Here is a 70,062-nt window from a genome sequence, read left to right on the forward strand (position 1 = left end):
GGCGAGTTTTGCAAGGGACAGAGAAAAGCCACTTAAAGGACAGGCCCTCCTCCTACCAGCATTCTGCGTCTTCTGTTGAGAACCCCAGCTGGGCTCCTGGGGCTGAAGGATAGGGCTACGGGCGAGTAGAGGGTCCAGATCCGGAAGGGAGATGAGTGGAGATTAGGGATGCCCTTCCAGATGGTAGTTCTCCATTGCTTCTTCAGCTAGCTACAGATCTCACCCCGACCTCAAAGAATGCCCCACATAAAGAGGCCCAGAGGCTAGAAAGATGAGAAAGCAGAAGAAAAAATACCACGAGACAGAAGAAAGATAGGTTGGAAAGAGATAGGTAGGGGAAATGAGGGAGGGACAGAAATGGAGTGGGGGTGGGGGTCGGTGGCTATGACAGAGACCCAGAGAGCAGTTGTCTCATGTAAGTGCCTTTCCCAAACATAGCACCAGACCTTGCTACAGATGCTCTTCCCCATTCGTCTGACCTGGAACATGGGGCCTTGGCTTAGAAAGCAGCGCTAGGCAGGAGGTCCTACTGAATTGGGGCACTTGGCAGCCTGGGTACCAAAACCTGAGCAAGAGGGAGTGCCCAAGCTGCTCAAGCACCTCAAGATGGCGCCAGAGAGCCAGAGCTGAGCGCTAGGAACCAAGTATTGGGAGTGTGAGACACTGCGTGTGACACGGTGTGTGACTCGCCGAGTGTGTGACAGGGAGCCTGTGGCACTGTGAGGGCGTGTGTCACAAGTCGTGACACTGGGCTTCTTCACGGGGTAGCGATCCCTTTGACTCTATGAGGTGTGTTAAATCACCGCCTCAAGTGCATCTCTATCTACACCGCCCAAGAGAGCAGGTGCTGAGGGGACCCTCCAACAGCTTCAAATCAGGAGCGTCATTTCATCCTCACACTTGAACACCTACCTTCCTCACCCTCACTCTAGAGCTCCAAGATCCCCTGCCCTAAGCTTTCTACGGTCCCCTTTCCAGTCTCACCCCCACTGCAGTTCCGTCCGGAGGGGGAGGGGCGGACTTCCCCTGAGAGCAAAGAGAAGGGAGGGCCACTCGGGGTGACCCGGGGGTCTGACTGGGAAGAGGGTGGACCTGGTTGGTCAGCTGCCCAGGGAAGATGCTGGGGGGAAGAGCTAGAGGAGACACTTCCCCTGCCTTGACTTTCCAGGAGGCAGAGTGGAGGGGGACAGGTGTTTGAGGCAGGAGAGAGCATTTCCGACGGGGTCCTAGATGGACGCCTGGGTGGGATGAGTGTAAGGTGAAGAAGAGCCGAAAACGAAGCCAGTGCACCCGGCCTTAGGCAGGAGTGTGTGGTGGTGGTGTGTGTGTGGGGGGAAGCGTAAGAGGAGGGGGCACTTGTTTGGGGGAGCGGTGCTCAGGGTCCCCTCCCAGCGGGACCAGAGCGGTCCCGGCTCCACCTCCCGGCCTAAGGGGGGGGGAGGGCGGGCAGGCCGGGAGGGAGGGGGAGGGAGGGGGCGGGCCGGCTGTGCGCTCCGCTCGCTGCTGGCTCCGCCGCCGCCGCCGCCGCCGCCGCCGCCGCTACCGCCTCACACACTAGCGGAGCGGGAGCGCGGCGCGGACGCGAAGCCGCCTGGCTGCTGCGCCCCACACAGCCTGCCGGAGCCGGAGCCTGAACCGCAGCGCCAGCCCCTGCCGTGTCGAGCCGCAGCCCGCGCCGGGGCCGGCGGCGGCTCACGGACAGTGGGGCGGGCGGCGGGTGCTGCCCCGAGGCGGGTAAGAATCTAGCGGCGGCGGCGGCTCGGGGCCCAGAGCGGCCATGGCCGGCGGGAGCTGAGGGAGGGGCGCTCGGTGGAGCAAGGCGACCTGGGCCCAGCCGGTGTCCAGCGCGCCGGGGCTGAGGTGGGGGTCGTGGGGACACTGAGTGAGGAGGCTAAGGCTGGGGTTCCCTAGTCTCCGAGGTCCACTGCAAGAAGCCAAGGGAAGGGAGGGGGTGCTGAGTTGGACCCCAGCCCCGGCGTCCGCACCCGAGCGCGCTCCAAGCCGCGGAGATGAGAGAGAGACTCCAGGAGCGCGCGGAATGGAGAGGGTTTGGGGGAAGCGCAAGGCCCTCAGTGGAGCCGGGGGCTGCCGGAGGAGCAGGCAAGCTAGGAACATTATCCAGCACACACACACTTGTTGGGCGATCTGCTCAGCTCACTCAGGCGCTTCCAGCTCGTTGCGGACACCTGGAAGAGTCACAGCACAGACCCAGACACACATACATTCATCCGTACATATATGTGAACACAGACATACCTCCCGCACACCAGCGCCCACTGGGCACAGTCACCAAGCTCAGAATCTGCTTCGGCGCCTGCACGATCAGCAGCGGGGACACACAACCCGTGGCCATAGATAACTACAACACAATCGGGTGTGATACTAGGCAGTGCCAGACACACAAACACAACCTCGTGCCTTCCTGTAGGGAGAAGACTGCCTCGGTTCGCCAGATGAACGCTCCAAGCCTAGCTCCTTGTACACACCGCTGAAGGAACACACCCTGACATAAACGATTGCCCACTCCTTGGCCAGGATATAGGTACACGGCACAGGTCTTCCTTGCCCCCTCTACTGTACCCACACACACACAACCCAGCGTCTCATCACACGCCTTGGTAGCACACACCCTAGCACAGAGGTACCTACAGCAGAGACTCATAAACAGAATCCACTGCTCAGAGCATCTTAGCACTGGTTGTCACACACACACCTTACACCAACAGTGTCACATTACACTCCGCAGCGCGCGCGCGCACACACACACACACACACACACACACTCCACTTTTGCTGGTCAGATCCCCTCAGGAGAAGCCTCCAGGTTCTCCTAGAAAGCACCCTGTCACCTCGATCGGGACTTTGTTGTTGTAAATATCCACACAACTGGAGCCCCGGGGCCGGCCAGACCGGCTTCCTTCAGGCGGCACCTCCCCCCACTTTGCACTCCAGGGCCCGACCGGCTGGGTATTCCGAGAACAAGCTGGACAGGGCAGGCCGCGCCATGCCGCCACCCTGGGGTTGTGTGACCCTAGGTCCTAAGGCAAAAGGTACATTACTGAAGGAGGTGTTGGGTGTTTGAGAGTCCGGGCCGTTTAGCTGAGTTCTCCGGGCCACCTGGGTCCCCAGCACACCTGGGTCCCGCACACCTGGGTGCCCCGCTACGGGGCCCGGTCGCAGGCCTGTCCTGTGTGCTGACAGGGCCCGGGGGCCGGAACGGGGACCGCAGCATGCGCAGAAGAGCTGGTAGGCGAATAGGACTTTCGTCCCTTCCCTCGGCCACTCTCTGGTAGTTCAGGCTCTGGCCTCAGTTTCCCCAGCAGTAGAGGGCGAATATTCTTTCAACAGGAAAAACGGGTGACGCTGAGGCCACCGCGGACTGAGCGTAGGGCAAGTACCCCGTTTCTGCCGCCGCGAGAGGATAGGTTTTATGAGAATGTCCCCGCCCGGCCAGGCTCGCGGCTTTGTGATTCCGGCGCCGGCTTCCTCCCTGCCCCCTCCCGGCGCCCGCTGTGCTTCTCCCGCCGGCGCCGGCTTGTGGGGGACCTAGGCGAGGCCGGAGATGCGGGAGAGGAGGGATTCCCCGCGGCGGTTCTGGAAGCAAGGGACGCGAGTGGCCGCCTGGCCTAAGAGAGTTCTCCCTGTGCTGCGCCTCACCTAGCCTCACCTTGGGCTCCAGAAGACCAGGCGTCACCCTGGTGGGGGGCGGGGGTGGGGTGACTAGAGCTTTAGGAGTGGCCGCCGTCCCCCCACCACACACACACACACACATTTGGCGTCCTCTGGGAGAAGGCGCTCGGGCGTGCTGGGTGTGTGCTGTGAGCGCTCACTGACTGAGCTGGTGAGGACGAGGGTTGCTTATGCTGGCTGAGGCCAGGACTTAGGACCGACCGGAAGGTGCAGGGCTCTTTCCAGCACCTGCTCTCAGTCAGATGCCTGGACAGGGACAACCCAGAAGGTGGTTGTGGCACCCTTAGAAGAGGTCTGGATGTGTGTGAGAGCGCCTGGATGGTACTTTCTTGAGTGTGTGTGTTGGGGGGAGGGTGTCCGCGGTAGGGTTGAGACCTATACTAACAACTAGGCTAGGGCATCGGATGGGTTTCAGGAGAGAATCTACCAAACCTCCGAAAAGAGCGAGAAACAGAGTAGGGGGAACAGGCCTGGGTTCTGGTGCAACCTCATCTTGTTGTCTCGCTTCCTTCAGCCATCCCTAGTTCCTTCCATATTAGAGGGGAACAACTGTAACGGGTATTCTTGCAGCTCTGGCTACTTCAGCAGAGAGTGCTGGGCAAGAGGTGGTGATACCGCCTGGAATGGGGCCTGCATGGGTGGGGAGGAGCTAAGAGGGAGCCCAGGTTCTGATTTGGGGTGAGAGGTATCCCTGCCTGGAACAAAGCTAGTTGGTGTTGCAGAGAGCGGTTTCGTTAAACAATGTTTTGAGCAGATGCCGTTCGTCAGTTGCCCACTATGGGTGCAGCAGTAGAGCACACACTGGCTCTTCTTTCATAGGCTAGCAGATTCGTTTGTTCCTTCTTTGAGCCGGAGAGCACCTACTATGTGACTGGTGGTGGGATAAAACGCACCGCCGCAGGACTGGGAGGCTTACATATCTCATCTTTCTTGCAATGTAATAGAGCTTAGGTGCATTAGATCTCATTTAGTTCTCCCAAATAACTTCAAGAGGCAGGATTTCTTTTAAACTTATTAACTTTATTTTTTAGTTTAATCTGTGCGTGCACACACATTTGGAGGTCAGAGAATGACTTTCAGTCGTTAGTTTTCTCCTTCCACTATGTAGATCTCAGAAATCAAACTGCAAGTCCCCTTATCCACTGAGCCATCTTGCTCACCGGAGAGACAGGAACCCCCCCCCCCCACACCATTTAATAATGTGGAAATGGGTTCAGAAAAGTGAATCACTTGGATAAGGTCACACAGCTAGGAAGTGTTAGGGTGAGGGTTTGAACTCAGCAATCTGGTTCAAGAATGCAGGTGCCTGGAAGCCTGCAGAGGCTAATAGAGGGTTCTGGAAGATAGGAAAGGAACCGAGTACTGCTCGCAGTGGGAAGCCTCTGAACAGCTCCACCCCATGCAGCTTCACTTACTTACCCTCCGCCCAGGCTCTCAGATGGTCCCTTTGTCCTTTGGTGTTTCGAGCTTGCTGCACCAGGGGCTGTTGTGTAATGGTGCTGGGGCAGGTGTGTGTGTGTGTGTTAGAGGGGGGGGGGGTGTCAGAAACTTCAGAGCTGACCTGGTCACTGCCACAGTAAAAGCTCCTCTCACAGCATCCAGCAGGAAGTGGACCTTAGTCCCAAAGTGGTGTGCAAATGAAGGTTCCTAGTGAACCCTCACCCGCGCTCATAACTTCTCAGATGTTGACACAGATGAAGTTTCCTTCTACCTTTGAGGACTCTTGTCCCCTCGTCCCTCACGCCTAAAGCTTTGATGGGCTTTTGTTGATGCTGTTTTGTGGTCTGTTTGTTGTTGTTTTCTTTCATTCTTCTTGGCTCCTCAGTCCTCCTGGAGGTGGGTCGCTATGCCTTTCTCTCCTTAGGCTCTGTCTTGTCAGGATCCTGGGCACCCATGTCACTGGGTGGAGCGGCACCCTTGCCTAGGATAGCCTCTGCAGATAAGGCAGCTTCAAAGGCTGCCGCCTGAGACTAATGACTCCCAACACCAACCGCCTGGGACAAAGTTCAGCAATGTTGGGGGTAGGGACATGGAAAGGCCACTTTACTGCTTCTCCCAGCTCCTTCCTGGCAGGCCACATGACTCTCTCCACAGCTGTAAATGGCTGGGAGGCTTGGGTTCCCTCCTGGCTAGGCCAGATTGGCAATCTAGGGTTGGATGAGAAGTAATAAATGTGATAAATACCATATTTCAGCCTCACGCTTCTGTTGATTCTTTTCCCAAATCCGGTCTTTAAGAGGAGATCCTGCCTGTTCATAACTGCTTCTGTGACCCAGACTGTTTTACATATTTTTGAGTCTTAGAACATCACTTATGGGGGGCAGATGGTGGTGCACACCTTTAATCCCTGCACTTTGGAGAAAGGCAGAGGCTGGTGGATCTTTGAGGTCAGCCTGGTCTACAGAGTGAGTTCCAGGATAACCACCGAGAAATTCCTGCCTCAAAACCCAAAAAAGATTTGGGGAGGGTGCTATAATAAATTAGTAATATCCATTTCAAATGATTAAATGTTTAGCAATACACTAGTAGAACCTTAGTTTTTTTGGGATGGTGGTAGCAAAGGTGGTGATGTTATAGTTTGCAGGGCTTAAGCTCCTTTTCAACTCCCTGAAACTACTTTCTCCCAAGGTTGTTTTCCAAGACCTTTGCATCACAGTTGCCTAGGGGGTTTCTTCAGGTCCCACCTCCAAATCAAAATTCCTAAGGGTAGGGCCAGATAATCCTTATTTTGGTAGAACTCTTCAAGTACCTAACCCCTCTTTAACACCCTTTTGGGGCCACCCTCCCTCCAGACCCATCTCCATCCCCATAACTTTCTTGGGTTGTGCCTTATCCTGTGGTAAGCCCTTCGTTACTGCTGCTGACTGGAAGGGAAGCAACCTCTTACAGGGAGGCGGGGCTGGGAGGCCCAAGGGGTTTATGTTTCAGGTTGTGATTCCCCAAATAGGATAAAAGTCCCAAGTGAAGGGCTTAATATTTAGCTATCAAAGTGGCCATGAATCAAAATCACCCTGACTTTGTCAGACTACAGACCCTTCGATTTGTTGCCAAATTTTGTGGGCAGACATTTTCCTAGAAAAATCATGCTAGATAACGTTGTACAGTTCTCAAAAGGGATGTGATCCCCAAACATAAAGTCTTCTTGATCTGGTGGTGGGGAGCAAAAGTGGGGAAGCTCTCTGGGCAGTTTTGGGTTGGAGCTTGAAGTATGATTGGGTGGGCTCAAATGGGGCACCGTAAAATCCTTCCTTTATAGAGAATAAACATGTGTGCTTACCTCACGGGCTGAGGAGTGGCCCGGAGGGGCCTGCCTTTGGGGGAGGCTCCTCAAGGGAGGTGAAGTGCTTGAGTTGTGCAAGGAATCTGTACATTTGGTGAACATTTGCCGAGCGTTCCAGCAGAGTAAACTCTAAGTGGAAACTTACACTTTATCCCAGTAGATTCCTAGGGAACTGGCAAATAGGCAAGTGAAAAAAAACCATTTACCATACAGCCAAGGCCACCAGGAGTTAAACCCCGGGAATCACACAAGAGCCGTTTACTTCAGGCCTGCTGTGTGTCTGGTCCAGTGCTGGATGGCTTCTAGGCACAGCAAACAATTAGAGGGTTGTAACTGTGACTTCAGCTCTCAAGAAGCTTGAGTTTAAGGTCATCTTGGACAGCATCTTGAATTCTAGGACAGCCTGGATTACAGTGTATGAGACCCTGCCTCAAGAAATGCTCCCCACTTACAGTCCTGTAGGAAAGATGACCATTTGCCAATTTTCCAAACAGGCCTGAAGCTACCATCATGCTAAGTGCTTTGAAAGGAAAAGACCATTTGTTGAGTGTCTGCATTGCCATAAACATTCAACCTACGTTAACTTCAACCCAATAGGAAAGAGATAGTATCGTTTCCATTTGACAGGTGAAGAAACTGAGGCTTTCAATTGTTTACTTCAGGAAATATCCAGCAGGGGCTTGTCTCAAATTACCTGAAGTCACAACCCAGGATTATCTCCACCCTGCTGCTGCCTTTTATGTGCCAAATGGGTACACAGAAGTAACCCGGCAACCTGCCAGTCACTGAGCTAGAACCCTTGCAACATCAGCTGGGCCCTGTCTTTACTGTTGTGTTCTAGTGCCCAGGACATAACCTAGTACATTCTGGTTGACTAAAACTTTTGCTGAGTACGTGAATGAGCACTTGCTTTATACCCAGTTTGACCTAGCTACATCAGTGGGGGGGGGGGCAGGAGGGGGATTGTGTGAGTGAGTATATGAACTCTTGCCTCTTTGGAATGTCTGGCGTCTTCCTGGGGAGTCAGAGAACTCAAGAATAGGTGCTCAATACTATAGTTGAACAACAGGGCCGGGCGGTGTCCGGGGCAGCCCGGTGATTCATTGCCTTGGGATTGGAGTAGACAATAAGTGGCTGTGAGTTGAAGGAAGGAGAGGTCACTGTGGGCTGAAGAGGCCTAGGAAGGCTTTGTAGGGCTGCGGGCGGTGTCAAAACCCGTCTTCAGTGGGATGGGCATAGTCAGGGTCAGACCTGGGATAGAGATTCTAGAAGAAGGGAAAATGAATGGAACCTGAAACCCTCTTCTCTCCCCACAGAAAATGGTGGGCCAGAAACTTGGGATTTGAATAGAGGAAGGACTTGCTATCATTGTTTAGAGATGTTGGACCAGTGACGGGGACAGTACTGGCAGGTCTGGTAACATAGGCAGGCGGACAGCCTCAGATTGGGGTGATGAAAGAGGCAGGCTATTGTGGTGATGGTGGTGCAACTTGTAGTCTAGGGTGTGCACAGCATAGCCCTTCCTGGAAGGATCTGGGACTGGCAGAGAGAGGAGGGTATGGCATACACTGGACCAGTTAGAGATGGGGGAAGGGATGAATATGCAGCAGGTTCTGGATGTAGGTGGATAAGGGTCAAACAAGAGCCAAAGCCAGGTGTGGTAGCGTACATCTGTAATCCCAGCGTTCTGGGTTTATTGTTTTGTTTTGAGACAGTGTTTCAGGTTCCGATTCCAGCATTCCAGAAGCTGAGACAGGAGGAGTTCAAGGCTAGTCTGGGAAATGTAGCGCAGTAGTAGACTATTTATCTGACATGTGCAATGCCCTGTGCTCAATTCTCAGCTTAGGGCCGGGGTGGGGGTGGGGCATATAAAGAAGCAAGCAAGCAAGGAAGCAAGCAAACCAGGAGGCAGCAGACACAGTGAACCAGTGAAGGCTGATAGTGTCATTGCAGCTCTGTCCAGTTAGACCTGCTGAGTTCTCTGTTGCTAAGGACAGGCCAGGGCAGCTCCCAATGTCAACTTGAGGGTCAGTCAGTCCTAATCCCAACTGTGACCTCTACTCCTTTCTTCTACACACCTGCCTATGGCAACAGGCAGCAAGGAGTATGAGAACTGTCTGTGTGTGTGTCATACAGTGCTTTGAGATATATTTGTGGGGAAGTGAGGGAGGGCTAACACCTACTCAACTTTAACGTTTTTTTAATTTTTTTGTTTTGTTTTGTTTTTAGAGACAGGGTTTCTCTGTGGTTTTGGAGCCTGTCCTGGAACTAGCTCTTGTAGACCAGGCTGGTCTCGAACTCACAGAGATCCACCTGCCTCTGCCTCCCGAGTGCTGGGATTAAAGACGAGCGCCACCACCTATTTATTTGTGTGTCTGTGTGGGGAAATGCTTGTCACAGAATGTGGGTAGAGGCAGAGGATAGCTTACAAGGGTCAGTTCTCTCCTTCTGATGTAGGTAGGTCCCAGGGATTGAACACAGGTCATCAGGCTTGGCAGCAGGCACCTTTACCCACTGAGCCATCTCATTGGCCCTGCTGCTAACCATTTTCAGTGGTGGGAGTGGGGAGCATTGGACACTGTGGATGCTGTTTGTCAAAAAAAGGAGGATTTGGGATGTAATAATAACTCATACACATAGCTTATTTGGCACCTCAGAAGAAAGGGGAAAAAACACTCTTCCCCTCTTCCTCTAGCTAACACGAGTGGAAAGTGTAGGTCTGGGGGACCTGCGGGGTGGGCACGTGTTGCTTTTGTGCAGCAGATGTGGGGAGGAGCGCTGCAGCAGGAGGTGTCCCAGGCCTAACCCTTCCACTTGGTTTTGCTCCCTATCTCAGTATCAGGGTAATTACCATGGGTGACTAAGGCAGGATGCTGGTGAGAAGGAGGTGTTGTGCAAAGCAGAGAGCTGAAAGCCGGGTGGGGGGGCGGTACCCAGGGAACGTCAGCTGGGTAAGGGCGTGCCATGGGCAGGAGCTGCTGTAGACCTGCCTGTCGTCTTACCAACTTCTCCAGCTGGGTCAGATGCAGCTGCTACACCCCACTGTGGGTGAGGCTCTGGGTTCTGGAATCACATATCTGGGCTGGGGTTGACTCTCTCTGTGGGAGGATGGTGAATCAGTGGGAGAGGGAGAGAGGGGTTGGCTCTGTCAGCCTTTTGGGTCAACTTCCTCTTCCTACCTGACGGAGCCTCTACTTTGTGTCTTCTTGTAGTTCTCCTGATCCTGGAGCCTGCTGGGATGGGGCCTCTGAGGCCCAGCTCTGGGCCCCGGGGGCAGCGGTTGCTGCTGCCCCCCTTATTGCTGGCACTGCTACTCCTATTGGCTCCATCTGCAGGCCATACCACCCAGGTAGTATACAAGGTGCCAGAAGAACAGCCGCCCAACACTCTCATCGGGAGCCTTGCCGCTGACTACGGTTTTCCAGACGTGGGTCATCTGTACAAACTAGAGGTAGGTGCTCCATACCTTCGAGTGGACGGCAAGACTGGCGACATTTTCACCACAGAGACCTCCATTGACCGAGAGGGACTCCGTGAATGCCAGAACCAGATCCCTGGGAACCCCTGTATCCTGGAGTTTGAGGTGTCTATCACGGACCTCGTGCAGAATGGCAGCCCCCGGCTGCTAGAGGGACAGATAGAGGTGCAGGACATCAATGACAACACACCCAACTTTGCCTCGCCAGTCATCACCCTGGCCATCCCTGAGAACACCAACATCGGCTCGCTCTTCCCCATCCCACTGGCCACAGACCGTGATGCTGGCCCCAATGGCGTAGCATCCTACGAGCTGCAGGCTGGGCCTGAGGCCCAGGAGCTATTTGGACTGCAGGTGGCTGAGGACCAGGAAGAGAAGCAGCCACAGCTCATTGTCATGGGCAACCTAGACCGTGAACGCTGGGACTCCTATGACCTCACCATCAAGGTACAGGATGGAGGGAATCCTCCACGAGCCAGCAGTGCCCTGCTGCGTGTCACTGTGCTTGATACAAATGACAACGCTCCCAAGTTCGAGCGGCCATCCTACGAAGCCGAGCTGTCTGAGAACAGCCCCATTGGCCACTCCGTCATCCAGGTGAGAAGCTTCCTCCACCTTTAGGAATGGGACCTACCGAAACCGGGTGGGAGGTTTCTTCACTTGGGGGGGGGAGAGAAAAGCCAGAATGTTTTGGGAAGCTCCCTTCTCCCCAGCCCCAGCCAAAGGAGAATTGATCATCACCTTCCTCTCCTCCATCTGAGCAAGTGACAGTGACATAATAACATCATACCTCCCCATTAGACTCAGGGATTACCTTCTCTTAGCCTGGGCTGCAACAGTAACTCACCTCTTACCCCGTAGACCCTCTCCTGCCGTTAGAGTAACTTCCCACCCAGGGGCAGGTCCCTTTAGTCAGGTGAGAGTTTGCTTTGGTTGGGCCTCATCGTGCCCCTTCTCAATAAAATCACGAGATTGTGTCAGCCAGGAGGGTCCTCGGTTTGAATCACACTGGATTGTTTGTGTACATTTGCCTTCTTCCCCAGACACGGGGTACCAGGGTTTGTGGCGTCTAAGACAGCTGTGGAGGGGTCAGCAACTATGAAATTTCTCACCACCCTTCTCCATGGGAACTGCCCCAGGGGCTGGGCAGCAGCTTGGTGGGGCTGGGGCCTGGGAAGGAGTGGAGAAGCGTCCCTGCAGACAGGTGGGTGTATCTCCCGCTGTCATCTCAGCCCTGGCCTCCTGCCAGCCTCATCCTCTTTCTCCTTCGCCATGGGCTGAAGCTATCTCTGTCCATGTTGTGCGCTAGCTAAAGAGAGCTCAGCCGGCCTGGACACCGTTACCCAACCTGAGAGACCCTTCGTTCTGGGTCCTGGAGCTGGGGTGAGTGGGTGGCAGGTTTTATCTCTTCTGGAGACTGGCGGACTAGAATAAAGAAATGAGGCTGAGAAAGAATAGAAAGACAGCCGTTCAGGATGGTGAATAATAATAGCCCAGGTACCAGGCACTGCTCTAAGTGCACTATGTGTGTTATATAATTTAATCCTTATAGTACAAGGTAAGTAAGCATTATCCCCATTTTACAGACGGGAAGCTGAGCCCACGGAGATTTTTTCTTAATTTGCCTGAGGTCAGAGCCCACCTTAGCTCATGCCCTACAGTCTTGTTACACATACTCTCAGTGAGATGACACAGGACACACAGAGTCCTTAGAGGTCGGCAGTACTGAAAAGTGGCAGAGGGAGAGCCGAGCAAGAAGTCACAGACAGAAACAAAGATGGGAGGTGGGGGGAAGGGGATAGCTAAGAAGTAATATGGCCAATCTAGAGACAGGGAGGGCATAGGAACATAGCCATAGAGCTGGTGGCAGACAGACTGGGGTACCTGGGAGCCCTTGTCCGGGAGTCTCCTCTGCAAAAAGCCTTGACAGCTATGGACAGAGCTTCCCTTCCTAAGGGGACAGAAGTCCAGCTGTTGCATGAGGGCCTCTAGGTATAGTGCTCAGTACTGCATAATTGGATTTCTTAGAAACAGATGCATGGGAAAATGAATGAATGAATGATTGACAGGCAGATCAAAAGATAAGGGGAATTATTTAAGAATCACTTGCTGTGTTCTAGGCAACATTAGGTATTTCTTTATATTATCCCATTTAACCTTCACCATAACCTTATGAAGCAAGTTCTATTATTCATCCCCATTTTATACATTTGTAGAGCGAGGCTTGGGAAGACTAAATAATTGGCCCAAGGTCACATAATTAATTGGAAAGCAGTAGAGCTGGTATTTGAACCCAAGACTTTGGTTTTGTTCCCTAGAGACTGCCAAGGTATGCCTACCATTCCTTTCTACCCTCTGCCCCTCAGACAGACAGACAGACAGACAGACACACACACACACACACACTCTCTATTACATTCTGTTTGGCTGTAAATACTTTCAACCCCTCATAGCCATCCCCACCTGGCTTCTGTTGCCCCATTACCACCCATGTTTGTATAGACTTGGTCCCAGTGTAGGGCGGCATTGGCGTGGGAGGGCGTGCCCACTGCAAAGGGACAGGCAGTTCATTGTTTGGTGCTGGAAGCCCAGCCCGCTGCCAGCAGGCTCTGTGGCCTGCACAAACCCCTCCCTTCTGGCCCCAGGCTCAGGCCGGATTCCTCACACTGGTGCCTTGCCAGCAACAGACAACAGTCAAGGAGCTGCAGAAACAGGTTCCCCCAGTTTGACAGCAGTGGCTGGGTTGGGCCTGCTGGGCTCTTTCTGACCCGTATCTCTATCTGGCTGCTTTCAACAGAAATCCCCTCACCTGGGGCCTCTAGTTGGGCATGGGGGTCTCCACTGATGCATGCACACACATGAACAAACACACCTTCTCGCACTCAAATATCACGGCTTACAGTCACATACTTCTGTGCATGTGACATGCCTGCATACAAGGTATGCGCATAAGTGCATGCATGCCCACTATCTCTACAGCTCAAACACTTTCTCATCTCTTTAGAAGGTGGTGGGGGTTGGGGATGGGAGAGCAGTTCATTCGGCTGTAAGGGTTTGCTCAATGATGGTCGGCTAGCTCTGTGTTTAGGTGGAATGGTGCAAACCAAGAGTGGAATATAATTCTGCCTGGTCCTAGGGATTCAGTGTCACTAAGAAGGATTTGCAAGCTACAATCTGGGTTCTTTAGGAAAATAGGTTAGCAGTGTCTACCAGGGTGTCGGGCCTAGGGGAAAGACTGTAGAGTGCTGCTTTTGGAAAGGGTGCTGAGTTCGCTTCGTTGAGTCTGGTGTGCTTGTGGGAAAGGACATTAGCAACACATGCACCTTAACTTACTAACCTGTCCCTGTTCCCTGTAGGTGAAAGCCAATGACTCGGACCAAGGTGCCAATGCAGAGATTGACTATACCTTCCACCAGGCGCCTGAAGTTGTCAAGCGTCTTTTGCGACTAGACAGAAACACTGGACTTATCACCGTTCAGGGTCCTGTGGACCGTGAGGATCTAAGCACTCTGCGCTTCTCAGTGCTCGCCAGGGACCGAGGTGCCACCCCGAAGAGCGCCCGTGCCCAGGTAGTCGTGACTGTGAAAGACATGAACGACAATGCCCCCACCATTGAGATCCGAGGCATAGGGCTGGTGACTCACCAAGATGGGATGGCTAACATCTCAGAGGATGTGGCGGAGGAGACTGCAGTGGCCTTGGTGCAGGTATCTGATCGAGATGAAGGAGAGAATGCAGCGGTCACCTGTGTCGTAGCAGGGGATGTCCCCTTCCAGCTGCGCCAGGCCAGTGAGACAGGCAGTGACAGCAAGAAAAAGTACTTTCTGCAGACCACCACCCCTCTTGACTATGAGAAAGTCAAAGACTATACCATTGAGATCGTGGCGGTGGACTCCGGCAACCCCCCACTCTCTAGCACCAACTCCCTCAAGGTCCAGGTGGTTGACGTCAACGACAATGCCCCTGTCTTCACCCAGAGCATTACTGAAGTCGCCTTCCCAGAAAACAACAAGCCTGGGGAAGTGGTGGCCGAGGTCACTGCCAGTGACGCTGACTCCGGCTCTAACGCAGAGCTGGTGTATTCTCTGGAACCCGAGCCAGCTGCCCAGGGCCTCTTCACTATCTCACCTGAGAACGGAGAGATCCGGGTGAAGACGTCGCTGGATCGGGAACAGAGAGACAGCTATGAGCTGAAGGTGGTGGCGGCTGACCGGGGCAGTCCCAGCCTTCAGGGTACAGCCACGGTCCTTGTCAACGTGCTGGACTGCAACGACAACGACCCCAAGTTTATGCTGAGTGGCTACAACTTCTCTGTGATGGAGAACATGCCCGCACTGAGTCCAGTGGGCATGGTGACTGTCATTGATGGAGACAAGGGGGAGAATGCCAGGGTACAGCTCTCGGTAGAGCAGGACAACGGTGACTTTGTTATCCAGAACGGCACAGGCACCATCTTATCCAGCTTGAGCTTCGACAGGGAGCAACAGAGTACCTATACCTTCCAGCTGAAGGCGGTAGATGGTGGTGTCCCACCTCGCTCTGCCTACGTCGGCGTCACCATCAATGTGTTGGACGAGAACGACAATGCACCCTTTATCACCGCCCCCTCCAACACGTCTCACCGACTGCTGACCCCGCAGACGCGGCTTGGTGAGACAGTCAGTCAGGTGACGGCGGAGGACATTGACTCGGGTGTCAATGCTGAGCTGACCTATAGCATCGCTGGTGGCAACCCTTACGGACTCTTCCAGATTGGATCGCATTCAGGTGCCATCACCCTGGAGAAGGAGATTGAACGGCGCCACCACGGGTTACACCGCCTCGTGGTGAAGGTCAGTGACCGGGGCAAGCCCCCACGCTATGGCACAGCCTTGGTCCACCTTTACGTCAACGAGACCTTAGCCAACCGCACATTGCTAGAGACCCTCCTTGTCCATAGCCTGGACACACCACTGGACATCGACATCGCTGGGGACCCAGAGTACGAGCGCTCCAAGCAGCGTGGCAACATTCTCTTTGGTGTCGTGGCCGGAGTCGTAGCCGTGGCCCTACTCATCGCCCTGGCAGTGCTTGTGCGCTACTGCCGGCAGCGGGAGGCCAAGAGCGGCTATCAGGCTGGCAAGAAGGAGACTAAGGACCTGTATGCTCCCAAGCCCAGTGGCAAAGCAGCCAAGGGAAGCAAGAACAAAGGGAAGAAGAGCAAGTCCCCGAAGCCTGTGAAGCCAGTGGAGGACGAGGATGAGGCCGGGTTGCAAAAGTCCCTCAAGTTCAACCTAATGAGCGACGCCCCTGGGGACAGTCCCCGAATCCACCTGCCCCTCAACTACCCACCAGGCAGCCCCGACTTAGGCCGCCATTACCGCTCCAACTCCCCATTGCCTTCCATCCAGCTACAACCCCAGTCACCCTCGGCCTCCAAGAAGCACCAGGTGGTGCAGGACCTACCGCCTGCAAACACTTTTGTGGGCACCGGGGACACCACGTCCACGGGCTCCGAGCAGTACTCCGACTACAGCTATCGCACCAACCCCCCCAAATACCCCAGCAAGCAGGTAGGCCAGCCCTTTCGGCTTAGCACACCCCAGCCCCCACCCCACCCCTACCGTGGGGCCATCTGGACCGAGGTGTGGGAGTAGTGAAGCAGATGTGTCTTGCCTGCCATGATCACCTAAATCATGTGGGAACATCCTGAGCTAGCTGTGGGAGGTGGGGATACTGATCCGGGGTACTGAGGCCTCACTAAGGACCCTGCTGCCTTACTCAGATATGAAGGGTTAGGCTGAGTGGAAACGGATGGGGAGGGGGGCTCTGTAGTGTCTTCCCTGCTCCTCCCCACAAGGGAGAGAAGTCTGTGACTTCTTATTAGATCCCAGGATGCTGTACTAGCTACTGGGTCTTTCAGGTGAAGCCGATGATGGGCAGGTGAACAGGTTTGGAGACAGAAGGGAACAGGGTAAAGTGGGAGACTCTTCCAAACCTGGGTCTCCCTCGGAGATCAGCTATACAGGTGCTCCTTTGGAGGGGACTCTGCTGGGGAGGGAGGAACCTCCCCATTTGTGCCTTCTGTATGTATTGTGTATTAACTTCTTCCTCATCCCCAGGCCCCGGGGGCTGGCCCCGCATCCCCTACCCCAGCCCTATTCACGTGGCCCTGATAATAAAGTTCTCTATTTTTGGAGTTTTGGTTTCTTATTTTCCCGGAACTGAGAGAAGCAGCGAGAGAGACTGGAAGCAGTTTTGTTCTCAAGTCCTGCCTCCATTTCCCCATGTCTACCCTTTATCCCTCCCTACTCCCTAGGCCTGCCTACTTTACTCCAGCCCTATCTTAGTATATCATCTCCTGCCCACCCCCACACCCGTTTCCATGTCTGGAGAAAGTTCCAGCCTTCAAATGGGGGAGTATGCTAGCACGCTCCCTCACCCCATGTCTGTGGGGCCTTCTCCCTGGCATGAGACTCCTCACCAAGAAAGGGTAGGAGGGGAGGCTCTGCCTCCTAGTCCAAGTCAGTGTTTTCCCATCTGCCTTAATGGAGTAGCTTCTAAGAACACCTGTGTGGGGTGGCAGCCAGCCTCCTGCCTCAGGTGAAGCCAGAGAACCTTTTGATTACACCATCTACCTTCCCTCAGGGCAAGTTCTTCCCCCAAGTCCCTTTCCCAGACTCTTCAGCACACCAACACTCAGCAATTAGCTGGCCCTGCCCTGTGTCTCCCCACCATCACCAGCCTGGGCTCCAGAGAGGGAGGGTCCTGGGAGAGGCGAGGGGCTTCTCTGAGGCTTCAGAGATCCACTTTACACCCTCCTGCTTGGGTGAGCCATTGTCATAGGTGTCCCAGTTCTGCCTCCTGCCCAAGGCCACCTCCTTCCCCTTCCTTCAGCTCCTTACTCTAGCCAGGACTGCCAGCTAGCTCTCTTTCTCTCTCTCTCCCTCCGTCTCTCACTTCTTGCTCTCCTGGGTCTTCTCTGCCTCTGGTTATGCCTGAGGGAAGTTAAGGTGTGGGTGAGGGGCCTCTGGTCCTGAGGAAGTCTCTGAGGCCAGAGGCAACCATCTCCATGGTGACCGAAGAGGCTTGAGACACTCCCAGGAGGTCCAAGGCACCAGCTCTCTTCTGGGTTTCATCTATAAACTCCCAAAAGCCCTGGGGTACCCCCAAAGTGAAAAACATCTGAGGAGTTTTGGAGGAACGGAATATAGGGAGGTCATATCTAGTTACAACTTCTTTCTCCTGAGAAGTTGCTGTCAGGTGACCTCCAGAAACTCCTGGCCTCACACTCTTTCTCTTCCATTTCTGCCTTGCAACCATTGCTTCTTCCATTCCTTAGTTCATTGATACTTTTTTTTTCTCCCAAGGTCTGAGGGATTGTCCCTCACTGGGCTCCAGCCCAGCCAACCCATCCATGGAACCACACTGAATACCTCCTCCCAACATCTGAATCTAACCAAACCTTTCATTGTCTTCACCAGAGCACATAGACCAAGTTCCTACTGCATGCTCAGTGTGGTATTCAACTTTGATAGAAAAATGGTGTCAAGTGAGAAGGACCACAGGCAGCTTTTCCTTATGTGTACTTTTTTTTTAACAGGATCTCACTATGTTGCTTTGAGTGGCCTGGAGCTTGCTATTTAGACCTGAGTGGTCTTGAATTCAGAGAGATCCACTGTCTCTGCCTTCCTAGTGCTGGAAGTAACTCGTGTGCCACCACGTCTGACTCTGTGAAACTTTTATTACTGCTGTTCTTTCTCATTTTGGGAGGCCTGGCTAGGTGCAAGGTACCCTGTGTAAGTTCACTCGGTGCTCATGACTGTGTGACACAGGCCAGTTTATTATTGTCATTTCATAGAAGTGAGAACTAGCAGTTGGTGGAGTCAGAAATGAAGCATAAAGCATCAGGGAATCTGGTTTCCAGACTCTGCTATTATCTACTATACAATTAAAAGCTGATTCCATGATTAAGTTAGTGAGAGACTAGCTATCACATCCTATAAAAAGTTCTTCAAAACCCTGTCACAAAGGGTGAACTTGTTAAACTTGTATAACTGAGTTTTCCACATTTGTTTGACTATAGTGCCTCCTCCTACTTTTAGGACATAATATGGGGGGAATAGGAATGAGCTTCTGGGAGGAGACTAGGAACCCAGAGCTAGCTTGTGATGGGTAGGATTAGAGCAGAAGGGCCGCCTTGCCTAGGGTCACTGTGTGAAGCAGATGGGCATGGCTCAGTTGGAAACTGGGAGAGGGCAGAAAGGGAGTGATCTAGTTGGATGGCTGGTGGAGGCTGTAGGAGAAAGTACAGTGAGCCGGGAAGAACTATATATTGAAGAGAGCTAGGATGCCTTGCTAAACATCCCTCAAGAGGAAAAGTCCCACACATCCCAGTTTTGCAGATGAACTGACTTTTAGAAAGGGCATTGGCTTTGCCTAGCCTGTGTAGAGCCCTAGCTCTATTCCTATTGTGCTAGAGGTGGGGGGACTGGAGCACTGAGGTTTGGACTAAGGATGGCAGAGAGGATGACAAAGACAGGTGGATGGATCTGGCTGAAGTAAGGGAGAAAGGGCCAACGATATTCACGATCCTAATTGATAGGGCATAGGGGTGGGTTTGAGGGAGATATCAGCTTTCTGAGCGCTGGTGATGGGCTAGTGATGAGCTCACTGCTTATGTGAAAGGTGATCAATGAGAAATAATTTGATTTCAGACATGTTGGATCTGGAGGTTCGGTATGGGTAGCCTGTGAAATACTCAGCAAGTACTCAGGACTAAAGATTGAGTGATTTGGGAACCTGATCTTTTAAGATTTGACTGACGTGCAGAAGCAGTTAAGGTTGAGTATAACCACCCAGCATAGGGGTAAGCCCAAGGGACTTGTCCACATGCAGGACTGAAGCCCCTGATAACCAGGTTCTTCAGGGAAGAAGGAGAAGCACCAATAACCAGGCTGCCTTATGCCTTTGAGGACCATCCTGGAGCCTGTTTATCCCATTACCAGGTGGACCTCGCTCCTTTATAACCTCCTAGCTCCAAAGGTGTAGATCAGTTCTGGAGACCTTGTTTCGTCACTCAGACCTTGCATTATTTGGAACTGAATGGGTCCCTGCAAAGGAGGGGAGGTGGCAGTGGACTGTCCTACCAGAACCAAAGTTCCTTGTCCTGATAATCCTACCCTTGACCTCAGACATCAATAGGAGGTTGCAGAAGGGGTGGGGAGTGGGATTACAACCCGAGATCACCTCTCTTGGCTAGTTCCTTGACCTTTTATGAAATGGCTACAGAGCTGAGACATGCTGCTTCTGTCTTGGAGGATTAGAGTCTGTTGATTCTTCAACAGGACCTGGGCCTTTGATGCTCCTCTGGCCTCCAGGGATCCAGGATCTGTGCCCTCCACAACTCTTAATTTCTGGTTGGCAGGAAAACCAGTGGAGGTCCCAGGTGGGTGGCTTGATGGTTGTGCCAAGTGCCAGGCTGAGGTTGCCAGGTTCCTGGTCTGATCATTAACCCATGGCAGGCAGACAGGATTGCTGGCAGGAAACAGCCCATCGCTGTTCCATTCTTCCAATGCCAGTACCCAGTCTAAACTCAAGTCTAGATTCACCAAGCAGGGCGTCCCTCCTCGAGCTCCTTTCTGTTTCCTAGAGAGGACTCCGTCACGTGTTCTGCCACACTGGGTCTTGTCATCTACAGCCCCTTCCCTGACACGGAGCACTGAAGGGGTCTATTTATGTTCTCTGACACCACAAGTTTGACTTACCAAGTTCCCTCTCCTCCCTCCATCCCCTCCCACACTTGAGCCTCTATAAAGGGATTTGTAGAGGGCTGGGGCCTGAGTAGGAGGGGCTCTTGGAAGCCTCAGCACTGCAAACTTGGTCTGAGGAGCAAGATGCGAAAGGTTGGTACCCCTTTGGATGGAGGCAATGGGAAGTTGCAGAGCAGTGAGACAGGAGAGGAGCCCAAGCCTGGAAGGTACAGTTAGACGGATAGTGGACGGTTCTCTGTGGAAGAGCTGAGTGGGAGAGAGGAGTCCTCTGCTTCCAGGAAGCTGTTTCAGAAGCTTGAGGCTGTGCTGGTGTTTAGAGGCTAGGCTGGCATCTGGAGTTGGCTGAGACTGTGCTGTTCTGCTCTACTGCAACTCACTCTGTCCTGAAAGACAACGGGAGGCCATGCCTGCATCGGGAAGCTGTGCTGGCACAGGGTTAGGGTGGTCATGGCAGTCTGGGGCTATAATAACAGTGGGGCCTATGCTGTGTTGGGACTTTCAGCGTGTGAACTTGGCTGCACTGGGAGCGAGCCTCGAAGTAAGAGGCATCTCTACTAGAGTCTACGCTTTCTGGGGCCTATGCTGTACTAAAGGGGCTGGGCCTCTTCTTGGCTGTTGCTGAGGTCTGGGAGGGTCTTTTTGGGTTTGGGATCAGTGTGGTGCTGGGCCCCATGGAGGAAGCTAGCCAGCCACGAATAATACCCTCTCTCCCTGCAGTTACCTCACCGCCGTGTCACCTTCTCGGCCACCAGTCAGGCCCAGGAGCTGCAGGACCCATCACAGCACAGTTATTATGACAGTGGCCTGGAAGAGTCTGAAACGCCATCTAGCAAGTCATCCTCAGGGCCCCGACTTGGTCCCCTGGCCCTACCTGAGGACCACTATGAGCGCACCACCCCTGACGGCAGCATAGGTGAAATGGAGCACCCCGAGAACGGTGAGGAGCGTCTGCATGTCTGAGGCATCCTAGGAGGGAATAGAAGTTCAAGAGAGACGATGATGCTTTAGAATGGTCCTCCATGTCTTGAGTTCCGTTTGTGTGTGAGCGCCATACTCATTGGCTCCTTACACTCTCTGACCTGAGAACGTTATGGTACCCGCTTTACAGTGGGGGAAAACTGAGACTCAGAGAGGTCCTGCAACTTGTCCAAAATTACACCTCTGGAAAGTGACAAACCCAGAAGGGATTCATATCTATGTCTGACTCTGGGGTCTTTGGGGTCAGCATTGCCTTACACTGACTTCCTGGGGACAGGGACCCCTGAGGATGGTGGCCTGGAGGCTCAGATAATGGTGAGGAAACTGGAAGGACGATGGTGGTCCCCAAATGAGTGAGAGGATTTGAGATGAGAGCATGAGGCTCCCAGATGCTATGAAGGACTCAGAGAAGGATGGAATATCCCTTGTCCCCAGGAGAAGAGTGGGAGAAGGTTTGGCTAAGGAGGAGCTGGGAGGAAGTCTGGAAGGGGTGGGCCTCCCTAGGAGGAGTTTGAAGGGAGGAGCTGGAGCAGAGGTGAGTGTGGGAGTGGATGGTGAGATATCTTGTGAGTCTGCCTGTGCTGCCCGGGATGTGTGTGTGAGAGGGTATTCATGGCAGCCTGTGGAGGAGAATCTGAAGGAGCCAGCCCTTGGGATAGAAAGACTGTCTTAGAGCTGTCCTTAGGCCTCACACTTCTTAGTCCAAAGTCTCCCTCCTCCCCAAAGATGAAAAGTACCAGTCTTTGGCCCTGAGTCATAGGGCCCTGTCTAACCTCCCCGGCCCTGGGCCCAGAGCACCCTCTGCCCCCTCCCCTGCCATTCCCTGCCTGCGTGATCTCATGCCAGTCTCGTCCTTTTTGTGCCCGCGCAGAGCCGGCTGGCCGGAGCAGGCCCTGAGGCAGAGTGCCAGGTAGGTGGGAGCTGCTCTGGGGTCTGGGGTCTATGGGACTCGCCCCAGCACCCAGCCCCGCCCACCCAGTGCTCTGTGCCGAATTGGGTCCCCCAACCGTGAACTAAAGAGCTTTGGTGCTTTAAGGGTTAATAACAAAACTATCCCCTCCTCACCTTACTCTGGCAAGAGGCCAAGCTAGAGTGGGTGGTGCTGGGGGAGCCCCTGCCCCAGGCAGATCTTCTCAGTCATGTCCCTGAGGGGGGTCACCGCCTGGTGCTGTCCCTGAGTGAGGGCGGCCCAGGGGCAGCTGTGACAGGAAGTGCTCATGGCCCAGCCGTTCCCATGGAGACTCTCGCTGCCCAGCAACCACACTGGCTACTGCTGATGTCAGGCGGCCAACTCCTGTTCCCGTGGGTGTTCTGGGCAGGGAGCTGGGGGCAAGGCCAGGGTGGTGGCTGGTGAGGGGCTGGTGTGAGGTGGGCAGGGGCTGCATGTGTGCGCTGTTGTGTGTGTGTGTGCTTAAGCGTGAACATCCCACATAGAAGCTCACCCCTCCCCTTGGCTTTAAAGTAAGGCCTTGCTGCGCTGGGGTGGGGTGGGGTTCTAAGGAAGCGGGGAGCATGTAAGGCTTGAAGGGACTCGGAAGGAAGGTACGTGCTGTCTTTGTCTGAGGACCGAGGTGTCCAATGGCGTAGATTTGTATAACCATGACTCTGTATGTGTGGGGGGAGGGGCCTCTAAATCAGGATGGGATTTCCTCAACCTTCTCTGAGGGTGGAATTCCATGATTGAACCTGTCTGGAGACAGGTGACGGTTTGTAGACGAGCTGTTTGTGCACCTGTCTGAGGGCAGATTTGGTGGGTGTGTGAGGAGTGCTAGAGGGTAGATGAAGCTGGAAGAGCAGCACCTAGTTAAGGAGTGTGTGTGTGTGTGTGTGTGTGTGTGTGTGTGTGAAAGAGATTGTGTGTGTGTGCATATGTGTGTGAGAGTGTTGTGTGAGACAGAGTGTGTGTGTTTGTGTGAGTGTGTGCGAGAGAGTGTGTGTGTGAGAGAGAATGTGTATGTTTGTGTGAGTGTGTTTGTGTGTGCGTGTGAGAGAGAGCATGAGTATGTGTGTGCGTGTGAGAGAGAGTGTGTGTGAGAGAGAATGTGTATGTTTGTGTGAGTGTGTTTGTGTGTGCGTGTGAGAGAGAGCATGAGTATGTGTGTGCGTGTGAGAGAGAGTGTGTGTGAGTGTGTGTGTATGAGGGGGGGGAGAGAGAGAGGGGGAGAGAGAGAGAGAGAGAGAGAGAGAGAGAGAGAGAGAGAGAGAGAGAGAGAGAGAGACTGACCTAGAGAGCAGCAGTACAGTGGGTCACAGGTAGATAAGAGAGTCTGTGCTTGCCTGAATGGTGTGTGTTGCTCTGTGGGCAGGAAAAACCGCCCCTCAGTATAGAAGCCAAATGTATATGATAATCGGAGACCACGGAGCAAAGGTTTTCGCGGCTACCATCTCCAATGGCTGTCTTTGCTTTCCTGCAGACCTCCGCCCTTTGCCCGACGTCGCCATGACGGGCACTTGTACCCGGGAGTGCAGCGAGTTTGGTCACTCTGACACATGCTGGATGCCTGGCCAGTCGTCTCCCAGCCGCCGGACCAAGAGCAGCGCCCTCAAACTCTCCACCTTCGTGCCTTACCAGGACCGAGGAGGGCAGGAGCCTGCGGGCGCCGGCAGCCCCAGCCCCCCGGAAGACCGGAACACCAAAACGGCCCCCGTGCGCCTCCTGCCCTCCTACAGTGCCTTCTCCCACAGTAGCCATGACTCCTGCAAGGACTCGGCCACCTTGGAGGAAATTCCCCTGACCCAGACCTCGGACTTCCCACCCACAGCCACACCGGCATCTGCCCAGACCGCCGCCAAGCGTGAGATCTACCTGTGAGCCCCCTTCTGGCCGGCGGCCACCCCTCCCCCAGTCGCCGGCCAGCTCCCAACTGGGTCTATTCCAGGGCCCCACTCAATCCCTCCAGCGTGGACTCTGTGGCCAGGTCCCGTTCCGTAGGAAACTGGCTTCAAGACCACGTTGGCCCTTGCCCCCATGCAGGGTCCAGGTCCTTCCCCCATTCCTACCCCTTAGCTCCAAGGAGCCCCTTCTTCCCCTTCTATGGGGCTCCTCCACCCAGCGGATGCCCACGGGCTCCTCTGCAATGACTGGGCTCCCTTCCATCTACTTCCAGGGAGTACCCCTTGCTTTGGGCAGATGGTGGAGTCGAGTCAGCAGTACACTTTAACTCGGTGTTTCCTTCGCGGCTGACCAGGGCAGTGTAGCCTTGCAGCTGGGTAAACTGGGGGACTTTACTCCCTGGGAATGCTCAGAGGAAACTCTCCACCACAAGGGGCTCTCTGAAGGGCTGTTGTTACCAAAGGTGGGGTGGGGATTGGGGTGAGAGCGCTGCGAAGGCCTTCTTCCAGTACTGCTCCTGGGCTGGCCCACCTGCCTACAGGCTCATGTCTGATCCCGTCTGGGCACCCCCTTCCCTGCTGGTCTTGCGGTGTCTGTATATAAGGACCTTGGAATGATGTCCCCATTTCTGCCTGATTTGCAACTTTTCTCGTTGATGTTGTGTTGTCTTGGGGGGCCCCTCTGGGGGGGACCTGCCCTGTGCCCCTCCTCCCTGCCGCAGTGCCCCCCCAGGCCTCTATTGTTCCATGTTGTAAATACCCCTGGGGCCGTGGTGGGATGGGGGTGCAGGCCAGGGAAACAAATGGTGGGTGGGGGTGGGGACAGGGGTAACATTTGCCTATCAGCAGAGCTGGGCTTTTATTTAATTTTTTTTAAAAAAAAAAATACAAATCTCTATTTTTTTGGAACTGTTGCGCTGTGCCCTGGGGGGTGGGGAATCCCCTCTCAGACTGGCCTCCCACACCCAGACAGATGAGCATCACAGAGGGGCCCTGAGGCTGTGGGGGGCAGCTGGACAGGGATGGGATGACTGTGCCTCTGGCCTGGTTGGGTGAGTTGGGAGCAGGAAAGTTTGCTCAGGGGGTGGCTAATTTGCTGCCTCCTATATGGGGGACCCGCACCTTGCCTCCTCCCTGCCCCCCAACCCCCAGCCCCCGCCATGACTGACCCATCAGCCTGTAAAACCACCATTGCCTTGATCTCAGGGGGTGGGAGGGCTGCCTCAGGGCACCCTGGGCTCCAGGCCCCTTCTTCCAGTTGGGCTTCCCTTCACCAGGGTCAGGGGTCCCATGGGGGAGGGGGTTGGGAGGTTAGGGGGCAGAGAAGCCCAGTCAGCCATGATGAGGTGGGGGTTTTCTTCACCTCAGGGGGCCAAGGTGTGAGGGGTATCCTGCAGAGCCCCCGTCTCCCACTGTGGCCATCTCAAAGCCTCAGCCTCTCTTCCTTCCAGAAGCCCCCACTGCCTTGGCCCCTACCTCTCCAGCTCCCCAAGGGCCCAGGCTGGGAGGCTGGAGACTCAGGGTATGGCCCCCACTTGACTTAGTCTAAGCTTGGAGGGGGTGGCCCATGTGTGGAGGGGTGGACAGACTGGTGGGTTGTCTGGTGCCTTTGGGAGCTGTGCTGCTGGAGTTTTGACTCCTGTAACCCCAGAGACCCCACCCCACCCCAGAAAAGCCAGGGGGCTGTAGAAATCACCCTATTCTCTGCCTCCTTACCCCTGCTTTTGTTTGGGGTAACAGTGCTGGGAAGGAGTGCATTGTTAGGGTGGTGGCCCTGGCAATCACAGCCCTTCTGTGGAGGGCAGTGAGTAGGGTGGCTAAGGTGACAACAACCAGGTCTAGGGGTTGGCCAAAGGCTCCTTTCCCTGGGGGAGGCCCAAGAAGTGGGCCAGGGGCTTGTTAAAGACACAGCCCTTTCCCCTGCACAAATGGGGCAGGTGCAATAGCGGTGGAGCTGGTAGAAAGAGGGGCAGTGGCCTGGAGGGCTGTCCTGGGTCCTGAAGGTTAGGATCCGGACAAAAAGATTGTATGAGGCCCATCTGCTCAACGGAGAGGGTAATCCAGCCAAGAGGCATCCCTGGGGTCAGCAGACTCCCACTGGAAGCCCCTGGTGGCCTGGGTACCCTGGCCTGGCCTTGGAGACTCCTGAGCACTGAGCGGGAGGGCAGAGGAACATTTTGCACAATGGAGAAGCCAGAAGAAGGAAGGGGGTAGCCTAGATGGCTGGGAGGGCTCAGAAGCACAGAGCAGAAGTCCTTCCACAGACAAATACAGAGCCCTGGCCCCCTGGTTGGGGTAAGGGCACTGAGTCTGTCACCACCTGGGCACTCAAGAGGTGAAACCAAAGGTGGGCAGGGGACGGGTGACAGCACTAAGGACTAGCCTTGTTGGTCCTAGGTCTGTAAAATCCCTCCCCAATGCCTTGTGTCGCGTACAGTTTTATGTACCAATAGGCGACATTTGGCCAGAGGAGATCCCCCTCAAACCCAGCCTGACCCAGTCAGTGTCTTCCTAGAGGGGACCAAGTTGGTCCCCATCTCCCTACTTCAGAGCATGTCTCTTAGTAGGGGAAGGGTATGTGGGGACATACTTTCTAGGGTCCCTGAAGCATCTCTCACATCAGAAGGGGAGCTGTCTCTAGGCATCCCTAACCTGGTGGCTTCCTAGTCCTTATGTCTCCCCTTGGGAGTCTCTGGGGACATGAATTCCCACCAGGGACCATGGGAACATGTCTCGCTTCCCTATCCAGGCTCTCTGAGGAGCCTGCCTCCCAGGATTCCTGGGAGTACCTAAGACAAGTCAGTCTTGGGCTGGCTCTCTTTCCAGGGAAAAGCTGTCTCTGAAGCTCCTGGGAAGAGATGTCTCTGGCCCTCCCCCATCTCTCCTATGAGGGTGTCTGTCCTGCAGCACTTGGAATAAGGCTGAGCATCTCTGAATTGTCTTTTCTCCTAGGGGCTCGAGGATACCACTCTCTCCTGAGGGAGGCCCCCTGGAGCCATTTCTTCCCTGGGTGGGGGCTGTCCTGGTGTTGGGAGGGCTTGTGTTGACCATGTGAAAGTCTCTTAGGGAGGCATCTCCTTGTGAGACTTCTCTGGGAGGGAGGGCCGTCTCGCCCATGGGGGTTCCAGGGCGGGTATGTCTGCCCATGGGAGGGGAGACTGTGTCTCTTCGGGTTATCTGAGTGGGGAGGGGGGCCGTGTCTCTCTCGTGTGTCGGGGGGTGGGGTCGGGAGGGGGGTTTGGGCGCGTCGGGTGCCCACTTTGGGGTCGTGTTTCTCTTGGTTCGTGCCACTTCCCACCGCCTCGCTCCTCCCGGGAAGGGCCCCCGCCCCCACTCGATCCCCACCCCCGGCGCTGCGAGCACAATCCCGTTGATTTGTAATGATTTCTGTCTTTTCTGTCTTTCTCTTTCTCTGACCTCCCTCCCCTCGCCGCGAGCATGCGCAGGCACCGCCCCTACCCCCTCCGGTTCGGTTCGTTTCCGGTTTGTTTGCTGAGCTGTCAATGAAAGACCCATGTAATTATTCCCGAGCTTTACAATAAAAGTGTGAAAACCGGACCCCACTTCGCTTCTTCCAGCCCCTCGGGTCCACAGCCCTGGGAGAGTAGAGCTATTCTTGGGTGGAGGCCTTGGGCTAGGAGGACGTGTGTGTGTGAGAGAGACCCATACTGGAATCACAGTGCCTTGGGGGTTGAGGGGGCAGGGGCGGCGGAAAGAACTCAGAGATCCCCGGTTAGCACACCTCAAAGTTACGCCTATTGGCTCCTGGCACTCCACCCGCCCCGAGCTCAGGTGCAGGTCAGGAACGGAGGGGCTCTCTGGGAGGATGGTACCGTATGATTTTCTTCAGTGGGGAGCCCTCCAGGGACTCGGGGGGGGGGGGCTGGGAACTGGGGCCCGGGTGTCGTTCCCTGGTGTATCACTTCCCGCTCCTTTGGCAATGAGTAGGCATTGCGGAACTGGATGGGAGGGGGGCGGGAGGCATCTGTGTGTCTGGCACTTCCTCCCACGCTCAGGAACGAGGGTTGGAAGTTGATTTTGGGGAAGGGGACTGACAAGGTTTCTGTCCTGGGCTCCAGCTGCGCTCTCTTTCCCCTTTCTGGACTGCAGCTGCCTAGCCTCCTCATACTCAGCTCCCGGGTAAACACCGGCTGGAGAGAGGTCGAAGAACTGACACCGGATCGGCCAGTTCCCGGTCCCGCCTTCGGGGACACACCTCCTCTCCTCGCCAGGCGTGTTTCCGCTCACCCTGCGTCCTGTCCAGGGCCTGTGCTTTCAGGGCCTAGGACTCTGGGTCCATCCAGCCACTGGGATTAGTTGAGCACGGGACTAATCCGGGATGAGCCACGGTGTAAACCTGGATTGACTGGGGGACGGTGTGTGTGGGGGGGGGGCGGTGTCGGTCGCTGGTGCCCCATCATCCATTCCCAGAGGCATGCATGGCATGATGGGGTCTAGAGTCTCAACTCCAGGTCTCTGCTACTTTTGAAGTGCCCTGCTGTGTGTTTGTTGAGGGGTGAGGATGGATGGGGGGAAGTGCTCCTGAGCTAGAGAGCATGCATGGAGAAGATGCAGTGCATCAGGCACCCACAAGTGTGACGCGCATTGGTACTGAGGTGGGGGAAGAGAGGAGAGAAGCAAGGTTCTTGGTAGCCTTGAGTCCATAGGGTTAGGTCAGCTCCCTAGTTGAGTCTGCAACCCAGTCAGTCACCCTATACCCCAGCTACAGACTCACAAACCCTCCCTCTCTCAGTGGCTATGGTGATGCCCCCAGACTTTAGATCTCACTGAATCAGGAGGCAGGTTAATCAGTATGGAGGGCCCAGATCCTTCCCACCCTGATTTGATTAGACAGTGGAGGATGGGGAGCCCCTCCAGTTAAGGCCAAGCCCAGGAAAAAAAAAGTCAAAGGTCAAGGGAGTTGAAAGAGATGGGAGTGGCCAGCCAGGTACCAGAATTCTGATCCTGGCTCACTTACTAATTCTACAAACATTCCCCAGCCTCTCCCTCTTACTAGCCCGGCACCAGATACTGGGACACCACAAGAATGACACATGATCTCTATGGGAATGAAGACGGGTAAACAATGACCACGTCTTGACTTGAGCCTGAAATTCTGGCTCAAGAACCACCAACGAGGGTGGCTTCCGAAGGCCAGAAGGCTTTCCGGAGGGGTTGGGTCAAGGAGGAGTTTCAAAGGTTCAAAGGGCACGTGACTGAAAACTCAGGAGGGTGGGGGTGGGATGGTTCTTCCTGACAGGCAAAGGAAGTCGATTTGGGAAGGCCTGGAGGTGGAATTTCTATAGGGTGTCCTGGAAAAGCCAGTGAGGTTGAGTAGAAATACAAGCCAGAACTAGAAGGACCTGCTAGTTCATCTAAGAACTGGGGGGAGGAGAGGGCCAGAGAGTCTACACCTCTGAGAGAAAAGGTCAGATTTACATTTTTTATAGATTCTGTCTTCCTTCCTTGCCCAGTTTCTCTGGGGATGTCTGGACTGCGGAGATGGAAAGACAGGAAGAGGAATCAGGTTTGTTTCCGTTTAGTTACCATAGTCCCATGTCTGTCCGTCCATCCGTCCGTCACTTGTGGACTTAGTAATAGCAGAAACCTGCTTTTCAACGCCTAGAGTGACCTGGTTGGGGCCGAGTATCAGCGGCAGTTTCTTCGTCTATAAAACGGGGATGGTAGTAGGGAGATTGTAAGATTTCAATGTAGTCAATCACCTGTTTTTTTATCTATAGCATATGGAGGGCCCTGTGCCAGGTGCTGGCATCAGGGCACTGAGTTAGGCGGGGTCCTTACTCTCCCCCCTGGAACTTACACTCCAGTGGAGAAGACAGACAACAAACAAACAAACAAATGAGGTAATTATAGACTGTGCTGGGAAGGAAACAGTGGGGCAGAAAGGAAGATAAATAGAGGTGGAGTAAGGGAAGGGGCTGCTTTATTCAACGTAGCCAGGGATCTTTTTGATTCTTGAAGAATTCGATAAGCTTTGGTGCTTAGGGAGAACTTTCAGGTGCTGGGAACTGCAGCTGCTAAGGGTTGGATATGGGAGATAGCCTTCCTTTTGAATCCCACTAAGATGTCAAGCTTCCTGAGGGCAGGTACCTTGAGCTCCTTCGACATCAAACCTTAAGGCTAAATCCAGGGGAAGCAAGTAGAAGAGAACTTTGTCCATTTTTCTGACACCCTCTCCTGCCATTCATTGGAATGGTGTCAGGGAGCTGTTGGTCTCTTTATTAGTCAGCCAATCTGTCTGGCTGCTCTACAACTGCCTCCCCCAGTTCTCTAGGTGAAGTTAACCCTAGACCAACTGAGTTCTATTCACGCCTAATCTTTCTCTAGGCTTCTTTCTCTCTTTAGAGAATGCAGAGGCAGGTTCTATACCTTCAGAATCTGCCTGTCCAATGCCTGGACTAGATAGAATTTAGTATCTGACCTGGGGGAGAGTGTTCCCAGAGGAAAAATACCCAATATTTAAAGGTTTAGGTCTCCAGAGTGCCGCCGCCTAGAACAGTCTCATTTCGGGGAGGTGACCCGGATCCCTGTCCAATCCCCCTTGCAGAATGCTTCCTACACACCCATGCATTTCCCACAGAGCCGCCCGCCCCTACTGCAAAGTGCATACAGCTCCTCTCACACACTCACCATCCAGCTGCACACTGCGTCTCCATGGCAACTGGGAGGCCTGGTCCATGGATGTTAGAAACAAGTGCCAGAGGAAGAAGAGAGAAGGTGGGGGAAGAGAATGGGAAGAGAAACATCAGGGGAAAAGAAAAGGTTTTAAAAGATGGCCTTGTGGGGAGACCCCTAGCCTAGCTTTGTATCTGCTTGTCAGGAGGCTTCAGTGGACTCAGGGCCTGAGAAGGAGGGGTGGAAGTGGGAGGTTGAGAGTGGACGAGGAACCGGGTGGTCACAGGTAATGGTGCTCTTGTCACTAAGAAAGAAGCAGAAATAGCAGAAATAGGAGAGCGTGGATGACAGTGTAGAGTCTTGGGAGGAGACTATTCCTTTTGGGTAAAAGGCAGATATGGGGGGTAGGCTGGTGGGGGAGGGACTTGGGGAGCTACTTTCCCTTATTCCTGACCTAATTGGTTGTTCAGGCTGAAACCATCTCTTAGTCACTTAGGCTAATTAGAATTGTTCTGGAGAAGATGTTGGGGGAGGGGAAGGAAATAATGGGGGGAGGGTGGGTGGAGACAGGAGTGGGAATGGGCCTTCTGGTTCCACCTCTTGTCATTGAATGGGGTGGTCTGTAAGAGTCGGGGCTGCGAGTCACCCCACATCTGTCTAACTGTCACGGGACACCGTGCTCTTACTTGCCTGCTTTCTGCTCCCCCTCCCATCTCTGTCTTTATGTGTCTCCTTCCTTCTGCTCTCCATTCTCTCCTGGTCTTTCTTTGGTCCCTGAGCCCCAACACTTTCCCTCTTCCCCTTCTTCAAGGTCTCCCAGCCTCTGACTACTGACAGTTTTATTTAATGAACAGATAAGATATTTGGGAATCAAAACTGGGGAGCTGATCCACTGGGACACAGAGACTGATCTGGAGGGGACAAAGCAGAAGCTGGCCTGACAGAACTCCCCAGACTGGTGGGGACAGCAGATAGAAGGACTAAGATGCACTCAGCGTCTTTCTGCTTCCTAAGCCTTACCTCTTGGGAGGTTATCAAAGAGAAGAGGGAGGCCTGTGTGAGCTCAGCTGCTGGACTGTCTGATTGCCTTGGGCAAGTTATTTAACCTCTGTGAGCATCAGTTTCCCTCGATGGAACGAGGATAATAAAGCCGAAATCTGTCTTGTGGATGTAAGGTGATCTTGCACACAAACTGCTAAGTAAATGCTCAGGAAGAGCTTGTAAATGGTAGCTTTAAGTCAAGCATTGTGAAATATGCTCATAATTCCAGCACTTGGGAAGCTGAGGCAGGAGGATTGATACAAAAAGTTCAGGACAACCGCTGGGTTACATAGTGAGCTCAAGACTGGTCTGCGCAAGAAGGGGAGATGGTGTCTCAAAAATTTAAGTGGAGAGCCAGGCATAGTGGCGCATGCCTTTAATCCCAGCACTTGGGAGGCAGAGACAGGCAGATCTCTGAGTTTGAGGCCTTCCTGGTCTGTGTAGTATGTTCCAGGACAGCCAGAGCCAAATAGTAATGCCCAGTCTCAACAGTAAATAAATAAATAAAATGAACACACACACACACACACACACACACACACACACACACACACAAATAATGACCAGACTCTTTTTCTCTAGAGCACTTCAGGGGCATTGTCCTCTTGAAACTTCCTCTTTCACAGGAAGCAAAATGACCCCTTCCTAGGTCCAGATCCACCCCTTCCCTTGCTCTTAGGCAACTAAATGGGTAAGCTCTTTCAGAGGGTATAGCTGCCTGGGGGTGGGGCTTAGGCTCTGCCTCCTGTCCACAGGATCAGAAAGACTTTTCTAGCTTCGGGGCTGCTTTTCCATGCTCTGCCCGCCTCTGAGGGGAGGAAAGAGGACAGCCATAAATGATGTAGGGGAGAAGTATCCTTGCAGAGGGGGACAGTAAGAGATGCGCAGCATCCAGAAGCCTAAATATTTCATGGGACTGCAGCACCAGGAAGGGCGAAGTCCCTGGGCAGTGTTTGCCATGTGCACATGGTTCCACCATGTGGCTTGGACCTATTCCACCCGCCCAGTGCCCTCTGCACTCCCCGCCCTCCACAGCCTGCACCCACAGAAAGCTGCCCCGTGAGCCCTTTCCTGGCCAGGGTTCTTCACGAACCCTCCCAGAGCATGCATATTTTATTCTTGCAGCAGTAGAAGCTTGTGTAGCATGGACGCTGTGCTAATACCCTCTACCTGAGGGCGGGGAGATGGCTCCGCAGTTCAGAACACTTGCTGCTCTTTCAAAAGGCTTCAGTTCAGTTCCTAACCCGTGGGGAAGCCTACGCCCTCTTCTGGCCTCTGAGCACACTGCACCCAGATGTACAGGCATACACATACATAAAATCATTTTAAAAGAAAAAAAATTTTTTTGGCTTGGTCATGACTTTTTTGTTTGTTTTTTTTGTTTTTCGAGACAGGGTTTCTCTGTAGCTTTGGTGCCTGTCCTGGAACTAGCTCTTGTAGACCAGGCTGGTCTCGAACTCACGGAGATCCACCTGCCTCTGCCTGCCGAGTGCTGGGATTAAAGGCGTGCGTCACCACCACTTGGCTCCATGACTTTTCTTGTCCATGTATTCAGCACCTCCTTTTGCTTGTTTGTTTGTTTTGTTTTTTGGTTTTTTTCTGTGTAGTGTTGGAGATTAAATTTAGAGTCTCCATGCATGCTAGGTAAAATTTCAATCATTGAGCCCCAGCCCAAGTTTCTTTATTTAAATTTCTCTCAAAAGGTCTAACATAGTAGTGCACACCTTTATTCCCAACACTCAGGAGACAGAGGCTACGGATCTCTGTGAGTTCAAGGTCAGCCTGGTCTACAGAGAGAGTTCCAGGATGGCCAAGACTGTTACACAGAGAAACCTATATCAAAACAAACAAATGAGTTCCCTAGTAGTTGGCACCTTAGCTCCTCATCCTCTGAGCACTGTGAGATACAAGTAGCTGGAAAAACTGGGGGGAGGGCTGCTGTGGAGGAAGCCACCATCTCTGCCATGGTTGACTGAGCAGCTGGTAGCAGAGGAGAGCAGCAGACCGAGTGCCCCCATACTCTTGATGTGCTGGAGACAGCCCATGCAGATGGCACTTCCTTTCCAGCAGCCCTAGTGGACTGCTTATCACCCTAATTTTCCATATCCAAGTGGTGAAGCATAAGTTATCCTTCTCGTTTTTTTTTCTTTTTCCTTTTCTTTCTTTTTTCTTTTCTTGAGACATGGTTTCTCTGTGTAGCCCTGGCTGTCCTGGAACTCACTCTGTAAGACCAGGCTGACCTCGAACTCACAGAGATCCTCCTGCCTCTGTCTCCTTAGTGCTGGGATTAAAGGCATGCGCCACTCACACCCAGCTGAGGTGCCCCTTTGAATTTGGGTCACAGGCCCCTTTTGGTCCTGTGTCCTGACTGTATCCAGATCTGTTACTACTTTGTTGTTTGTTCCTCTTTTATCTTCCCATGATAATAAAAGCTTACAGAAGGCGAGAATTTTGTTTGTGTTAGTTCCCACTGCACCACCAAGAGTGATTGAAGAAGGAAGGACAAACAGAAGGGAAGGAGATCTGCTTTGGGACTGTACAGCCAAAGCAAGAAATGAGGAGGGGGAAGGGGATAACTGGAGGTTTGGAAAGGGGGTGTAGGCAAGGACTATGGTGGGAGAGGGAAGAGGGTGGGGAGGGGCTGAGAGGGACACTGCGGGGTGGGGGTGGAAAAGTGGGAGGACTGGGGTTGAGAGCAGTTGGACCTGGAACCTGAAGTTGTGGGCTTTGGGGATGGAGCCCAGGTTTCCAGGGGAGCTAACAGTCAGAGTTTTTGGGAAGGAGGTCAAATAGGATCTGCCCTCGTCAACACTAAGTATGAAATTGGGATCTGGGGCCACAACAAGGAGGATGGGGGGCTCATAAGGAGCAAACCGAGCCTTAGCGATTTCCATAAGTGCTTCTCTAAATTACCTTCACCCCCAAATCTGGGCTGGATATCCAACCGAATGACTTTCTCTTACCCTTCCAATCATAAAAAGAAGTAACCTAGGCCTGACTGGCCAGTACTTCCCTGAGAGAAAAGGCCAGATGTTTTCCAGTAGTTGGGGAAGTACCAGAAGCCTGCAGGAGCTCCTGACTCTTTGATTTCCTATGCTATAGGCAGGGGGCCCTTTACAAAGCTTCCATCCTCCCAAATCAAAGATGACAGTGATATTAAGTCATTAGCACTGAGCCCGGAGAAAACTAAGTTGGGAGGAATAATTGTGTGTGGGGTTTATTCGGGTCCCTTGGCCCTCTCCCCAGCCGAAAGGCTTTGAGAGAAGGCAAGGAGAGACAGAAGAGGTGGTCCAGAATAGGTGTTGGGAGATTTTTGTCATAAAGGTGCTCCCTCACCCTGAATTGGCCAGTATGGCTGTGTTGGGATGGGGGTGTTGGGGAGGGAGCAGAGGATATTGGAGGTAAACACCTGCAGTGATCGTCATGGCAACCTGACTTGGATCCCAAGAGGGTGGCCTCTCCCCCAAAGCCCTATGAAGTCTGGAAAAGGAGAAGGCACACACACACACACACACACGCACACACACACCCCGCAGGTTGGGTTTGGCAGAACTCCTCGCCAAGGGTTGGTCACTTCTCCAAGTGTAGGGAGCTGGGGTGGCATTCATCTGCACTGTGCCTGGGGTGGTGGCCCAGCCTGTGGAGGACAGCTGTATGTATACTCAGCTCACCCGCCTAGGTCCTGCAGCTAGACCACACAGCAGGGAGGTTAGAAGGGAGATGATTATTAACAGAGACAAAGGCAATCACAGTTAACTTTAATTGAGAGCTTATTAAATCCAACTATGTATGTGGTTATGCTAAACATTTTACGGGCAGTGTCCCATTTGACTCCCAGAGCAATACAAAGTAGGAATTATGAGTCCCACTTACACGTGAGAAAATGGATCCTATGAGGTTAAATACCTTGCTCTAGGTCAATGAGCTGGAAAGAGATAGGCAAGACCCTGAGGGAAATAAGAAGGTGGTGGCAGCCCTGAAGTCATTGGCCCTGTCTCTAGGTCACATGGGTCACTCATACTCAGGTGCTTTTATGTTACTTGGCAGGGCCAGTTGGGAGGCAGGCCCGGGAACCCCAGCTCCTGGTGCCTGCCCGGGCTGAGCTGGGGCAGCTGAGGGCACCTGTGGGGGTGTGGGGTACACTGAGCAGCGGGCATCGTGATTGGCACGAGCCAGGGGAGCGGCTGGCAGCCTTGTTCCTGGTAAACACGAGGAGAGGTTACTTCACAAGGAAACAGTAATTAACTTTAATTAGCACCTTGCATCTCAGAATATTATTAACATCTCAATTTCTCTAATCAAGGCAGCAGGAGAAGGGCGGCATCTGCTCTGCTGACTCTTTCCTGGCCATGCTTCCCCGCTTGGCATGGCTCCTGAGCGGCCCCCACCCCTGGATGGTACCCAGGAGTACATCCTCAGGGACTGGTTGCCAAGGGGAGCCAGCCAGTGAGGAAAGAGGGGGCTCGGGCTGGCAGGCCAGAGAGTAGGTACAAGCTGAGACTTCCAAACCAAGGGACAGGAGTTCAGGGGTCTGTCTTTGGCCACTTCCTCTTTGCAGACAGATTGTAAACTCCCAGGCAGGGCATGCTTATGCTCTGTAATTCTGAGAACAGATATGGTCCCTCTCCTTCCTTCTTCCCTCCCTGCCTCCTTCCCTCTCTTTCTTTCTTCCTTCCTCTATCCTCCCCTTCTCACTTCTTAGAAGTTGCCATCTTCTCTGTTACTCTCTCCTATTTTCTCCTTTTCTCGTTCTCTCCCTCAACCTCTCCCAACTGGAATTCTCTGTCCCAACAGCAACACCCGAAGTCTCTTTTTTTAGAATGAGGGTTCTGCTCCCACCTTTGGGGATACAGAATGAGCAGAAGGTAAATCTGCCCCAGGGTTTAAAAGCCAAGGGTCTAAGGAAAAGATAAGGCTTGGGTATACAGAACTCTCATTTGGGTTTCTTACCGATAGGCATCATAAGGTAAGGAAGATAAAGGCTGTTGGGGCTCCAGGAGAAAGGCAGGGATAGGAGAGGCCAGGGTCCTAAACACATACCAGGACAGAGACTGCCAGAGGCACCAGGAAGGCCACAGGACCTTCAGCCAGACGTGGGTGCTGATTCCTTCAGAAGGCCATCTCAGAAGGAAGTCCCTGAGGGCACAGGAAGTGATTCTCTCTTCATTATCCCTACCCTCAATGGCTGTTAACCCTGCCATGAGTCCAATATTAATAAGTGACTGCCCTCCTTGGTCTAATTACAGCAGCCCGCTGCTTGCACAATTTGGCATTTATTAGACAGACTTCAGGGATGTCTCTCTGGTTCCTCAAGTTTGTATATTTTTTTTAAACTGAGTACCTACTATGTGTCGAAGGCTTACCACGCTGGAGTAGGTACTGTTATTGGAATCTCTCTCTAAAGGAGCTGGAGGAGCCAAAAGAAAGTGGCCTGGGCATTTTGGCAAAAACTCCTGGCGGTGTAGGCACAGGAACCTCAGAAATGAGGCTGTATCCACGCTGATCTGACCAGCAGTCCTCGTCTGTTGCTGAACTCATGCCCACAGTGTCACGCTGCTCCTGTCTTATATAATATAGAGGGCAAAGTTAGAAGGAAAGGAATTCGGGGGGCAGAGACCCAGCTCAAGCCCACCCATGTGGAGGTACAAGCCACTTCATTGCCTCCTTTACCTGACTTATCAAGCTGCAGGCGCAAGGGAGGAGAGCGCCGTAGCTCAGCTGAGAGGGGCAATGGAGAAGCCAGTGGGTAGGACTGTCACTGAGGCCTTAAGTCTCACTGAAACCTGGGAAAGCAGGAATTATCAGACCTAGTTCATGATTGAGGATGGATGTAAGATGGGGGTGAAGTCACCTCGCTGGGGAGAAAGTGAAAGAAGAGGGGGCAAGCACGCTAGTCTGCCCACTTGATTGTGAGCCTTCCTGACCTGAGCTTGGCTCTTGGCTCAAGAACTCAAAGGAGGGCCACTAGCTTGTGAGGAAACAGCCTGTCAGTTCTCCCTCCCTCCTTCCCTTCCCGCCCCCTCCCCAGTTCCAGCACCCCGAGGGCCAGGGGCTGGGCCTCCGTAATTGTACAGTAGTCTGCACAGGGCGGGGAAGAATCTGACGTTTCCAAAGGCCATTTTGATGCTGATGATTATGGCGGTGACGAGGCTGTCCTTCTCCTAGCGAGAACCAGGCCTTTCTTTGTTTTTCCCCTCCAGCTCAGTGCTCTGGGGACTACTTCTTAGGAGCATAGCACTGGCTTCTCTTTGGCAAAGGGAGGGGGCAGAGCGGTCACCGTGAAACCTGGGGATGCAGCTCACCCTCACCTTCTCGCTGGGCACTGAGATACATTGATGAGATCATTAGCATAACATTTGCATAAGAAACAATTGAGGAGATTGGAGTCCTGCCTCAGAGGAAACACCTGCAATCATCTGTGAATGAAAGCCTTTCCGTCTCCACCGAGATCCCTCGGCCCAACCCCCAGGATCCCAAGATGGCCGGGACCCGATTTGATTAATGATGGCCGTGATGGGTTACCCTGCACAGAGCGCCTACTAAGCGCGGAGCGCAGATGTGCACGCTGTTCCTTTTGATCTTCACAAATGACGCCCCTGAGGGGATAGCTTCTATAATCCCATTTTACAGAGAAGGAAGCTAAGAATCAGCTACACACACTCCATCTACATGCCTTCAGGACAGATGGACTTTGAGAAGAGGCCACGTGACCCATGCCCTCCGCTCTCCCAGTGGAGCTGGGTGCTTCAGTCACCACGGAAGCATGCAGATTCAGGACCCGTGGATTCCATGATCCCTAGAGGCTTAGATCAGAGCTCAGAGACAGGCTCTGATCTAATACACAGATACACATGCTCACACGCTCACATGCACCGCACCACCCCTCCCCCACTCTAGCTTCTTGAGGCAGAGGAGCCCGCTGACTCGGCCCATAACCAGGTTAGCCAAGATCCAATTAACTAGTTAGCACAGGCAGGACTGGGGGCAGGCAGGGCGGGCAGGGGAGCGGACGGATGGGTCGGGTAATATGCGGAGACAGCCAGAGACATCGGCTCCCAGCTAACCTGATAAGCAGCTCTCAGCATCCAGGTGCCCTGCTTAGCTGGATGAGAGACCCGACCCCAGCAGCTGAAGGGGGGGGGGGAGGGTTGGCCTCTGACCCTTTTCTGCCCTCCCCCAGTGAACCCTCTCCCAGTGAATTCCCAGCACCCTCAGCCTCTGGGCTTCTCTCTAGGTAACCCTCTCTCCCTTCTTTCAGATGCTGTGAAGTCCCAGCTTCAGGAAGACATATTTTCATTCCATTGAGGCCAGAATAGGGACTTGGGCATAGCTTATCCTTCAGGGAAGGAAGCAGGAGGGAGAGGAGGGTAGGGAGCTGCTGGAGACCCTGGGGGGGGGGAGGTGAATGTAACAATAGCCACTGTTTATGGAGTTCACCAAGCACTGGGCTCTGGAGAGCCTCTCTTGTGTACTGTCTCATTTCCTCTCCAGCAGTCCGTTATAGTAGGTGTTAGCAGGACCTTCGTTTTGCAGAGGAGGAAATGGAGACCCAAGGAACTTGCCCAAGGTCACGCTTCCAAACTGCCTCAGCCTCAAAACGACTGTGCTGCATCCAACCTTTGGACCAGGTCTGACAATAACGACAATAACACCGTTGCTTGTACACCCCGTAGGTTGACAAGGTTGTCTGGCTCTGCCATAGGCAGGCGCTTTACCCTAAGGTAGCTTTATTTCGGATCTGCATTTTTTTTTTTTTTTTTTTTTTTTTTGGTTTTTCGAGACAGGGTTTCTCTGTGGCTTTGGAGCCTGTCCTGGAACTAGCTCTTGTAGACCAGGCTGGTCTCGAACTCACAGAGATCCGCCTGCCTCTGCCTCCCGAGTGCTGGGATTAAAGGCGTGCGCCACCACCGCCCGGCTCGGATCTGCATTTTGCAGTGAAATGAAACTGAGGCCCTGAGGAGCAATGGGATTTGATCAAAGCCTCACAACTAGTATCGGTCAGAACTTGAATCCAGGCCAGTTCTGGCTTCTAATCTAGCACTCTTTGGGAGGCCACATGAAAGGAAGCGACAGCCTCTCCTGCAGCTGAGGTAGGCCACCCATCTATTTTGGTTTACTTCTTCATCTCAGGCTCATTGGCAGTCCGGGGTGTGCGAGCTGTCGCCCGTGCCGAGCATACGCATTCAGAGGTAGAAGCCTCTTGCGTTTGGTTGCAGCATCAGGAGAGGGAGCACCGAAGTTCGGTGTCTGTGGACTCTTCAGGGCAGCAGAGGACCAGGAGATGTCCTCTCTCTGCTCCCCTCAGCACCAGCATCTCTGCTTTGTTTCCCAAGGCTGTATCCCAAGTGTAGAGCTGAGGAGCTCAGCGAGGTCACAGCACCCAGATGGAGACAGAAATACTAACCAGGTTTCTAAGGTTAAGGCCTCTCAGCCTGGGCTCCTCATTTCTGGCAGGGTGGGGACTTCCTAACCCCACAAGCTTTGGTTCAGGCTGATGTCCTCTCACCCCGCAAGAGTGACAGAGCTTGTGAGCACACGTGTGGCTTTCTCTGACACCAGCACCAAAAGGGTTAAGGCATCCTCAGCAAAAGGGACAGAAAAGTTGTCCGTACAGGAAGCTACTCTCCAGTCCCAAAGGCCTCTGGGGAGGGGGAAGGGAGACACTTTTTTCAGCCTGTTTCCCAGGCTCCTCGGCCTCCCCGGGGATCCAGCTCTACATGCCAGAGACTGACCCTTGACCTGGCCCCTTCCATACAACCTCCCCAGCCGGATAGAGTCTGATTCCACCCAGGGCCTCAGGGTAGTGGGAGAGTAGGACTCCCCCACTGCCTCACCTCTCTTTTCCTTCCACCCTCCCATCTAGTCCCCTCACTCCAGTCCTCTACCACAGTCACCGAGTTCAGACCCTCCTCCACTCTAACTCTGGGTCTCTAGTCCTCTCCTCCTAGCCCCCCCCCGCCCCTCCCCGCCTTCATAATCTTCTAAAAATAAGAGCCTGTGATTCAAGTAGGCAACTCCGGAAATACACAATTCAGCCCAGGCATCCGCCGGGTGGGGGACAAGGAAGGACCCACATACAAACACCCAGACCAGGCAGCCCCAGGTAAACACAGAACACAGGCTGTTCCTGAGGAGAAAGAAGGCAGTAGTCGAGGCTGGAAGGGGCACGGAAGGAAGAGAACATCTCCGGGGGAAGGCGGACTCCCGAGGATGGGCTCTAATAAAGAGTGTCTGGGGTCTTCCAAGGCTTCTTGTCTGCCATGGGTGTGTCCTACTTTCTCAAGAAGTATTAACTCTGTCCCCACAGGTGGGCCTGACTACCTAGAGTCTCAACTGAAACCCAGGGAAATCCCCTTCCAACAGACAGGTTTGAGCCCATTCCCTCGGGCCTTCCAGTTGATTGGATTCCCAGGGAGGGAGGAGGGTCACTTGGGGTATGCTTGTTGAGAACCATCTATTCCTGGCCTGCTGCTGCCCCTTCCTGGGCCCTGGCGAGGACAAAGGTCAAAGGGAATCTGGAAGTTGGACCTTCTGAGGTCTGCCTTTGTTCCCAGCAGTACCAGTAGGTGGTCATGGGAAAGGGCTCCATGGGGGCTTGCAAGGGTACTCCTTTAGGGCAGTCGAGGCCATAAAACCAGGGCAGAAGATCCTACCACATCACACTTTACTTGAGTAGGATTCACTTGCTGGGTTCTTCAGCATTCTTGACTGGTTACAGGGATTCGGGAAAGTGCCCTGCCAGCTTCTTCCTTGTATCCAGGGACTGTCGTCTAGACTACTGTTTTATAGGCCTAGCTGACTCTTGTTGGCCACAGAATAGCACCAGAAGTCGTGTTTGCTGTTTTTATTTCCTTCGTTGAGTGGAGATGGAGCCAGGCAGCTTAAAAAAGGCTGGAAAGTCCACAACCCAATGGCAAAGGAGAGAAGATTGGTCTAAAGACTTGGCCATCACCGGGCGGTGGTGGTGCACGAGGCCAGCCTGGTCTACAAGAGCGAGTTCCAGGACAGGCTCCAAAGCTACAGAGAAACACTGTCCTAAAAAACAAAACAACAAAAAACAAACATACAAGCAAAAAAAAAAAATGACCATCTATCTGTCTCAGCCCTCGGTTCAGCCAGTGCCTGTGCTATGCTGCTGTGTGTGGCCTCTGCCTCCTAAAGCACAACTGACCACTTTGCTGAGGCTCTGCAGGCTCTCCCTATACATGATCGGGCAGTTTAGGATTATAGCCTTCGTTTACACAAAAATTTCCCATCACATGGGCATTAGACGGTGTGCTTGAGAGGACTCTACCATTAAAGCTGATAAACGTAGGTAAACATACACACACACACATGCATCTGCATATGCCACAAAGCTTGGGCATGCTAGGCAAACGCTCTACCATGGAGTTGTATCCCTAGCTCCTATACACATCTCTTGTTCTTGTTTTAGAGACAGGGTTTCTCACGTAGCTTAGGATAGCCTCCAAATTCCAAGTTTCATGAGGCTGAGAGTAACCTTGAACTCCTGATCTTCCTTCCAGTCTTTACTTTCCAAGTGCTAAGAGCTGTTAACTCAGAGACAGTTTTTGGTAGTTCTGGAGTTTGAACTCAGAGTCTTACATAATGCTAGGTTAGCAATGTTCTGCTAAGATAGAGAAAGTCTCGGTTCATTTGTTTTGACTTTGAGACTGGCTGACTTGGAACTAGCTGTGTGGCTCAGCAATGTGGGATCCTCCTGCCTCATTCTTCCAAATGCTTATACTGCCATACCTGATTCCCGTATGCACCCTTATTTTTCTCACGTATGAGGGTGAGCATTGTAGGGTGCATTGTACGTTCATGTTGCAGAGGTCAGAGGACAACTTTAGGTGTCATTCTCGGAAACACTGTCCGCTCTTGGAAATGAGTCTACCTTTGGCTTGGAGATAACCAGTTAAGCTAGATTGACTGGCCAGTGAGCTCCAGGAATGTACCTGTCTCTGTCTCCTCGGATCTGGGATTACAACACACACCAACCACCACACCCAACATTTTTACCTGGGATCAAACTCAGGCAAGTACTTTATTAGCCGCTCACTCCCCAGCCCCCTTCCCATTCCCATTCTTATTTAACACTTTATTTAAAGGCAACTCTTAGGGATGGGTGATAGTCATCTTCATTTTGCAAGTGAAGACACTGACGCCAGAGGTTTACAGTTAGAAAGTAGATGAGCTAGGATTTGAACTCCCAGATTCTAGAGAGGGATGTGCAGACCCATTGGCCTTTGTATATGCCCCATAAGCACACATACCCCTGAGATAAAGTTGGTATTTCTTTCTGGATGTCTAAAATTGCTCCAGGTTGTTCCTTCCTATGGGTAAGCCATATCCACCACCCTAGTAAGGCTTTATGATAAGCCTCTAATTGGCTTATCTAACCTCTAATAGGCCAGCACCTACCCTCCTGGTCCAAACTCTCCTGCTCAGTAACTTGTGGCTGCTGTCACCCATATAAAGCCCTGTGAAGTTCATCTCATTATGACAATTCTTCATAGTCCCCCGCTACCCAAAAAAATCCTCTGTCCTTTTCATGTTTGTCACTTGAGATCCTAATTTATATGCTCCCTTTGTCCTTTGTGGTTTTAGATCTTACCTGATCCTCTCTCCCGCTGTGACCTTGGGGGTTCCAGGACAATTTTCATTCAGATTCCCCCTCCGCATTCCCACTCAGACAACCTTGATTTAACTCTAGCCCCTGCTTTGGCCATTCTGTTATCTGGCGACATTTCTGTAGACTCGTCCCTCCTGTCTTCCTGTGACTGCCTCCTGTGTCTCTATCAATGCCTGTCTCTCTGAGCCAGTGTCACTGAATCACTCAATACATGTAACTTACAAGGAACCTGAGGTTGAGTGACGGTAAACAGAACCTTGGAGACCCAGACAGAAACGAGGGTTTCCATGGACTCAGGAAGAACTCAGAAACACGGCAGGGCAAGAGAGGAAGGGAAGGAAATGATCAAAGCATTGAGTCGGAGGGAAAACGGGGAAATGGAGGGTGGGAGAATCATTCATACACGTCCAAACAATCCTTAGCTATCAGCATGGGAAGAGCCTTCAGAGATCAGCCAGTTCAGGAGTGGCAAGGACGCAGTCCCAAGCTTTTATGGAATGAGTAACCTGGATGCATGCTGAGAAGGGCACACTAGTGTTGACTGGCAATATCTGCCATGGGCACTGGATTGGAAATGGGGGTCCATGTGCCAGAATTTCATATACCTGCTCCAGTTGCAACCTTTTCAATGTAGGACAACAGAAGAACCTCCGGTAAGGCATCTGTCTAGGGTTTCAATCCCACCCTCGCCTCTGCTCTCTTTTTCAAGAAGGGCTTGTGTAGCCCAGGCTGCCCTTGAACTCCTGGCTCTCCACTTCCCAGGTTTACAGACTTTTGACACCAAACCCAGCTGGAATCTTCAAACTTAACACAGTCAAGGGACTTGAGATCCGGTACCGGCTGTGTGATAACAGTCAGAGAGCAGACAATCCCCAGCCGTGGGGAAGGAAGTGGTGAGTCACCGGCTGGACGCGGGACTAGTGTTTCCACTGAATGCTAACTAGCCGGACCTGCCCAGCCCCTGCCTCTGCCTCTCTGGTTTCACGCTTCTCTTCCCACCTTGGTCTTCCCACAGAAGACCAGGAGGCTCCTTGAAGCAAAAGTCTTGACTTTCTTTAGACTGAGTAGAAAATACAGTTGGGAGGCAAGAAGACGGGAGAGAGTGGTGCTGGACAAGGTTGGCACCCATGTGCAGAGGCCCTGGCAGTGTGGCAGTGAGAAGACCCTGGCAGAAGGCAGCCATCAGGAGGAGCAGAAGACCAGAGACCACTAAGCTAGCCTGCACCACCCCTGACTGGAGGATGCCAGTGAGGCTGGGAGAGAAGTCCAGGCACCCAGGAACGGCTCACCTTCAAAATTTGCTCATGAGCCTCTGCCTTCTTCCGCTCCTGTGCGGTCCCTGCCCCTATCCACACTAGAGTGTGTCCTGGGTGTATGGTGAGACATAGGCCAAGGAGCTGCTTTAATCCAGATTGTGGGGCCGAGGCTAGGCAAAGACACCAGGCTGTGAGGATGCCTCCAGAGCATCTCAGCACCCCGCTAGTTTTCCGCAGAGAGGAGATACTGCACCAGATCAGTAACAAGGCTGTCAGTCACTGTCAGGTTCTCATCTTCCCGCTGGTGAGCACCCCCAGATCCTGCCTGCAGAGCACGTCTCCCCATGTCTGGTTAGAAAGGGCTCTCCAATCTTCCTGGGTAGATAAAGGACTGGATCTGGCCAGTCTGTGCCATCTGTCCATGAACCACAAGGCACTCAATAGAAACAGACCCAGTACCATCAGCCGGGGGCCTTTTGCTGACCTCTTGGGGAAAGGGTGCTTTTTCTCTGCATGGTTTGCCATTCTGGGACTTTTAAATATGGGGCTGCTTTAGACGATTTGGGGTGTGGCTACCCAGAGAGTAAAGCTAGCACCAATGAGAACAGGCCCTAGTCAAGAAGACAGATGCCCAGTGACATTTCCTAAGTGCCCCATCCAGATATCGCCTGAAATCTGTATCTCAAGTTTTTCAGTTATGTGAGGAAAAAAAACCAACCAACCAAACAAACAAACAAAAAAAAAAAACGTAAGCTGCCCTGATTTGGAACTCCTCCCCCAAACCCCACCAGGGTCACATGTAACCCAAGCTGGTCTTCAACTCTGTAGCTGAGGATGCTCTGAGCTCCCGATCCTCCTGCCTCCACCTCCCAAGCAGGGATTGTAGGCATGTACCATCACACACGGCCTGGTTTTATGTGACACGGGGAATCAAACACAGGTTCTTGTATGTGGCAGGCAAGCACTGCACCAACGAAGCCTCGTCCTCAGCCTCTTGAGCCGGATTCATATCTTCCTATCGTTTACATGCAAGAGGCTGTGGATCAGCCTAGAGACAGGCAGAGAGAACCCAAAGAGAGAAAGAACGGCAAGAAGAGGAACAAGTCTGAAGGGAAAGGGGGGGTGCATTTCTGGTGGTGAGGTCGTGGGGACATTTGGATCAAAGGGCTGACATTTAGCAGTGAGACAGGAAGATGAGAGTTTGTGGATAAGACCACAGAGCCGGAGAGGCCTGTTGGAGGCGGGAAAACCCCTCGTTTGGCTGTCTAACCATGCAGTGATAGTGCATTCGAGTCCCAGACCTGTACAGGTGGTAGGAGGATATAGGGCGAGAGGAAGACAAGGTCAGCTGGAGTGTCTCTGGTTTATCAGCACTTGGTCGCCACGGATGTCCTCCTAAAGATGAAGGAAAAACATTCAACAGGTCCCTGCGTGTCTCAAGCCCAGAATGCCCTGGTCCTTGTCAGACGCATCCGGCTCTCCTCTGCTGTACAGTATACAAAACTCAATGATAAACAACGGAGACCTAGGAGGAACTCAGTGGCCCAGGTTGCCTTCATCCAGTGCCATCATGAGACGGCCCAGAGAAGTGAGACCTCAGCATTCCTCTGCAGTCTGTAATGGCAAGACGTGCTCAATCTCCACTGATTAGGATCCTAATGAAGTGAACCCTGGGCCCCAAACAGGGGTCTAGTCTGAGACTCCTTCCGGAGGTGCCAGGCCAGGATGGGGATGGTGGGAGGAAGCGGTGCCCAGCACTGATAAGCCACTCCTTTCCTTTGTCTCAGGCACTTTTCAATGTCTGCTATGTCTATGCACTGGGAATCCTCAAGGGAGAGACAGAGAGGAGACAGGCAGGGTGGAGGGGCTGCTTCCTGGTGCCTGGGAGCCTCTTTAACCTTCCCCACCTTGCTTCACTTCCTCTCACCAGGGAACTATCAACACCGTGTAAAGAAACCTCAGTTATATAAATACAAAATGTATGTGCAATATATGTGCACATATAAAATATATGCACATGCATCCAATAGCTGAGGTACTGTATTTTCTCCATTGGTGTGCAGTCTGGCCTGTCTTTCCTCGTGGCCACAGTACTGTACTTATCCTTCCCTCGCTGATGGACAATCAGGTTGCTCCTGAGCTTTTGATACCGCAAACAAGACCATCTAGACTCTGTGCGCATGTGTAAATGTTTCTTGAGGATTCATTCCTAGAAAAGAGATTGCTGGCTCAAAACGTCTATGAATTTTTCATTTTGAAAGATTGTGCCAAGTTAGAGTGGAGACCTCTTTCCTGTGAAGGAGCCCTTCCTCTCCGGGGCTTAACCAGAGATGAAAGATACCCAAGCCAGAAAGAGCACAGACTTCCCATTAGACACGGGCAGGTTCAAGTCCTGGCTCTGTCACCTTCTCTCTCTCTCTCTCTCTCTCTCTCTCTCTCTCTCTCTCTCTCTCTCTCTCTCTCACACACACACACACACACACACACACACACACCACATACACACAAACGTATACCCAAACAGGCACATTTCATGGCACATGTGTGGAGTTCAGAGGACAACCTCAGGTTGAGTCTCAACATTCACCTTTGTTTGAAGAGGGGTTTCTTTGTTGTTCGCCGTTGTCTATACCAGGCTAGCTGGTCCGGCACACAGCAGGCTCTTGACCAATATATGTTCTCTTTCCCTGTCTGGACCATCTGTCTTCATCCACCACGCAGAGCAGCTCTGGGGAAAGGCTGCAGAAAATGCTTACTAGTGAGTGTCATGCAGACGTAGGACTGCATGAGAACAGTTTCACTCCAAGGTCCATTCAGCCCAGCCAATGCTTCTGCGGTCTCTGCAGAAGAGGAAGGGGTCAAGAGCAAAAGGATGGCTGGATCCAATGACAGGGAATGACCAGATGCTCTCTAACATAGAGCACAGTAGAGAAGCACAGTAGAGGTCTGTGGTTAGCAGCACAGGACTTCAGTGGAGAACAGCACACGTGTGAGGCTCCAGCCCAGTTCAGAGGGAGGGCTTCTGAGAAGGGGTCTGGAAGTCCTTGGGAAGACGGCAGCTGCAGATCACCTCCAAAGTCCCGGCGGGAACCCTCATCAGCACATCATTGTGCTCTGCCAGCTCCAGAGCTTCCTGTGGTAATCAGATCTATAGCCCCCCCCCCCCCCCCCCCCCCGGCAACATAATGGACCATGGGACTTCCAGACCAGGCTGCACTCCCTGAAAGCGGGTACAGAAGCTGCTGGTATGGGAATCAGAGTGGTGATCCAAACCGGTAGAACAGATCAGCATTGTGACAGCTGTGGCCACAGACCTCCAGATGATGGAGCCCTGATGGGCAGTGATCTGCAAGCCTTGCCTGGGTTTGGACAGGTGGTTTCCAGTCCCAGATCCATCCGGTAGATGCTCTGTGGCCTGGAGTGGGGGAGGGGCAGTAATAAACCCTTTTAAATATCAGTTTCTTCATTGGTAAAATGAAGATAGTAACCGCCACTGTGACTACCTCCAGAGGCTGGGTGTGGTGGCTCATGCCTGTTACCAGCACTCAGGAGTCTATGGTAGGAGGATTTAGAATTAAATCCAGTTACAGAGTGGCCTCGTTTTATTGAGTCTATTTCAGTACAAAAAAAAAAAATGAAGTTGAGTAGAGTGTGGTGGCTTCTACCCGCAAGTCTCCCCGCCAGAGAGGCTGAGGTCTGAGGCCTACTGAGAATTCAAAGCCAGCCTGAGCAGCTCAGCAAAGTCTAGGTTTGCAAGAAATACAGAGTGAGATTTTTATCTCCAAAAGAAACAAACCAAAGCAAACCTAAAAGAACTGCAGAAACCAGGAAAGTAAAAAGAGACCTTTTAACAAGGTGGGGGTGGGGGCAATGGAGAAGGGACAGGTGATCTGAATGGAGAAATGGGGAAAATTGAGGGGCTCTAATTAGGGAGGCGATCACGGAAGGAGGAAGAAAGAGAGTAAAATAACATTAAGGATATCTGAAAAAGCCACAAGGAATCCTACTATTAACTATCTACCCCCAAAAGCCTATAATATTTGTAAGTTGATATATAAACACACATACATAGTTTAAATAAAAAGTTTCCATCTGGACTGACAAGAGCCCACAACTCCAACACCAGTCACGAAAAGCTCTTTTTTGAGTTGTTGGTCAGGGTTGTCCAGGAGACTCTCAGAACATTACAGGCTATCGCTGTTGCCCTTGGTTGCCCCCAGAAGTGGAAGGTGAGTGTCCCTATTGCTGAAGACACCCTGAACTTCAGACACAGGGCTCAGAGAGCTGGAAACCACCCGACTGCCTCCTCCCTGACGACTAGCTTTCATGGTACCAGAAGGTATCACTCAAGTTTCCAAAGAGGGGAAACCACCAGATATGACACCTATGAACCACAGGAATGTGCAGCCTGGCACGATAACACCAACGGTGCAGTAATGACATGCATACCTTAGCAGTAACCAACAGCTCTTTCTAATTGGACTTAGGCCTACTCAAGAAGAGCAAAAAACCATGCGTGTTACCAGAAACATAGCCAACTACCCAGGGCTAGTGAAGTCATGGATCTTGGAGGAGAACCCAAAATTACCATTTTACTTAATAGCATAATCCCTAACTCTATTCTAAATATGTCCTTATACCCACAGATAAGTGCAGTCCTCACCCCACATGCACTGAATGCCAGGGCAGATATGCCAGAATACCTCAGACAAGGGGGAATGAAGAGAAAAACATCTGCTAAATCCTGGCCTGACCTCGTGCTGGAACTGTGTTCAGCCTGACCCTCGGGCAGGCATAGTACTTTATGGGAACCATAACTCACCTGCCAGTGTTCTGCTCCTGTAATTGCAAGGCTTTCTGCTCCCCTCCCTGATGAAACAGTTGTATCATGCTAACCCAGAGATCCCTCATTTTAGCAGAAAGTTCATAGCCTGTTATGCTCGTGGACAGCCACCAGACCCGCATCAACAGAAGTGCCCAACTTGTGGGTTGTGTCTTTATAAGTGTCCTACTATACTGACTTGAGGTCACCTCTTTAGACTTGTAGTCCCAGGAGTGCAAGCCCCAGGCTGGGGCTGGGTGGCATCCTGGTCCCCTCTTGGATAACAACAACCTGCTTAGCAACATCCTCAAGGAAATTTTTCTTTGCTAAAGAAAGAGACCATTTCAGAAAATCACAACCAATCAAAATGCAGAGTTGTGGGGTTCAGTCCTAAGGATACGTCTACAAAGCAACCCTTGCACCTAAGGCTTGGGGGTCATTGTGCAAAAGAGGGCAGAAAAAGTGTAAGAGCCAGAGGAACAGGGAGTTTGTTGTGAGATTGTGTCTCTTAGAATGTCATAAGCTATACCCAGAAAGTCTCACCGACAACTCCCTAAACAGGAACTGAATAAGGACAACAATAGACACACAAAGAGGTATAGGGGAAATCCCAGAAGGCCTCAGTCCTAGACAAAGAACTACAGGCAACTATGGGATGGAATGGGGTAGCGGGTGAGAGGGCATAGACTTCCCCAGGGAAAAGCATACCAATTGGTTATTCAATACCAAATGATCAGCCCTGAAAACATCCATACAAGTAACAGTGTACAAATGAGCAGGCTGTATTTGTGTATTTAGGGATATGTAGTGTGTGTATGTGTGCAACAACAATTAATAATAAAAAAAAGGAGGCCATGGCTGGGCACACCTTTAATCCCAGCATTCAGGAGGTAGAGGCAGATGGATCTCTGATTTTGAGGCTAGCCTGGTCTACAGAAGGAGTTTCAGGACAGCTAGTCTGCTGTCACAAACACACACACACACACACACACACACACACACACAGATGAAGGAAAAATATATTGGAGAAAGGGAAAGGAAGGGAGGGGGATGGTATAATTTATACTATAATCTCAAAAATAAAATAAATAATTTTTTAAAACCTAAAGGAGTCAGTGTTAGGTACACTCCTAAAATCCCAGAACTTGGGAGACAAGAGACAGAGGATCAGAAGTTTAAGGCTATAGTCAGCTACACATAGAATTTGAGGCCAGCCTGGTCTATATAAGACTGCATCTTTAAAAGAAAAAAATTAAAAGGCAAGGAAAAGAAGAGAAAGCTTTTTGGTCACGCCTTTTGTGATGTCTCTGTTAATGCTCTTTGCTGGTGCTGGAAGTGGGACCCAGGGCCTTGTGTATTCTGAGCCAGTGATCCACCACTGAGTCACACTCCAAACCACTACCAGATGCTACTAACAAGCTCACATGAAGAGTGACTTTAAGTCTGACGTGGTGCTGCATTCCTGTAATTCCAGTACTCCTGAGGCTCAAGCAGGAGGGTCAGGCGTTCGAGACTATCTTCAGTCACACATTAAGTCTGAGTCACATGGGACCCTCTCTCTAAAACAAACAAACAGCGAATTTGAATATTCCAGCAGATGGACAAAGGTGACAAAGCCAACCTGGTCTTTTCTTCCCTCCAGTGTTGTCTGTGTCTCCTGGAGGCTCCATTTTCTTCACTGTATCTATCTCGTGGTTCCTGATCCCGGACATGGGAGCAGCAGAGATTTTCTGGTTCTCACTTCCATTAGCTCTTCACAGTGATGTCCTGGCACTGGGCCCAGTCCCCACTCACAGGTTTTGGAACTGAACTTGCAGGCCCCAGCACCCTCCCACCCAGCTTCAGACAGGGCCAGGGCTTGCTGAAGACAATCCATCAAGACTTTCATGGAAGCCGAATGCTCTTCCTACCTCCCTGACTGCAGTGGCTGGCAGGCTGGACCAAGTGTCTCAACCCCAGAGGTACCCAGTCTCTGGGGTCAGAAGGATGTCAACTCTGTACCTGAGCATGATTCTGGGGTGAGCAGGAGAGAGAAAACGCAGGGCGGGGTACGGAAACTGTCCAGGGTATGCATTCCCCAGATGGTCCTTGATCCTGTAACCGAAATGTACCCTGGAACTCCTGAACTTCTGATTCTCTACCTGCCATCTCTGGTCACCCCTCGTCCCTGGGCTTCAGGGCTATAGCCCTCCATCTTGCTACACTCGGAAAGATGAACAACAGTCAAAGCACAGGCCATCATAGGAGAGCCGGCTTCTAGGGCAGTGCTTCTCAACCTTCCTGATGCTGTGACCCTTTGATACAGTTTTTCATGTTGTGGTGACACCCCAATCACAAAATTTATTTCATTTTTACTTCATAACTGCAATTTTGCTACTGTTAGGAATTGTAATGTAAATATCTGTGTTTTCCGAGGGTTTTAGGTGACCCCTGTGAAAGGGTTGTTTGACCCCCTCCCCCAAAGGAATCGAGACCCACAGGTTGAGAAACACTGCTCTAGAGCGTGTGTGTATGTGTGTGTGTGTGTGTGTGTGTGTGTGTGTGTGTGTGTGTGTGTGTTAGAGACAAAGTTCAAGCTGCCTTGGAAAAGGAATGAAGCTAGGCTAGGGAGGGGGTAGTGCTCGCCAGTGCCCTCTAGTGGGGGAGTATCAGAAGAGAACGACCCTTTCAGGGGTCAGCCATTTCTTTAGGTTTTAGGAGAGCCTGGCGCAGAAGGTGCGAGCTCCAGGGTCTGGTGTAGTAGCTGGGGAAACTGGGGATCTGAAAGGTTCTCACTCCTGCTGCTAGAGAGACTCTGACCTGGAATGGAAACTCAGAATTGCCTGCCGGCTGCTAAGGGGTGTTTTGTATCATCCTCCACATGCAGGCCTTCGCTCCATGCTCTGGTCCCTCCCACCCGCCCTATGGCTCCGTCTCTCCCTGCTCCTCCGGTCTCCACACACTCCTCACTTCCTTCCCTTCCACTTTGGAAAGCAGCCACGGGCTTTTTTCTTCCATCGGAGGGAAAGAAAATGGTCTCATCCACTACACCCCAGGACCTTCCATTCTCTCATCCATCTAAACCTAAGCATCTCTCTCTCTCCTCTCCCTTCCTCCTCATTTCTTGCTCCCCCCTTCTGTTTATCCATCACTAGAAGCCACCCCCTTCCCTCTTGCCTGTAGGTTCTGTGGCTATAATCAAATCATAACTTTTATTAAATTTAAGATTACTTTTTAATGGAATCAATTTCTTGTGTGGTGCTTCTCTGCCTGCCCGCGGGCTCCGCCGGCTCTGCGCTCAGCATCCCCACCCTCACAATTGTCTCTGCCGCTGGCGTTTCTAGCTAAGCTGCCTCCCAAGGAGGAGTAGGTCTGCCATCCCTACACACACCACACAGAAACACACACGCACTTGCACACACACACATCAAGCTGCGCCTTCCTCAAAACCCCAGACACACAACCTCCAAGCCCCAGGCTCCCACGCTGGGTGATGGGGGTGGGGAGCCCGCATGAAGGTGGCAGGGGCAGGAGGAAAGAGCTGCACAGAGAAAGCGGTGGGTGCAATACAAACACGGAGTGGAGCAGACATTTCTCAGCCTGCTAATTTCTCACAGTTCTGTTTTCTAGCCTCAGAAACAAGCTGGTTTCTGCCAGTTCACCCCTTCCCTTCACTCCATTGTGCAGCTGGTGAGCTGGGGGAAGTTGCAGGGGGAGGGGAGTCCAAAGGATCAACCAGCCAGGAGACTCCGGGCTTCCTTTGATTTATAAGAGCACATGCATGATGATATAAGATGCATTATACCGGTTCTGCCATCCCCCCCCCAGTCACAAGCTCATCAGGCAGATTTGCAACTGGTTGCCCCCTAAGTCTGCATACATGCATGGGCCATGCAGGGAGGGAGCCTAAGGGTCCTAAAGGGAGGAGAGGGACACAGAAGAGAGGGGTATAGAGCCACTTTGATAGACTTACACAAGCAAGGGGAGATGGATTACAGGAGAGAGAATGCCATAGTGGCCCTTAGGTTGGTAGGGGCCATCTGTAGACTCAGCAAGGATGTGGTCACCTCCAGGGGCTTTTCCAGGAGGTTGCTTAGGCAGACCCAGGTGTGCAAGAACACGTAGGTGGGCAGGTGCATTTGAGGCTGGGGCATTGCCATCTTGGCTCTCTGCACTCTCTCAGCACATCTGCTTCACTGTTAGGAATGGAAACTCAGGTTCATCCAGGTGGGTAGGAGCCCAGCCTTTGGTGTTGGGGTGCTTTCTGAGTACCCACTTGGATGTTTTTTATAGGGTGACCTTGAACATGTGACCTAACTTCTCCGAGCCTGATTCTTCTCCTGAAAAGGGGAATTTATTTGAAGTGATGCAGGCAGAAACTGGGAGAGGTGGTCCTCAAGAGACGGAGGCAAGGGGATGGCTAGAGTTCAAGGCTCATCTGGGCTACATGGTGATCACTAGGCCAGCCAAAGCTACATGGTAATACCACTCTGCCTGGCAAAATGTTGGGCAAGGGATGGAGAAATGGTTCAGTGGTTAAAAACACAAGCTGTTCTTGCAGAGGACCCGAGTTCAGTTCTCAGTGCCTATATCAGGGTCTCGTAATTGCTGATTTCTCCAGCACCCAAGAGAGCTAATGCTTCTGGCCTCCGCAAGCACTGCACTTGTGTGCACATACTCACACAGACACACACAGAATTATTTTTTAAAAAATCTTTTTTAAAAAAGCTGAGCATGGAGGGATAGACCTGTAATCCCAGCACTTACAAGGCAAAGGCAGGAGAATGCAGGAGTTGAGTGCGCAGTAAGTGAACCACCCGCTTTCTGAGCAGCAGCCAGAGGCATCTACAATTGCCCAGCCTACATCAGTCCTGCCACCGGAGACACCTCCAGGCAGGCCTGGGTTCCTGGATGAACTCAGGCTGCAACCATACAGCATGTGAATGGGTGGTCCTGGAGTGGATCCCAGGGCATGCCTAGCTTGAATCTAATTTTTCATTCCAGTGAATTGGTGGCCGATGTCTGTGAGGAGCCAAGGAGAGGAACCCATGAAGGACTTTGACATTGAGCCCTCACCCTGGGCTTTCAAGGGATGTAGAGCTGGTACTAGTCTGCTTCTGGGACAAGTCAAGGAAAACCATCTAAGCCTTCTCTGCAGCTTCAGCAGGCACCTGCTGTCTTTGAGACTTTAGAGGGCCCCGACATCCATAGACAAGGTCCAGACCAGGAAAGTCTATCAAGCATTAATGAGGCACGGGGTATGGGTGACCCTTGCTGCTCATTCCTTTCCCCCAACTCTGAGGAGAAGGAAGAACATTATGAAGAATACAAAAAAGGAGCCAAAATGGTGAAAGCCAATTTCCCAACATTTAGCTAAGCTTGGGAGCAGATGGCAAACATGGGCCCAGTCATAGCCTTGCCAGGTTCTGCAGCTGGGCCCAAGATGAGAGGCCCCTTAGAGCTTGGCAGCTGTTTTGGGGGGGGCACAGGAGCCTCCCCGCTAGGGCAGACCTTTCCTCAACTCCAGCAAGGAGGCCGGTCCGACCTGCTCAGCCTCTCCCTCTGCTTGACCCTTGGCACAGGCATGCTGTTCAGTCTGTACCTGAACCTACACACCTGTATGGGCCTGTCTGGAGCCAGAACATTCCCACGGGCCATGCAGTCACTCCTACAGAGTTACTGCCCGAGGGGATGATGGGCTTGAAACATCATCCTCTTCACTTCATGTCACTCAGGACAGCCCAGATTGGAGGAGGGGGGGGGGGCAGAAGTCATTCAAACTAAGCGGCAGGGCCTGACCCAGGTCTCCTGACCTTTCTCAAGCTGCTTGCTGGGTTCTAAGACCCTTGCCCTGGAAGTAGTTGTAACCCTGATCTGCACCTAGGGTTACACCTTGCAGAGTGTGCACAGAGAGTTATCACACCACTAACTCTCCTCTCCTCTTCTTTTCTCCTTCCTTTTCTTTTCTTTTCAGATTTTTTATTTGGGGCGGGGAGGGGGAGGGGGTGGTGTGCACATGCCACGACAAGCATGTGTAGTCAGAGGACAGCCTACAGAGCCTGTTCTTTCATTCCTCCACGTGAGTCCCGGAAGTGCTCTAATCCGATGAGCAATCTCTCAGGCCCTCGCTCTTTCTTTTTGAGGGGGGGGGGATGTTGCTATGTAGACTACGTAGGCCTGAAATTTGCCATCCTCCTGCTTCAGTCCCCCCCCCCCCCAGTGCTGAGAGTCACAGGTATGCACCATCACACCCAGCTAGACTAGCCAGGCTTTATTTGAATACCTAGCGGTCATGGCAGTACTACTGTGCACGTCCTATTGTAGAGATGAAAGAGCCGATGCTCAGAACAGTTAAGTCAGTGAGTGCTGCAGCTGTTTTGTCTTTTGTTGTTGTTGTTTTGTTTTTAGAGACAGGGTGTCTTTGTAGCTTTGGAGCCTGTCCTGGAACTCACTCTGTAGACCAGACTGGCCTCAAACCAGAGATCCGCCTGCCTCTGCCTCCCGAGTGCTGGGATTAAAGGCATGCGCCACCACTGCCTGGTTGTTTTTGTCTTTTTAATGATCCTGAACCCTGACATCCTAGGCAAATACTGTGCCCCTTAGGCACACACAGGAGCTGGAATTTGAAATCACAACATCTGTTCCTAGATCCCTGGCTTTTCCTGTGATGTTGCTTCTCCCTTCTGGAAGCTTAACCCGCACCTGCATGTCTTCCTTCATTTCTGCTCTGGAAGCTTCCCCCCGAGCCTATACGCATTTCCTGCCTCTTGTCCTTCACTCTCACGCTTTTCAATCCACTCCTGTCACCACCTGACTTCACAATTCATCGTCTTCTCATTTCTCATTTCGGTTCAAGACAAATAATTACCTGAGACTCAAAAGCAGGCTCAGTGCCACTCTGGAGGTCCTTCCTCCTCTATCTTCCTCCTCTTCTTCAACATCACCGCACCCAGGGCCATCGTCACCTTCACCGTTTGTAAAATATCTAACTGTAGTGGTGGCCATACTTACAGAGCAGAGCTCACCCACCTCCTTCTGTGGGACCAGAGGGGGAGGCGCAGTTTATACTACAGGCACAACCTAAGAGCGTGGAAAGTCCTCAGAGAAGAAGAGCAGGGGTGGGGGCGGGGGCGGGAGGAGAATTGAAAACAGCCAAAGAGTGTCTGTTGAGGGAATTAATCAATGGCCAGGGAGATTGCTTGTCATCTTTCAGTATCTGTAAAAATAACAGGCCTCTAGAGAGGGAGAGCCAGAGAGCCAAGGGAATGGAGACCAGAAGATGCTCTGCCCAGCCCAGGCCAGTGAGGAGCTGCAGGGGACAGAGAACCACCCACTTTGGGTGTTGGCCAACAGTCCGCTGCATCTTTCCTAGCCACAGTAGCTCTCCCACCCCCTGGATGCTGGCAGCCTCCAGGAACACCACCCAGGAGCTTGGGAATTGCTTATCTCTACTAGTCTGAATCTCACCTGCCTCCCAGCCCAACAAGCTTGCCTACTCCCTATGAGTGCCGGTTGCCCTCCACGTCAGCAGCCTGCATAGGAACTTGAAGAGAGGGCAGTGGCTTTCCGGATCAGAGCCTCCACCCAAACTTCCAGCCAAGGCCCCAGAGCTCCCAGGACCTGGAGGGTTTTTTTTTTCTCCTGGTTGTGTTTGGAATTGGCTGGTTTTCTGGGCACCAGGCCCAGCTCAGTTTAATTTTTGTTTATTTTTATGTACAGATTCTCTTCTGTTTGGGGAAGAGCTTTGTGTAAATTATTATTATTTATATGATAAAGAATAAATCACACCAAATAAAAAAACCCACAATCTCTTTTCTCAATAGAATTACTAAATTAGGGGCTGAAAAGAACAGCCGATATCTGGGGTTTGGTTTTAGAAAGCTTTGGACATGGATTCTCACAAAGTGTCTTCTCTGGGCTCTGTCATCTGGATTTGATGCTTTGTACAGCCAGCAAAGGCACGTGGGTTGGCCGATGAAGACCAGAGCCCAGGCAGGACCTAAGGGTGTGGGTTTCCTGATCTGCTATACTCCCATCCCCTGGGAGATGAGTTGGGCATTTTGATGTGATTTGCTAGCTTGGAATGGGGAAAAGAACAAGGGGAAATAGAGGAGCTAGGGGATTCCTGCCAGAAATAAAATCCAATGCCCCAAATGGGCACGGGGGTGGGGCACATAGGAGTTACTTGAATAGTGGCATTTATTACATCAGGGGAATGAGCCAATCATTTCTTTGCCTGCTCATTAAATCTGCATATTTCAAATCTATTGGCTGGAATGAAATGAGCCAGAAGGAGGCAGGGATGCAGATGGGCAAAGGACCAACTTGGCCCTGAGAGTGTCCCCAAGTGCCCCCTGCCCCACCCCCAACCAGAGTAGGGAGACAGATTTACCCAAAGTTCTCTGCTCACCTCTTTCCTACCCCATACCCCCGCCCCTCCACCCTCAGTCCCATCTAGTGGTTTGTAAAGCTCTGTTAGAAGGCTAGAGACACACCCAGGACTGGGACTCCACCCTGGGGCCTGATAGCCTAAAGGCCACGGAGAGGAAAAAAGTCATCAGTAACTGTTGCTTGTTGATGAAGGTTTAGAACCCCAAACTACCCAAAAATTGATAAGACAAATTAGGGCTAGGAGCATAGCCCAGAGGTAGCATTTGCCAGCTAGTCGTGAAACTTTAGGTTTGACCCACAGCAGGCAAAAACAAAAAGTGAAACTGCTCAAACTGTGGCCTCTTCCTGGAATGTGATTGTCCGATCTGCCCAGTCAGCTTCAACTTCATTTTTTATTTGTTTGTTTGGAGACAGGATTTCACTGTGTAACAGACTTGGTTGTCCTGGATTGCAGACTAGGCTGCTCTCAAACTCACAGAAATCCACCTGCCTCTGCTTTCTGAGTGCTGGGATTATAGGCGTGACTCGTGATATATTCGGCTACAACCACCATCAGGATGAGGAGCGGAGGGAGGGCTTCTGCACCTTCTTGAGTTTGAAAATCCATCCTTCCACTGAATGGCTAATAGTGGAAATTTTGAGCACACTGCTTAGCCCTTCCTGAGCCTTAGTGTGCTTGTCAGGGAGAATATTAGCAGTCCCACAGAGGGGCATGCGTTCTCACACCGTCTCAGAGTGGGACCGTAAGAAAAGCCGTGTGAAGTCGTCTCCTGCTCACTCAGTGTTCCAAATTTGCCTCTGTCTACCCCAAGTCAGCTACTGAGCATGGGCCTGCCCATCCTTTGCCAGGCTAACCACTTACTAGGCACAGTCAACAATTCCTTTTTTTGGGGGGGGGTTGGGAAGAAGGGTTCGAGACAGGGTTTCTCTGTGTACAGACTTGGCTGTCCTGGAACTCTCTTTGTAGACCTCAAACTCACTGAGACCCGCCTGCTTCTGCCTCCCAAGTGCTTGGATTAAAAAAAGCATGAGCCACCACTGTCTGGTCACAGTCAACAAATTAATAAATAAGTAAAATAATAAAATATTAGGGCCAGGATGTAACTTAGAGGTGGAGAGCTTGTCTCAAATTCTACCCCCCAAATAAATTCTACTTATTTATTTATTCACTTACTTACTTGCCTATTGATTGATTGATTAATTGATTGTGTGAGCATGAATGGGCATGTGAACCCAAGTGTACACAGAGCCTAGCAGACAACTTTCAGGGGTCTCCTTTTTTCCATTATGTGAGATCTGGGGATCCAACTCAGGTCTTCAGGTCTGGCTGTCAACCCTTGCCTAGTCTTCTTTTTATGAGAATCTGTTTGCATTTTATGTGCTTAGGTGTTTGCCTGCATGTGTGTATGTACTAGTGGAGGTCAGAAAGAGAGCATTGGATCCACTTGAACTGGAGTCATAGACGGTTGTGAGCTACCTTATGGGTGCTGGGAATCAAGCCTGGGTCCCCTGCAAGAGCAACCAGTGCTCTTAACCACTGAGCCATCTCTCTAGCCCCATTGCCTAGATTTTTTTTAATATTTATTTATTATGTATACAATATTCTGTCTGTGTGTATGCCTGCAGGCCAGAAGAGGGCACCAGACCCCATTACAGATGGTTGTGAGCCACCATGTGGTTGCTGGGAATTGAACTCAGGACCTTTGGAAGAGCAGGCAATGCTCTTAACCTCTGAGCCATGTCTCCAGCCCTGCCTAGATTTTTTGTTGTTTGTCTTTTTTTTTTTTGTTTTTGTTTTTTATTTTTTTCGAGACAGGGTTTCTCTGTGTAACAGAGAACTGGAACTCAGTATGTAGACCATGCTGGCCTCAAACTCACAGAGATCTGCCTGCCTCTGTCTTCCTTTGTGCTGGGATTAATAAATTCAATCTCTGGTACAAGCAAACGGACAAAAATCCCTGTAATAACATATTGCCCAAGTGCCAAATTTTAAGTCCTGGAGATATTCCATCAAGTTTCTACTCTCTTTTGTAACTCCCATTTGGTGACTATATCAGCTATTCCCAGAAGAGTAGGGCTCAGGAAGCCATGAGCTCAGTGGGTTGTGGTGGGGGAGGGACATAGGAGGTAGGCAATAGATGGAGCCTGTGAGAGACACGTGATTTAGCCTCTGCCGCTTCTCTGGTGACATGCTTAAAAGTCTACAGTGATCGCTGATAAACTAGATGACGAGGGCAGGGTCTTTGTCCTTGTCCTCCTTGGCCAGCCAGAGGTTGTGGGTATGGCTTAGCTAGACCGGAGCAATAGACTGGCCTGTGTGATTGAGTGCCCACACATTTCCTATTAGTATATCCATTTATATCTGTATATTTGAGGGTAAACCCTGGTTCTTTTATCGTAAAGAGCATCAGTCATCCATTCACCTGTTCATTTTGAGGGGAGGTGTTTTAGTTTTTGTGAGACAGTCTCTCACACATAACCTGGGCTAACCTCCAACTTGCTGTGTAGCTAAGGAGAGCCTACAGATCCTGATCTTCCTACTTTCCCCTTCCAGATGCTGGGATTCCAGGTGTCTACCATAATGACCGATTTCATCTACTACTTACTGAGGCCCTACTACGTGCTAGCCCTTGCGAGCGCCACGCACTCTCGAGAACTCAGATGATGGGGATAGAGAGTAGAATAGCTTGAGGTGAATTAGTCTCCTCTCAACCCTGGCCTGGATGGTGATGTGGCCACTTGAGGACACTCTGCACCATGCTGGCCTTCTGGCCAATTGCACAGCATTCTCTCCACTCATGCCCTTCCAACCAATGGGATCTGAAGCATGCAAATTTAATGACTAGGCAAAACTATGTTTTGGAAGGAGAAAGCAGCAGTAAGCAGGCAAAGAAATCAAATAATTTGTTTTTAGGCCCTGTGAATACTACGAAAAGGACCAAGCTATCTAAGTAGGTAGCATGTCAGTATGTGTAGGGAGAGCTGCTCTTCTGTTCGGGGAGGGGAGAGTATTGGGCACAGACTGGAATGAAGGTTCTGAAAGCAGAGCATCCTGGGTAGAGGGAAAGCTGTGTGCAAGGGTATAGAGGACCTGCATCGGGAGCAGGGACATTGAGATCTGTGGCCTGCCGTTCCTTCCTTCCTTCCTTCCTTCCTTCCTTCCTTCCTTCCTTCCTTCCTTCCTTCCTTCCTTTCCACCTTCCTTCCCCTGCTTCTCTTTTCCTTTCTAGAGACAGGGTTCATGTAGCCCAAGCTGGCCTAGAACTTGCTGATATTGACCTTGAGTTTCAGAGTCTCTTTCCTCTGCCTCCCAAGTGCTGGGTTACAGGTGTGCATGGCCCTGGTCTGCCTTAGGTGGTGCTGGAGATTAGACTCGGGGTACTGTGCACACTAGACAAGCATACCAGCTGAGCGCCATCCTCAGTGCCACTTGGCTCCATGGCTTTCTGAGGCAAAGATCAACCAATCTTGCTGGGTGGGGTGGCTTATGCGTGTGATGCCAGCACTTGGGAGGCAGAGGCAGGAGGATGAGCAGTTCAAGGCCTTGACTACATAGTGAGTTCCAGAACATCTGGGCGATATGAAGCCCTCTTTTTACCAAACAATCAGAAAAGTCAACCAGCTGTTCTTGCACACATTGATGTGTGTTTCCATTGCTCTAGAATCAGATCACATCCCTCATTGTTGCTCAAACACTTCATTCCCATCCCATCAGTGCCTGCAAATTTAATGACCAACTTCATCTATTACATAAATATTATGAATAAAACAACTTCCTCTTGCCACAGGACCTTTGCACAGCTAGTTGGTGGCTACTTAGCTCTGTTCCACTAATCAAGAATCCTTTGTTAGCCGCTTTCCCCAAATTCATATAGTCAGATCTCTTATCTTACTTGGTAATTATGCATTAATTTACAATGCTTATCTGGAGAGCTGCAGTCTTCTCTGATGTCTACCCCCAGGCACACGACCTGATCTCTGGAAGATACTCCTCCCCACACGGCCCTAGGTAGGGTTTCTCTGTGTAGTCCTGGGTATCCTGGGACTCACTCTGTACACCAGGCTGGCCTTGAACTCAGAGATCCACCCACTTCTGCCTTCTGAGTGCTGGGATTGATGTTGTGCACCACTACCGCCTGGCTTTCTAGAAGACTCAGATTCCAGGAGCCACATCCCAGCGGAGGGTCAGTCATTTGGGCCTTAGGAGACCTAGATGGCATTCCTTCAAGGATTGTTTTGTCCTTGGTGGGACCTTTCATTAGAACAGGTTCCTTAGGAACTCAGGGAGTCCTCTGTCCTTAGCGGTCTATAAACACACCGTGGAGCAGAGGAGGGGGACCCTGGGAACTTTCATTTCCGCAGGTCCCATGATCATGGTCTGTTCGGCTTTTCAGCTGTAAAATGGGCGCCCCCGAGTGGTACTGAGGGCAGAGTCATTTCTAGCTTGTCACCGGTGCAGGGACTGTAGGCTGCTCCCCTCCTCCCCTAGCTGGGCAGGGTACTGGGAGGGAAGGAGGGGGTGCTTCCTCGAGTCTTAAGTGGCTCCACAGCTGGAGCAGTGGTGTGTATTCTAAGTGGAGTTTGCAGACAATGGAGCTCTCTAGGGCTTGGAGGGGAAGGAAGCTGAAATTCTGGACCATTCTGTGAATTCCCAAGTTCTTTGTGTCCATTGTGTAGGAGAACAATGCTGTTTGTTTGGCTTGTTCACTCAAGGTAGGGGATTGGGGCTGTGTGTGTGTGTGTGTGTGTTCCAGCACACTGAAATTCCCAGAGTGGCTAAGCTGCTTAGGGGTTGGAGGACCCCTAAAAAACTGGGGGTGGGCTATAGGAAGATGGGAAGCTGTGGGCTGGCAGGGGAGAGACTGAGTCCCACAACCTGTCCTTTAGGTTCAAGCCTTGCTTCCTTAGGGATTTCTGCTCCCTTTCTGGATGATTCTAAGCCCAGAGCCCCTGACCTTGGTCTGTTTTCCACAGGCAGCATCCTATGAAGGAAGGGTGGACCAAATAGCTATCAGTTGGCCAAGTCCCTTCATCCTGAGGCCTCACCTTCTTCAGTGTGCATGGTTAAGTGTTTGGCTAAACAGAGATGCTCACAACTTGTCGGCTCAGGCACTCCTTGGGCCAGAGCTTGCTCCCCTCCTGGACAACATCAGTCAGTCTCAACAAGTCCTTTCTTGACCTTGACCTTGGCTGGCGAATGCACAGTCTGGGTCCCCAATGGAATCTGTTCATCCTCAGAGCAAAGGCCAGCGACACAGGAGGCCTGAGCTTAGGTCATAGAACCGCAATAGGACTACATGGCAGCTTGGGTTACCCAGTGTGTGGCAAGCGCTGCAGCCCTGAGCCCGACCTCTTAAGACCCCCTCCCCCTTCAGACCTAGCTGCTATGTATGGACTCTGTGCCACCAATACCTTCTATTGCCTCATTAAAGTCCCGCTGTGCCACTGACTATCTCAGCCTCAGTTTCCCTTCTGTAGATCAGACAACAATCATTCTACCCCGCTGAGCTGCCGCAAGGAGTAAATGAAATACTGCAACTCAAGGCCTGTGTGTCATTGCTGCCTCCGTTGTTCAGACACGGGAATCAAGGCAGAGGAGACAAGCTTCCTGTGGAGGACAAATGAGAGCATTGCAATTCAAGTCCCGGCCGCCAGCTCTAAAGCTGGGTTGTGACCATCGCCCCTGGACCTCCTGAAGACAGAGGACTGATGCTGGCCGGATCAGGCTTCTCTGGACTTTCCAACAGCACCCGCCAAAGTCAAGGTTCCCTAGTCGGAGGAGTCACATTGCCTAAGCAACAATGGGGGTTGAGGTTCCACCAGCTCTGCCCACTGACCCACCCGAGATTTCAGTGCTCCCATTGACTCTGACAAGGAGTGTCTTTCCCAAGCAAGGGGCACCAGCTCAGAATGGGGAGCAGCCTTGGGGTTGGGGGCTGGAGGAAGCACCAGGGCTCTGAGGTTGAGCCCCAATGTGAGTCTTGGGGTTCATGGGGAGCCTGTCTGTGCTTTGGACTTTCATCCAGGAAAGGTACAGACCCATGCACTGAGATGAAATAGCTCTGGGAATGAGAAGAGAAGGCCAAACCTTGGGGACCACAGCACTGTGAAGGGGAGCTGAGCCATGGCTCCCTCCGGTTTCTCCCCTCTCCTTTCACCACCTCCACTCTCTCCACCCCTCCCCTTCCCAGCTTGAGGCTTCCCACTGAATGAGAAGGGGGAGAAAACAAGGATGGAGAAAGGCCTGGGAGGAAGGGGTGTCCACTTTGATGATGTGATGCTGCACTTGTTCTGTGAATGAAGGTGATATGGATTCAGGGCGGAGGAAGGGGGTGGAGGAAAGTACTGGGTAGGGCAGCCTGGGATGGAGTTGCCATGGGAACAGCAGCCTGCCAGGAGCCCTGCCTTCAAAGCCGAGGTGCTGTGCATGTGTGGCAGGTTCCTGAGGGAGGCGGGTGGTGCATGGTGTGTGGGGGTAGCGGTTATGATGGGAGCCCCTTGGGACTCTAGCTCCTGTATTCCAGACCAAAACCCTAACCTGAGTGGGAGGTGGCGTTATTCAATATTTCCTAGCGATGCTCCCGCAGCCTCAAGCCCCCTCTTGCTGGGATGGGGGTGGAATCATTCTGGCCATTGTGAAGGAGGGCTCTGATTGAGTCCTTTGAGGGCAACACCTTTTCAAATGTGTTAGGGGTGGAGGGAAGGGACGCTTTCTGTGGGGAGCGGGGAAGGGGTGGAGGTTTGTCCTGTCAAGCTCAGTTTGGGGCAAGTCCAGTCCCTTGAGGTGTTTAGCTCTAACTCCCGAGGGCATGCCCTGAAGTCTGAGAATTTAGCCAGGTGAGAAGACCATTGTGTTGGAGATCTTCAGGTACACTGGGGGACGCCCCCGTCATCAGAGTGACCTTCTGGCCACTAGGGGGGGCCATGGCCCAGCCTCCATGGGAGAACTGGTGAGGTAGTGTGGCTGAAAAAATAGTCTCAGTGGTACTACTTCCTTTCGCGGGACCGACCCCACTAGACCATGCCACAGCAAACCCTGCTGGCATTCTGGGGACCAGCGCCATGAGTTGCTTCAGTCTTAGCCTTCTTGGGCTCGGTGCCTGGCTGTTCACACAGAACCACCATACTATTCAGAGCAGTTCGGCAGTGCCTGCTACTCACCAGTGCGTGCTGGGCATTGCAAGGGGCTTCAGACCCATCCAGGAGCCGCGAGCTTCGCACTACACGTCTGATGTTAGACAGGCAAGCCCTCAGACCTGACCACCTGCTTTGAATCCTCGCCGCTGTCTCTGTGATCCGTCCTGAGCGAGCTTGCTAATTGGAGCCTCGCTTTTCTCACCTGCAAAACGGTGATGATAATGGTACCCGGCGCGTGGAGCTGTGACAATGAGATGAAGAAATGGGAATAAGTCTGTCAGGGCCTGGCAGAGGGAAGGCTCTCCCTCAGCAGGGGTGACAACTCTTAGCAGTGAGTCAGAGGGATGTGGTGGAGGCAGGGGCGAGTGACTGTTCCGAAGGAAAGGAAATCCAGTGACGGCATGAGACAACCAGGGAGGACTTCCTGGATGTGGTGTCTGGAGTGAGTCTGCAGGACAGCTGGGCAAGGCTGGGCAGGGAGGAAGGAATTTAGAGAGCTTGCTTTGTTTGCTCCTCGCAGCCCAAACTGGAGTCCTGCTCCCCTTCCACCCACCTGGACCCTAGCCTGGCTCCCTCTGGCTCCTCCTCCTCCTGTTCCACTTCCCCTCCTTGTCCTCCTCCTTTCTCGCAGGGAAGCCAGTTCAAGGGCAACAAATTTCATGAATAGTGACCACTGCCTAATAGTGCTGCTCAGCGGTTCCTGACTAGAGACAGACCTGCCCCCCCCCCCGGCATTCAACAATGTGTGCTGTCATCTTTGCTTGTCATAACTGGGGGGGTGGGTAGAGAGTGCTATTGGCTGGCCGTAGGTGCAAAGTCGGTCCTTTCCCACACAAAGAGTGGAGTGGTCCCAACCAGCGAGGAACCTTGGCTTGGATGGAACACTTCCACCAGGGAGAGACTGGGCTTCCTGTGTCGGGCTCCTGTAGTCCTGTCACTGTCACCCGACGCCAGGACTCGTCGCCAGCATTGCTCTCCCCAGTCTATCTTCTATTCTAGCCCCCTCCACACACACACCCCAGTGCCTCTAGCCTCACGGCCGCTCCGCCACTCAATTGCCGGTGCCACTTCCCCTAGGGTCTTGTCCCCCCTTTCATCCTCTGCCTCGCAGGGGTTGCAGACCGCCTGTCAGGCAGGAGTCAGCCGGTGGCTGCACGAGGCTTCAGAGACCGAGCTGCCCGCTGCACTCGGCCTGCCTGCCCACTGATTGGCCGAGCTGCTGTTTCCATGGTGATCTCCCGCAAAGCCCGGCCCCCACCTCGCAGCTCCCCCCCCCCCCCCCAGGCCCTATTCAGTGGCGAGAGCAGCGACAGGCAGGTTAATAAAACAGGAGCCGCGTGAGGAGCCCGGCTGTGGGCCGAGGTCCCAGCGTGGTGGCCCGCCCAGAGGAGAGAGGACAGTGGGGGTGGGGAGTGAGGAGCTCGCTGGAGCGCAGTTAGTGCCCGCCCCACTCCAGCCAATCAGGGGCTCCACCCACTGCAGGTGCTGGGGTTGTGCCCGCTCTGGGATATTGGGGGTTCATTTTCTCATAGTGCGCCTTCCCACAATGGCCTCTAGGGGCAGTGTCACCACCCCCAACAGAACCTCAGGACCCCAGTAACTGGGATGGGAGAAGGCTGGGGATGGGGGAGGATAGTACTGGCTGTGAAAGGCTGGGACTGGGAAGGAAGAGTAGAGCGAGTTGCGGTTGAGACAAGAGTGGTGTCGCTCTTGACGATGGGGAAGGTGACAAGGGGGGAAGAGGAAAGAAGTAGGAAGGAGGCAGCTGGCAAACACTGCGTTGTTTGGAATAGAAGAAGAGTGGAGCATGGGGCGCAGAGATGAGGTGGGGTAGGTACAGAGAGGGGCTTCAGAGGGTGCAAGGTTGAAGGCCGAGAGGAGAGGGATTGGAGCTGGGACTATAGGAAGGAGGGGAAGAGGGCTTGAAGGTTTAATAAGGGCAGACATTGTTCAGCACGGCCTCAGGCTGACCACAGGTGCCCAGCCCAGAGCCTGGGGAATAGGTGCCTAGTATGTGCCCACTGCATAAGCACAGCAGGGGAGGAATGGGGCGGGAACTGGTGGCCTATGGTTGCTGCGAATATCTGCTGGAGTCAGCAGCCCCAGCAGCACCACTCCTCCCCAGTATCAACCCAGTGTTTACTGTCAAGTCTGTGCTGCAGGCTGACAGGGATGACCTCATTGAGCACTTACAATAATCCTTTGAGGCAGGCCTATTACGACAACCACCAGAGATTCAGAGAGGTTGAGGAACTTATTCAAGGTCACAGGGTGCTGATTCTGCCACAGACGTAGAGGACACGCAATCAGAAGCTGGATCTGGAGTCGAGTCTTTCTGGCTAGAGAGTCAAACCATACAAACAGGTGGGTGATAGGGTGAGCAAGGCGTTCGAGGATGGATCTGACTGGGGATCAGGACCCTGGCTGCCATCTGTAGCATCACCTGGCTCTGCCCTCAGTGCTCTCTGCTGGGGGAGATGCTAGATTTGCTGAGGTTTTTGTTGTTTTGTTTGTGCATTGTTACAGTTGAAGCATCACGGGGCAGGCATAGAGGCCCGATAGAGGTTCTCAGACACTGTCCTTGAAAATCAACTGTTTTAAAGCACCGGGGAAGCCTAGAGCTACTGCCCCAAGGCCTGAACTGGAAAAACATTGGGGAGGGGGAAAGCAGCTTGGCCCTAAGTTAAGTGTGGTGGCACAGATCTGCAATCCCAGCATGCAGGAGGTGGAGTCAGGAAGGAAGATCAGGAGTTCAAGGTCACAGGGGTAGTTCAAGGCTACCATGAATTATAGGTCTTTAAAAAAGAATGGCTTGGCTCTAGGTCCATCTGTGATGTGGCCTTGGATGAATATTGTAAGTTCTGTGAGCTTCAGTTTCCTCATCTAAAAGATGGGAACACATGCGCTAGTTGGTGACACAGGTCACAATGGAATGATGCCTGGGAAATGCCTGGCCTGTAGAAAGTCCTTGGTTATTGTGGCTTCCTTCTTTCCAGCCAAGAGGTCTCTTTAGATGCCGATTCTCCTGAGAAAATTGTAGCACCACACTCCATGCCCAGGAGGAAGGAACTTCCCGAATAGTTGGGTCTCTACTGTCCCGACTTCCAAGAATGGAGACAGCCTCCTCGCCTGAAATATGGTGGGGCAGGAATCTTCCTCTCTCTAAAATGGGATGGACAGAGGATCCAGGCTGAGTCAGTGAACGGGATCACTGTGTCATGTCTCCCCAGAGTCTGCCTCCCTGTTTCTGACCCACCGGGGGGGGGGGGGGGAACACCACTAAGAGAGGCTAAACCTCTCAGCAGAAGCTCTGAGCTTCTCAGGCCACCCACTGGTGGCTGCTGTCCCTGCAGCCTGCGGGCTTGGGGACTGAGGGACAGGCCACCAGCTAGAAGCCCAGGCCAGGGAGGGCACAGGCAGCTGCTGCAACCTGAACACTCGATAAACCATTAATTCTTAATAAACGACAGGCTGTGCATTATTTAACAATAATGATACTTTCTGTTCCATTATAGATTAAAACACCGGCCTCTTCTTATTAATCCTGCATTTCAAAAGCTTGTAAATCCTGCACAGCCAGAGGAGATAAAAGCAGGCTCAACCCCATCCCAGGGTTGACACACTTGCACTGACACAGTGGCTCATCAGCTTAGCCCAGATGCACACACTCGTGTGCCCTGGGCTCACCCACAGCCCAGTTCCTGGACGACATCATCACACCTGCTGTGGATCGCATGCCTCAATCCCTCCCCCTCTTACACACACACACACACACACACACACACACACACACACACAGAGAGAGAGAGAGAGAGAGAGAGAGAGAGAGAGAGAGAGCCTGCCTTTCCATTCTCTACCTCTCCCTCTTTTATCTTCACAGCATTCCACCACACACAACCATAATATGCACATAATATGAGATTCTATTCTCATATGGGTTTTGCATTTCTCAAGGGTCCTGGGGAGGGGGTGGAGAGAGGAGAAGATCAATCATAGGGAGAGGAAAAAGAAAAGGTGCACAGAAAAGAAGGGAGCAGATATCTCGAGCCCACAAAGGCCGGCAGCTTCTGAGCGCAAGTCGTCTCGACATGCTGAGAATTGCACAGGGTTCCTGCAGAGTGGCCCCCACTGAACGCACACAGCCCTCTGTATGTCCCTCAAGTTCTGCTTACACACCCTCTGGGACAGAAAGCTCAGTCTCACTAGAGACAGCGTCTGCATTGCTGCAGTGTTCTAGAAGCCAGGCTTGGTGGTGCACGCCTAAAGTTCCAGCACCAGGGAGGTGGAGGCAGGAGGACTAGACGTTCAGTGCCACCCTCTGCTACATAATGACTTAGAGACCCACCTGAGCTACAGGAGACCTTGTCTCAAAAATCAAAGTACAAACAGACAGACAACACAAAGCTTCCTCAGGAGAAGCCAATCTTGGCTTTATATTCTCTCTGGCACATGGCGGGTCTTTGGGAAGGGAACAGCTGCCAGGGGTTCACTCTCTGGAGAAAGCGCGTGTCCATGCGACCTCGGGTTGAACTGTGCCTTTATCTCGATGCCCTTCATCTGTGCAGCCAGGGCTCCAAACCACAGCCCTCTCCGTGGTGCAGGCAGAACAGAGGCCAGTTAGCCATTCTTTCTGTGGAGAGTCAGAAACCATAACTAAGGAGTTCGGGAGAAAATCTACCATGACCTTGGGTGCCTTGACCAAGGTCACTGCAAAACAATCTGCATTTATGGAACTTTTGCAAATTCTGCATACCCTGTTGCATGCCCGTACTCCATTCCATTCTTGGAAAGTGTTTCTGCTCTTTCTGCAGGTGAGGAGGAGTTAGCTTGGTTGTGGGCACACAAGTACACAAGCGGTAACTTGAAGCCAGAACTTGAAGCAGTTACTATACGATTTTTTAAAATTTTTATGTGCATTGGTGCTTTGCCATGGGTGTCGAGTCCCCTGGAACTGGAATTACAGACAGTTGTGAGCTGCCCCACCTGGGAATTGAACCCTGGTCATCTGGAAAAGCAGCCAGTGCTTATAGCCCCTGCGCCATCTCTCCAGCCCCCACTGTCTGGCTTTTAACCTCTCCTCAGAGTTAAGAGTTTTTTGGGTCATCTGAACCCCCAAAGCCAGTAGGACTGGTACAAGCCAAGCTGAACTCTCACT

At 52.3% G+C, this 70,062-nt stretch overlaps 1 protein-coding gene and 1 long non-coding RNA gene across 5 annotated transcripts in view; both read left to right on the plus strand.

Annotated features, from left to right (window-relative positions):
- Positions 1-1,520: 1,520 nt before the first annotated feature.
- Positions 1,521-27,568, plus strand: Pcdh1 (protocadherin 1). 4 transcript variants are annotated; one of them, XM_075968810.1, is made up of 6 exons: positions 2,980-3,050; positions 10,183-11,045; positions 13,805-16,000; positions 20,918-21,137; positions 22,050-22,088; positions 23,593-27,568. In XM_075968810.1, the coding sequence occupies exons 1-5, from the start codon at positions 3,005-3,007 to the stop codon at positions 22,073-22,075; spliced, it is 3,351 nt and encodes a 1,116-aa protein (XP_075824925.1). In that variant the 5' UTR covers positions 2,980-3,004; the 3' UTR covers positions 22,076-22,088; positions 23,593-27,568. The 4 variants fall into 4 exon arrangements, with proteins under 4 accessions (XP_075824924.1, XP_075824925.1, XP_075824923.1 ...); XM_075968809.1 differs by lacking the exons at positions 2,980-3,050; positions 22,050-22,088 and adding an exon at positions 1,521-1,734; XM_075968808.1 differs by lacking the exon at positions 22,050-22,088 and having other exon boundaries at positions 2,981-3,050.
- A 39,138-nt stretch (positions 27,569-66,706) lies between these two features.
- LOC142848668 (uncharacterized) overlaps positions 66,707-70,062 on the plus strand; it is a 10,577-nt gene continuing 7,221 nt past the window's right edge. The window contains exon 1 of the long non-coding RNA XR_012910446.1: positions 66,707-67,271. This is a non-coding gene — a long non-coding RNA (uncharacterized LOC142848668). The remainder of the gene's footprint in view (positions 67,272-70,062) is intronic.

This window comes from Microtus pennsylvanicus, chromosome 4, assembly GCF_037038515.1.
Source record: "Microtus pennsylvanicus isolate mMicPen1 chromosome 4, mMicPen1.hap1, whole genome shotgun sequence".
Taxonomy (NCBI): domain Eukaryota; kingdom Metazoa; phylum Chordata; class Mammalia; order Rodentia; family Cricetidae; genus Microtus; species Microtus pennsylvanicus.

Bases quoted from the DNA above. Each gene is read 5' to 3' on its own strand.
- Pcdh1 (XM_075968808.1), top strand. From the start codon at position 3,005: ATGCCGCCACCCTGGGGTTGTGTGACCCTAGGTCCTAAGGCAAAAG. The intron at 3,051-10,182 runs GTACATTACTGA...GTCTTCTTGTAG, and splicing joins CCTAGGTCCTAAGGCAAAAG to TTCTCCTGATCCTGGAGCCT. The intron at 21,138-23,592 runs GTGAGGAGCGTC...GCTTTCCTGCAG, and splicing joins AATGGAGCACCCCGAGAACG to ACCTCCGCCCTTTGCCCGAC.